At 42.8% G+C, this 72,089-nt stretch overlaps 1 protein-coding gene across 1 annotated transcript; it reads right to left on the minus strand.

Moving 5' to 3' along the window:
* Positions 1–15,817: 15,817 nt before the first annotated feature.
* Positions 15,818–53,948, minus strand: LOC115321067 (venom metalloproteinase antarease-like TtrivMP_A). Its single transcript, XM_029981310.4, has 14 exons — positions 53,867–53,948; positions 51,213–51,370; positions 49,871–49,963; positions 49,365–49,482; positions 48,326–48,367; positions 47,793–47,920; positions 47,585–47,656; positions 38,096–38,229; positions 32,887–32,942; positions 31,621–31,732; positions 30,707–30,874; positions 23,787–23,919; positions 17,695–17,814; positions 15,818–15,865 (listed from the first exon to the last, which is right to left on the minus strand). The coding sequence occupies exons 1-14, from the start codon at positions 53,913–53,915 to the stop codon at positions 15,818–15,820; spliced, it is 1,431 nt and encodes a 476-aa protein (XP_029837170.3). The 5' UTR covers positions 53,916–53,948.
* Between the last annotated feature and the right edge of the window lie 18,141 nt (positions 53,949–72,089).

Genomic DNA, 72,089 nt, shown 5'->3' on the forward strand with positions numbered 1-72,089 from the left:
CCAAAACCTGAGGCGGGTCGTTGTCATTCAATCCAGGAGTCAGCGGTGCCTCACGGGGGTGTTGCTCGTGCTTTTTACCGAATGGTGCTACCGAGAGACAAGTGGTCATGCTTGAAAAATGCAAGTATAGCCGCCGTAAGTACACATACTCTTTTTTTGCCTTTGCTCGAATTCATTTCTTTTAAGAGATGCACAGTTTGCATGTGCGCATCCCTCGATTCTTCTATAGTCGGCATCAACCATAATGTGCAACGTTCTCAAGGTTAGAGTAGCTTCCGCAGTGCTCCAACTCTGTCAATGCTAGTTTCTCTAGACCATGCAAAAAAGGTACAACACTAAACCACATGCTCTCACAGCAGTGCTGGGCTGAAGCACTGTGGAAGCTACTCTAGCATTGACAATGCAGCACAAAATAGTTGACGCCTAGTATGGCTAGTGTTGAGACTCATGTTGAATAACCGGAGACTGTGGCACAAGTGAAAAAATAAGTCGAAGGAACAGAAAATTACAGGACGATGTCTCAAACGTTGTCCTGTCCTTTTCTGTTCCTTCGACAAACCCTGTGAACTGAATTGGAGACGTCGTCTCGTCCTTTTCTATTCCTTCGACTTATTTGTCCACTTCTGCCCCAGTCTCAGGTTATTGAACATGGTTAACATTCACCAGCTCGCATGCACCCTTACTATATTATCTCTGATCATTTTAGAAGCAGGCTTAGTTACCTTCTTTGAGCTGAGTTTGAGACGTCGTCCTGTCCTTTTCTGATCCTTCGACTTATTTGTTCACTTCTGCCCCAGTTTCAGGTTATGCAGCAGGGTTAACACTCACCAGCTCGCCTGCACCCTTACTATATTATCTTGATACTCCGTTTTACCAAAAGCTATGTTAAAAAAAGATATGCCGTCTTATAGGTAATGCGGAAGAGCCTCGCGTGTCTAACCTGGAGAAGGGGCGTTTTCTTTATAGGCCAATTTTTCCTTACACCAGTACGTTGAGCCTCCTTGAAGTGTGGAAAAACTGTTAACCCCATTAAGGGGTTAACAGTTTTTCCACACGGAACAACTGTTAACCCCTTAATGTTCACCAGTCCTTAGTTTTCGCGAATAGATAAGTTCGCGGAATAAAAGGGTGTGTGGAAATTTCGGTCCTTAAAGGGTAACAACAAAAAAAGAAAAAAATATTTTTAAACAGCCTAATTGGGATAAGCATGTCACAAAGCGATTTTTCCGCCAAAAACGAAATTGTTTACAGCAGTATTTATTGCGCGAGACTAATTTTAGTTTGCGGCTATTTCGTCTGTTTTAAATCGCGCGCCACAAAGTTGGTATTATACGTCACGGAGTGACGTTTAACAGCCACTCCGCGCGCGTCGAAAGAGTGGGAGGTTCAAATGTGGAGAAGTTGTGACTCCGACTGAATTACGTCCTGTGGCGTATATATTGGTAGAAAAAATTTATTTTTTCGCGGAAGATTTGTTTTGTGGCATGCTTGTCCCAATTAAACTGTTAGAAAAAAACACTTTTTTTGCAGTTACCTCTAAGAGTTTCAATGCGGCCTTTAAATTCGCGAAGTTGAGTGGCCGCCATTATGTCCTCTGTGACCGATTCGAGAAAAATAGGGGTGGCGAAGATAAGGAGTTTTACTGTACATCAAAAAAGAAAAAGAAGAGTCAATTTTGTTCGTATGGAGGAGCAAACCCAACAACAACAATCATGGTGTCGTCACTTTTTGAGCCCATCAGGAGTCCATTGAATAATGTGAATTTTATTTTAGTTCAATAAACATTTTCGCCTGTACATCGTGGAATGTCCTCTTCAACACTGACAGTGTTTTTTTTTCTCATAAAGCAGGCAGTATGGAGGCGTGCTGCAGCACAACAGAGTTCATTTGCAGGTTGGACCGCAGTTTTAAGAAGGATTCGCACAATCTGGGGTACTCATGATTGAGTAATCTACCTCGAGCGTGGATGAGCTTTGCTCATTCTAAAAAAAATTTGGCTAGAAATCGGGGTTTGGGACGAATGTACTAGCACGGGCAAAATAGCCAGACAAGCCCTGTGAGCGCTTTTATTTCTGGCCTTTCAGCCCTGAACCCACTCGCGCACCACGTGTGTAGGTGTTCCGATAGGTGGGAGCACTTATTTGGAAAATACTGGATGTCAATACACATACACTGTTGTTATCTTTAACAGAATTCGGTGTAATGGTCAAAAAGGGACTGCATATTTGCAATACTTTTTCTCTCATTTAAAAATATGTCGTACTAAAAATACGTAGTATAGCCAATGGTGAAAAGAGAATGGCCGGGCGTCCTCCGGAACGCGCTTGTACTTTTCACCATGCTTTGGACAGATGGGCTCGCTAGAGGCTCATGAGACGCCGAAACGTCATGGAAGGTAGCAGGCGGGCTGGTGGCGGAACAACAGAGATTTCTCCATGCCTTTCTCATTCTGTCAGTGAGCGTGTAACTTCTATTTTCTAACTTGGCTTAACATGGACAGAGCTGAGGAGAATAGGCCTGGCGAGTGCCCTTATACTGCATACGCCTTTGTACAGCTGAGGCTCTTTCTAAATCAAGTGCAGTGTGCATCTTGGTTTCAAAAACACATCCTTTGGGTGGTGCGAAAGGAATTCTAAGACACGTTTTTGTTTGTATTGTCCTATCACGCATCGACTCCTTCGACTAAATGCGGACTCGACCCAGCGTGGTGAAAAATATAATGCCTGCCAGATAAATTATTTGCATTTAATTAAAATAAAAGTATTCAGTTACGTATCCCAAGTCATTAGTCATTGATACGCAGTCTCTCTGTAAATCAAAGTCATTTTAAACATTCATAAATTTGCTTCTTAAACAACGACACTGTCCAGGTCCTGTACTCAGCTCGAACAACTGCTGGACACAAGCTGGTCGTCTGGTTAAAGGCAGCAAACATCCCGTTTGAAACGTCTGAGTACCTACCTCGCAATGTAGCTGAAGACTAGCCCAGGTCCCACTTGCAAGCGTCTACACTTTGTATCTCTTTAAGCTGGACCACTTTTGGCACTACATGCCATAGCAGCAAAAACAACGTGACACGCTCGACGTACCGTGGCGTCCAACTGCAAGGTCACGTGGCTTGCTTTCTGCACTGAATTCGCAATATTGGTTTGAAGCATCCGCCATGGTTAACTTTAAGGGGGGAGGGGGTGAAACGATTTTAAGATTGAAAGAGAGTTCATCTCGTTATTTTTACGTTGTTTATTGTGCCCCGGATGATAGAGAAAACATCTCTCTCAATAAATGTCGCTATTCCGCTGCATAATCTCAAAGCAAAAGTCGAACTTTTTCCCCACCTGCAGCCGCGAGCGGCATCCGAAGGAACTACGACGAAAACAGACTTGGGAAGTAATCCGTTACAAGTAACGGATTACTTGTAATCTGTTACTTTTTAAAGGAATTTTGTATTAGCCCTGTTACTTTTTTTCGGAAGTAATTTGTAATGTAATTTCGTTACAAAATATTGGTAACGGACTACTTTAGTCACTGGTTACTTTATAACAATATGAATATAACAGAGTAACTGAGCCGTACGAGCAGAACATTCACCAGCTTAAAGAGCGCAAGTTCTACAGAATACAAAACATGAGGAAGGGGAGAATAGCCGAAAAGAAAACACGATTTTTGTATGACCGGTCACTAGAACCACTACAAAAACGGGCAAGGCGCATACAAATATACGAAAGACAAAGATCAAATAAAACAACGTCAGGTAGGCTCTCCGTCACCTTTCATCGTGTTTTTCTTCTCCTCCCGGCCAAGACAAGGCTCTTCGTGTTTTTTTTTTTTGTCTTTTACATCGTTTTACCCTTTCCAACTTCGACGTCTGCACAGACATCAAACGCAGCTCCGTACCCCTTCGTTTCGCAGGTTTACAACTGGCGTAACAGGCGATGTAGCCTCGAGCGAGGGGTGGAATTCTTTTTGTTTTTAATGTGCGCTACTGGATCCTGGCACGTTCTTGAGGCACGGCTGAAAACCGCCCGGCGCGAGGCGAAGAGAATCGTCTTCGAGGGTACGGACGACACCCCTTTTGATTTACTCGTCTGGGCATGGTGGTCGAGTGCACTCCTCACTTTACAGTCAACTGTCAACATAAAAGGGGGGGGGGGGGCAGGTTAGGCCTTCGAAGGAGTCCTGACAGAGAGAGAGAGAACGTGTAAAAGTGATGTGATCCTTTATTGTTTTCTGAGACCGATGGCAACCGCTTCTCTTGCTCTCTAAGCTATCCCTTATACTGGCCTCCACGAATATTGGTATGAAAGTGAGAACCGATGAACGCTCCATAACCCGTAATCGCCACTTTTTTTCTGACCGGTCGAGTTTTCGGTCATGGAGTGTCCGTCGCCTCCATCGCTATCTCTTAATGAGATGTTCAAAATTCAGGGCATTACGGAGAACGATAACCTAGAGTTTCAGTGCATACTTTGTTCGCCAATACAACACACATTGTCATCAGCAAGAACAACAAAGTAATCTACGGAAACACATCAAGGTAAACTGGCACATATGCACTCTGAATTGGCTCTACATTGTATCGTTACAACCAAGTTTTTCTTTACTTGTGACTGACAGGCGAAACACACGAGTCAAAATGGAGATTTCGTAGATCGCTTCTTTAGCTCCGAATCTCGTAGCGGAGGTTCACGCTGGTACTGAACATGCACACCAATCGCTTTGCCTGCAAAATTCCAGGGTTCATTTCTGTAGGCCATAAGCTAGCGGGATGGTGGTTGCAATTTTCGGTGCCTTGTCAGCTTACAGGTGAACGGAGTGCACCTACACTCATTCTCTTAAATATAATGTTTTATTTTTGAAAAGACTACCAGAATACTGGCGTATAAGAAATGAAAAGAAGTGTTGCGGAACATTTTGAAAATTTCAAAACTTTTTTATTGTTTTCTGGATAAATGTAAGGAGAAAGTAAAGTGAAAGTAATTTGTAACGTATCGAGTAAAATAGTCTGTTACTTTTCAGAGAAAGTAATGGGTAACAGTAATCCATTACACATTGAAGCTCGGTAATTTGTAATTGTAATTCATTACATTTTTCAAGTAACGAGTACAAGTCTGAGCGAGAAGCTTACGTGACCTCGCTCGGCTCTAAGCTGCAGCATAACCCCCGCTAATGCCAAAAGAGAGAGGGAGAGGAAGCGTCCTCCGAGAGAGCACACGGGAACCTACACGGCACCCCGAATTACGTCACTAGGAGTGCGACCAGTTGTGACCCTGAAGATGGTGAGTGAGTTAAGGGGTGCCAGAAATGTCAATAGTTATCCTTTTTGTTTTACATAACAACTAGGAGACGCAGGCGAAATCGGTTTTCTGTTCTGTACTTCAGAAGTGTCAGAGGGCAACTTTCACAAGTCTTTGATTGAAGACCAGAAATCGTTGCACCCCCCGCCCCATTTAAGCTGAGATGGTATTGGAATAATGCTTCTGGTTTTTGTGTTGCCCGCCACAGTTAACAATTTGTTGATCTAGTGATGCAGTTAAATGTCAGCGCATTCATGATGATATCGCCTAATGAATGCATATTAGGTATTAAACTCTCCGTTTTGCAGAGAAATTAAAGGCACCTTACTTCCAAGTGAAGCTCCTTCTGGAGCTTTATGGTATAAAGCACCTTATGGTTGCAGCCTCTGAGCGGATCTTGTTCTGTGATCTGCGCAGGTCCATTGCAGGAAGTCACTTCGAGAACATCACCAGAGTTCCCTGCCCGTCGTCGTCAGTTCTAAATTTTTCTGTTGTAGGTATGCATCCTTTGTCTTTCCCTGGTACTCGGGATTTTTCCTTTCATATTCGCTAATTTCCCTCAAAATTTGTTAAGCACTCAAATATACGCTGTAAAACCGTATCCCGCATATTTTTGTCAAAATCATTCATCTTTGCCAAAGTTACAGTTTTTTTTTAATGAAGGTTGGTCTTCCTTGTTTTTATTTACAAATTTATTTGAAATTCTACATGGGCAACACTAAAACGTTATGCCAGCGGCGGGGGACAAGTTCACTGCTCGAACTTTTTCTCAACTGATTGCAAAACATTTGTTTGTGAAAAATGGTTGCGTTAAAGCTCCTTCCGGCGCTTGCTCTGCAGCGCGATAATATATCTACATAAGACCAGGGCTTAAAGTTTGGGGGGTCTCAGTGGGTCTCAGACCCCCCACTGATTTTAACGGGCAGTCCGAGATCCTCCTCCGAAGCCCCAGCATTAATGAAATCAAAATCATATATTGCAATAAAATAACTTGTTTTTTAGGAATGTGACATTGATTAGCAGTTTGAGGGTTGCGAATAAAGCGTGGGCAGAGTCAAGAGTGGGTTTTATTTTATCTGCATCTACTACATCTCGTCAAAACGCCCCCGCCCCCTTACCACCACCTTCTTGTAGGGACCCCCCTCAATCTACGGAATACTTTACGCACTGCAGAAGACATACCCTATTTTTAAACTGGTTGCTCATTATGTAGTTCTGCTGCATGCCATAGATTTTGTGTTACTGGAGAGAGCAGGTAAATTCTAATGTGGATTTTGCATTGCTTTTTTTAGCAGTTGTCCCAACAGTTATTGAATACTTAGAGATTTTCCTGAAAAGCAAGCCGAAAAGAATATTTATTTTGATTAGGTAGCTAAAAAAATGATTGAGTACCCTTCAGTCAGTAAAATAGATACTGTGTGCCACTGTTAGTGCCAAGTCGAGATCGGCGCTTTTTGGCATTTTTCTGAGAATGGTACCCATTTTTTTGGTTAGCCTAGCTATGAATGCGCCGTCTAAATTCTTTCCATGCATACACCTGCCCACTGCGGGTGCACTCGACCCCCATGCCCAGTGAGTGTATGAACTTGAGTTTTATTCGCAGTCGACACTGGTTGAGCATCAGGTTAAAAAAAATTTTCCATTGCAGTAGTAGTTTTTTTATATTCTTCACAGTTGAATGCAAATATGCGACAGAAATCTCTCAGGTTGGGGCGAAGTAGGGTTCAATAAACATGTTTAATCAGTTACTTTAATTAGGCACCCGTCATTTCAAGGCCTACTAGCCTTGTCCTCGGGAGTGATTATGGCTGTGTCAGTAAAGGAGCAGTTCGTTTTATAAGTACAAGTACAAAATATAAAAATAAAAGGATAGATGTGCTGATCCCAAACGAATATGCTAGCCATTGTAATGTATCTCTGCCAAGTACTTAAGTGTTACTTGTGTTTATTTTCAGCTACATGGGTGCCTCAACATCTGGAGATCCTTGTGGCCACAAGCTCAGACTCTAACTTCTTGTGTGGTGTGGCCACAACCATAAGGGACATAATCCTAGCAACAAGAACGTCGCACAATCTGCCTGTGACTTTTGGTTAGCGTCGTGACAGGCGAGTCCTCCTGCCACCAGGTGTTAGGTATGCCACTCGAAATAAGCATTCTTCTTAGCTATTCCTTAAGTGAAACAACAAAATCACTACTAAGCGTAAAATCCAAAAGGCATATTCAAATCTTGGGTTGAATGAAGTTGCAATTACAAAAAAAAAAAAGTCTGCTGACATGGTTACCATGTAAACTTAAAGCCCGCGGATACAGGTTCGTCGGTGTCACAGAAATAACTTCTCATAAATGGCTCCACTCGTGCTATACCCAAAATTTTAAAATAATAATTGTGTTACGTTGGTGTCATCGATCTGATGTACCTATCGCGCCCATTAGTCGGGAGATGTGAAATATAAAAAAAGAAAACAGAAAAATGCATATTGTCAGCTCTGCACACATATATATGGTGAACAGAGCATAGCATTTTCAACCCAAAAGAAAACAGTTCAATGCAGGTCTAGTTTCAAGGTTCACATATGTGTAATTGCTCTTCATAATGAAGTGAAAACTGCTTAAGTTGTGGCGCACTACAGGCTTTTTGTTAGTGTTAAAACATCTTATGGTGTTTTAAACAGCACGCACTAAGTATTTTCTTCAAATACATAGGTTCACGGAAATTATTGCGTGGACGTATGCAGACACTCATGGTGAGACCATTCTATAATCTCAAGTGTTCCACTTATTCAGAATTGATTGAGCGTGTAAATATTATAGGTAGCAAATTATTATTCTTTTTTTTTTTGCTATGCAATGGGCACAATGGTGCGTAATGACAAGCTGTACCTAGGGGAACTTTATACGTTTACTACGGCAAGATAGTTCCGCAAATCTAAGTATTTATTTTATTGAACTCCTGCGCTAACCTTGCCTCTAGCAAACGTTCTATATTCTTTGCAATGCTGAGATAAGATTCTGCAAATAGTTTTTCTGGATGTACGCAACATACTTCTAGTTCGTCAACTATCTCGGAAAGCGTTCGAGAGAACAAAACCCTGTAATGTACGGAGGGAACTCACCAAATGACGCGGCTGACAGTCTGTTTAAATCCATAAGAAACAGTCAGCTCTGTAACAGTAATAATGGCATGTCACTTGCTCATTGTCGCATATCAAACTGCTTTTTCCGTCTATGCTCTTTTTATGTAGACTCATTCACCGAACTCCCTCTCGAGACTGCAGCGCTTGGTTCTCCGAAGTAATTTGCATGAACGTAGATGATACCGGTTTCTTAGAGTGTGCGTTTAACACACATTCTTCATTGAATGTGCTAACTTTCTTCATAACCATATCCATAATTGTATCCACATTCTACCTAAAAGTTAAATTTTTATTTTGACATTTGAATTTTCAACAGTACTTTGCTACACATCTCTGCTTGTCGAGCCGTACTCATGCCCTTACATCTTGTCTTTCAGTATTACATCAATATATAAAAGTGTTGATGCCGAGTGAGAGTTCAAGGAACCGAATCTGTCATACGAGTTAAGCAAGACCAATAAAAAGCTCTACAAAGGAAAATTTGTTCAAGGAGGCTGTATGGGCATAAGAATAGCACCCCCCCACCATGCCAAGCTAAAAAAAATGCAAACTCTTGTTAGCTATACAAATATCACAATGGTGCGCGATTTCCGATGTATCACAAAAACTCAGTGGTATACAGTGTTCCTTATGAATCTTTAAACTGCCAGACTCACAGCCTAGAAGTTTTAATGAAGAACACATTCACTCGGCGTCGGTTCTTGAACGGTATAAAGCCTGCGAAGGCACAGAGGCGCAGCAGTTCGGCATGCCGAGGAAGCTTTGAACATGCCACCAGACCTTGCTTTCGACACTTGCTTTCGACAGGTTGTGCCTTTTTCCTGCGGCACTGCGCTTTCGTAAAAATTTCCACGTTTTCTCAACGGCAAGTTCCACGCCTCACCCAGGATCTTAAAGAACGTCTTCGGCGAATGACGACGAACGAGTAGAAAACGTGTCTATGGCACGCTGGAAAACCGCAGCAAAGCGCTAGCAAAACCAAAAAAATTACCATGCAAGATGGCCGTCTATGGCCACACTCGCGCTGCAGCGAACATGCGGGGATGCGCAATGCAGCAGTTGTCATTGAGATCAGTGGTAAAAACCGTGTAAGGCGCAGTTGTGCAAGTGGATGATTTTGACGATTTGTAAAAAGGATCACAGTTAAAAAAATAACACACGCGCAAAATAAAAAAAAAAATAAAAAATTCAGTTTCTGGCGCGATCTGAACTTCGAAGTTTCACGCTGCGACGACAAGTCCCGGCCTTCCCACCTTATGCGGAGGGCAAGTTCGTCTGCTTCTCTCGCAGGGGTTGCGGTGACGTCTGAACGCCGAGCTCTGATTGGCTGGAGTGGAAAGATAGTTGGTCGCCGAGACCCACTATCTGAGAGTCGTTTGCTAATTTGCAACGTCTTTGCTATTCGACAGGTGTCTTACTTTACGAGCGAGCTCGACTTCGCCTTTCAGAGAGGACAGAGGGAATAACTCGAGCGGTACGATCTGTTTTAGAGCGCAGCTTCTAGGCGCCCGTTTCCGGCTTGAGCGGCGTCACCGTCGGCGTAACCGCGCGGTGCATTATGGGTAAATTTCCCCGCTAAACCTAGCGGAACAATTTCCTCGCTAAATTTAGCGGAAAAATTTCCCCGCTAAATCTAGTGGACAAATTCCCCGCTAAATCTAGCGAAAAAATTTCCCCGCTAAATTTAGCGGAAAAATTTTCCCACTAAATTTAAATTCCCCTGATAGATCTAGCGGAAAAATTTCCCCGCTAAATCTAGCGGAAAAATATCCCCGCTAATCCAGCGGAAAAAATTTTCCCGCGAAATGTAGAAAAATTTCCCGCTAAATATAGCGGGGAAATTTTAGTCACGTGACCGGGGGGTCACGTGACCTGGAGAGTCACGTGACCACACCCCCTAGGTCACGTAATCCCCTCCTGAGATCACGTGACTCCCCCCACGTGACCACACCAAGGTCACGCGCTCTCGGGGGGGGGGGGGTCACGTGACCCTTTCTTCTATGTCACGTGACCCCCCCCCCCCCCGAGAACACGTGGCCCTCAGTACCCTTCCCTCCTCCTCCTCAACAGCTGTCCTCCAATTCGGTGTTACAGGGAGTTGTAAACGGCTTTCACTTTTCTGTCTAACAACTAGCAGACATGTATCAAGCTCCTTGATACGTGTAAGCCGAAGGACTCACGAGCGAGGTAGCCGACGCGCCGAGGTTTGTTTGCTAACAACCGCGAACGAGGATGGTTAGCATCCGCATGTTCCCTCCTTTCGTGTGCGGCGTCGAGCGTATTGCGGAAGTTATGTCGTAGAGTTGATGACTCCAAGAAGTAATTATTGTTTTTATTTTTGGCGAAATTTCATGGAAACTTATTTTTCTAGGCCGTGTTGTTTAAACAGACGAACACTTGCTCGGGGGTAATGCGATGGACTTCAATTAGACCTCTGTATTTGTTCAAGTCACTTTTTTCTAAGCTTACTGTCTTAACAGACAAGGAGAAAAACACGCTGCTTCCTTCAGTGTAGCGCGCGAGCGGCCCCGGACATATAAGGGTATCACAAACCAGTTCTTGCTCTTTTTTCGTGCCGCTAGGAGCTGCTTATCCCTCTAAGGGTGCAAGGTGCAGAGAACCACGCACCTATTTAATAGACTAGAGTCTCGTTTGTTATCGGAATTAACCAGAGAAATCGCTCCACCAACTAAGAATGGACATGCACCACCATCCACCGAATCAAGAAAGAGCTCTATATCTGTCAATCCTCCGAGAAATTTAAAATGCGACACACCGTCGTGAATGCGGCCGCCACATCCAAAGACGCAGCACGTTTGCATTTCCCCTGGTAACACTGCCCCTTGGAAAGCGCCTGATCGTAGCTGACCTCTAAATCAAACAGGAATGAAGCGGAACGTTATTTTCTCTTTTTTTTTCTTTTTAACCAGCAACTTGGCGAAGGGCTCACGGCTATAGCCACAGCTGCTACAGCACGTCCACCATTGCCGACGCCGAAATGTTTACATCCGCAACCCCCCCTCCTCCCGAGGAGGCGGAGCTTAGTACCACCTCCTCCCCCACCTTCACACCTCCTTTTCCATACACAGAAGACCGAAATGCGCCCAAGTGTGACGCGCATACAGCGGAAGGCAAAGGCGTTTGACACTGGCGCAGGTAAATAAATATACTGCCACCGTTTTTACCTTGCGTGACTTTTTCTTTGTTTTGGCTCATATTTACCTTCCCTGGCCGTAACGTTACCTGGCGCTCCTAAAGCATAAAGGGGCGGTTCACGGGACTTAAGTTGAAAGCCTCTGCGGTCAGTTTCTACTGGCGAAATTAAACTTTTGTACTCGAAGCGACACGTATTTCTCAGCCATTAGGCAGGGACGCTAGGTACATCTTGTCCCCGTGGAGCTGGTCACGTGACAAAGAAATCTCTCTAGGCCACAACCGCGGTCGCAGTCGCGACCGCGACCGCGGTTGCGGCCTAGAGAGATTTGCTCATCTCGCGGCCGCTCATCTCGCAGTTCCCCAGGGGCGGTATGCTCATCTCGCGGACGCGAGATGAGCAAACCGCCCCTGGGGAACAGGACCGTTGGCGCAGAGATGCGCTCCGATGGGAAACCGAAACCTGGAAACGCGTCCAAATGAAGCGTTTTTTACAGAACGCGTAAAATGCCACGGCTGCGTTATATCCTTCTATAAAGAGTTGATTTAATGGTTTTCGATGAGTTTCAGCAAGTTTCTAATTAAAACCATATGTTCATTTCCACTAATTAAAAAGTTAATTAGCAAGGTGTATGTAATTATCCGACTGATCGTTACGAATAGGCCCCTGTACTACGTCCCCCTGGCCGTATAACTCACCTGCGCAAACCACATAAGTGTAGCTTTCACGACTGTTTTAAACAATTATGTAAAGCTTTAAAAAATCGCCTTGTATGCCAGTGAAAAGGGTTGAGGTACACCTAAGCACTTCTTATGAGTTGTGAATGCGAGAGCACGCACGCTGCTCTTCGCTCCCTTTTTTAATCGGCGGCGTACAACGCGCTGACCTTGGGCGTGGAACGGTGAAGCCGCTGCCTCGCGGAAACGCAGCAACATCGGGTGAGCGATCGTTCAAACTGTCATGTGCCTTGGGGCGCGAGTATGGAAGAGACAGTAACGTAGTTCCAGGTAGAACGAACCCCTTGGTTTATCTCATGCGCCGTATATATCGCCACGCGCCGTACAACCGATAAGAAGTGAGCGAATACGGTGTTCAGTAATAACACAACAGTTCGATGGCACAATCAGGATTACATCACACAAACTGAGGCGCAGCGGCCAATGCGAGCCTCGTCAACCCGCGCCAGCCAATGGGACCAAAGTGTAAAAGGTGCCGTTGGCTAGCTTCGCGCGAGGTTTCATTAAGGTGCCGTTTTGCATTGTTTCAAAGCTCATGACGGTTGGGTCACTCCATAAGACAGTTAATGCATTCGCATTAAAAAACGCGATACCAGCATGGTGGAGCCATGAGGGAGAATTCTCCCACATAGCTCCATCATGCTGGCATCGCCTTTTCGCTGGTATAGAATGCCCCCCCATATAACGTTGTTGTTTTTATTATTATTATTAAAGTGATGAGTGAAAGGCAGAGAGGTAAGCCTGGACTTTTGTCCTAGCCGGCTACTATGCACCGGGGAAAGGATTAAGGGATAAAAAGGCCGGATGAGGTGCCTAATGAATATGAGAAGAGAGAATTGAGAGGGTGATGGCTTGAATAGTTGAAAATGTTAGTCTCTGCATACAGGGATTGCATCGACCGGGTGTCCTCGAGAAATTGTTATTTGATTACGTTAAGCTTGTATGGCTCCGTACCCCTGCATGGTTCCGTGCGCCTCCATGATTCCGTGCGCCTCCATGGTTCCGCAATAATCCACTAGGCTGGCATACGATGTCCCAAAACACGACAGACTTGTATGGTTCCGTCCGCGTGTATCGTTCCGCCCAAAATCCACTATGCTGGAGCCGGCTTTTTTGTTGGTAGAGGACGTCCCATAATAACGACAGTATGAGGCTTTTTCCAACATCTTTCCATCATCAAGATTTTCCAACAGGGTAATGATTGATATAGGTGTCAGGTGTCTTGCACGTAATTTTAACGAAGTTTTAGCCCAATGACGCTTTTGCGCGTCGCACAAATTAATTTAACACAACCAGAAACAATCACACCGGGACCCATAAGATTTGCGCCCTAGACTGCGAAGAAATCCAGCTGATGGGATGACCATGACATCAATTGAGGTCGTACGGTGATTGGCCGAAATGAGCGTAGTCCGCTCCTCCTCTTTTTTGATTATAATTTCTTTAAAAAAAAATTGTTTCATTTTTTATTTAGTAGCAACGAAAATTTTATGTTTTTTGAAAGAACGATTTACTACTATAAAAATAAAATAATATTTCAGTCTACGGGCGCGCAGAGGCAAAAGACTGAAGAGCCGAGAGGCGTGTAACTTGAAAAGCGTTTAGTGTGGTATCTACATAAGAACGTGTTGTTGCTGTTTTTTGTTTTCTGTTGAGAAAAACAAGACTGGGGAATCATTGTGTTTTGTCCGGTTTGTCGCGAAATTCTTGGTTCCAGGCGTGAAGGGAGCTGCAGAAACTGTTCTAGGCTGACGCCTGCCGTTTCAGGTACTCCTGCGCGTTCATGTCAAAAGGCTTCTGTCAGACCTCGTCTAGCACGCCGCAATCTTTCCTGCACATCCATCCAGCTTTTCATCCGAGACCCTTTTGCGCCTGGGGTGTACTGAAACATCGGTACACGTTCCTGCGCGAGCCCAAGGCTGCGTTGCTTTCACGCCGAGCCTCCTCGAGCACGACCACACTTGTGTCATGTCTTGGGTTTGTAAAGCTGATTGAACTCTGCGTTCAGTCTCTCACAGTATTCTGTCTCACTTGGTGTGCTACAGTGAGACGCAACCATTATTGATCTTCGTAATGTGAAAGCGCCGCTCACAACGCGATTGGCAATAAACGGTGTCAACAAAAAATAAGGTTCCGACACACAGCGGCGGTTGAATGCGTTTGAATTTGCTTTATTCACGAAGTTCTAAATTTCTGAGATACGTAGTTTTATTGTGCGAAAAGTAACACCGGGTTTACTTTCTAGAACTAACATTGTATTTTAAATTTACCCATGACTCCTTCAAATGCGATAGCATTTTCTTTGATTTACTACTTGCTCACTTTACTTTTTTTGTCACATGATGCAGACGTCGACGTTGGGTTGCCATGGTGACGAAATATGCTGACACGTGCGAGAAGATCCGCGATAGCCAGAAAGCTATCTTGTGCAACCGAAACAAAGGCTTTATATGTGTATGCTGTTGTGTATTGTGCGGCAATTGATAAATAAAATGGGTTTGCCTCGGTTGATCTGATACAAGCTGCTACAGTGCTCTCGCTCTTCGTTGGTTTGTAGCACGGCAGATAACAGAACCTGGACTAATGACTGCTGCGAAGCATTTTTTAAATTCTAGTAAAATTAAAGCAAAACAACCCGTTAGGTCAAGTCTCTGTATTTCGTTTTTTGTGTTATTTTTGCAGCTAAAGCTAAATGAAGTTCGCAAAATGTTTTAATAAGCATTTTATTGTAAAAGGATATTGTAAATACATCCCTACCGAAAAATCCGGTATAACTTTCCCTATCCGGAATATGGAACCGGAAATTTGTTACTGGAAACCCGAAATCCAGATTGAGAACAAAGGAATAATTTCTGAAAACCTCAATTCCAGATAGAGTCCAGATAGAATCCAGATAGATTTCCGGTTCCATAATCCGGATAGCGAAAAGTTATACCGGATTTTTCGGTAGGGATATATTTATTGTGATTATCTTCTCATATTGCCGCGCGCGCAGCTGGCCAAGTAGGCATCGCGCGCGTGGCCTAATGGTTATTGCGGCTACCTCCCACGCGAAGAGCCAGGGCTCGATTCCTGGGAGCGCCGCATCTTTTGTTATTCCTGCAATTTAGTTTTCTGGTAGATTCGAGAATAATCTTGGGCGTATTCGAGGTCCGAATGTTCTACGCGTCGAACATTCTACGCCGATTACTCCAGAAGCTCACGCATGTACATAAGGGGCGCCGCGTGGCGAACCGGACTCAGTTTCGCCTCAGCGTTCGATCCTGCTGCTTCGCCGCCTTCGACGCCCGCGACGCTCGGTTATTACCTTTTGCACCCGTTTATTTTTGGCACAAGTTCGCCCCATTAAACGTTTCAGTTTCCCCAGTTACTCTTTCTTTCGTTTGTTCATTCGTGACGATATAACACTCAATGCGAAAGGCAAAAAGGAACGCTTTTATTTATACTTCTTCAGAGGCATCGATACTTGAGAACGCAATTTTCCACCTTGTAACTGTTTAAGAGACCTCACTATCAATATTTGTGCAGTTTCCGAACCAGCACCGCTGAAAAAAAGGGAACAATTTTCATCTCAGATTTCTCAAATTTGACGTGGCGAGACACCGAGGGATGTTAGCCAGCCGTCAATTTATGCTTGGTACGCGATCCTAAGCAACACACAGAAGTTTTAACGTAGGATCTGTTTATTACGCGTACTGGTCTGGTCTCGGTTTGTGGAGCATAATATACGTTAAAAATAAGCATTCAACGAAAATCGGACAAGGTTAGCGAGAAAACATGTCTGAATACATATAGTTGTAGTACAGGTGTGTATACATGTGCAAACAACTTAAGACAAAACAAACATACACGTATACAAACTATATACAGACATAAAAAAGTGCCTTCTGCGTCAATATCACTTTTACGCAGGTTTGAGCTGTTTGCAATTTGCGACGAACTGTCCTCATTTGTTTCCCGTCCGGTTATAATGTGTGTGCGAGAAACATGTGGCATGCCGAATGGGTTTGGTTGCTTTGAACGAGTCATCAGATAGCACAGTTCGAATTAATTTGAGCTTCACTTCAAGGAGTGGTTTGTAATTAACATCAGAGTAAGAATGCTTGAAATAGGTAAGCGGCGCTTGGTCAATCTGCTGTCATTTTTATTTTCTACGCAGTTCGAAAGACGGCTCTTGCTGGCAATCCTCTCTGTTCAATGTGAAATCGGAGATAGACAGAACTGGGCAGTGTCGCGGTACACATGTATCCCGATAATATCTTAGAGAAACTTTTGAGTATCTGTATCTTTCTTTCAAGCTACATGTGAAATATGAATTTGTATCTCAGTTCTAAACAAAACAAAAAAAAATCGATGTACCACTTGTATTGCAACACTGTGAGAGGCTTAGTTCTCTTGTTACATCCGATGCCGAATTTTAACTGTGCGATTTTTTACCATAAATTGAAAAATTATCTTTTTGGTGAACCAACCCCATAACCCTTTACAAAAAAAGGCCTAAATTATATTTTAAAAACGGTTCGGAGAGAAGTAGATTTTAAAAATTGCACAATAAGCTCCTCTCACGAACTCCTTCACTCTTTCCACGATGCCAGAGGGAACTCCAGAGAAGAGGAGAGTCGGGAAAAGGAAACCTCTTATCATTGAGAGTAGAGGAGCTTATCTTCCTTTAATGGTGCAACAAAGAGAAGCTCAGCTTTTTTTGTTCCAATCTATCCACCCTGGGTGACTCAGGTGTACCTGATAGGACAATTTGAAAGACACCATCCCAGCAAAACCGGGTTTATTTAAGAAAAATGTATTTTGTCAAGCATGGTAGTTGGCATCTAGTCCCAATAGGGGCCGCTGGGGGCGACATTATATTTTCGCACCATTAAAGGTGGCAGAGTGTATTAGACTAGCAATCACGACCTTTTTGAAAACAAATCTAGATATCCTAAAAGAACAGACTGTGTATCACTGAAGATTCATTGGAGCCGGATATTACTTGCACCTCTAAAGAGTCGAGCTAACTAAAATATATATAACATTAATTGTATACCTAGTGTTCGCTAGGTGATGGTATACTGGTTAGCCGTTCTTGTTGCACACATAGAGTCGCTGTCAGTTTAAAGATCGCAGGGTGTGGGCCAATATGGTTTTGATTCTGAGAGCGTGATCGGCTCTTCGACGTTCTTATCCACAGATGCCGAGATTTTATTGGCTACCGATGCAATGGTAAGATGTTCAGTACCCGGCACTTAATGCATTTCTTAAACTGTTGGTGCTCCAGCTCCCCTATCTGACAAATTCCCTTCTCTGCACTCATCAGAAACACCCATGCCCCCCAAGCTACTTGGTAACTTTAAAAAATAAGTATTTTTTGATGTCCTACCTCTCCATTATTCCCGCATGGGTAGCCGAATGGAGCGAAGTGGGTTTTTTCCTTTATTTGGAAGTAACCGTTATTGGTGGTCACATTATTACGGCACGTTATGACGCAGTTCTCCATACTCTGAAAATATTTTTAGCAAGAAGGGTAGTTAACTTCACATATTTGCTGTGGGACAAATGTTTGATCACGTTTTCAATATTATTTTAGATCTCAAATTGTGCAGAACATATGTGCATATAACCACATACACTACAGCCAATGTCTAATGGTCTCCAAAAGCGATGGATCTTTCATTTGAGATAGATGATCAGCGAATAAGGAGGTGTGGACATATTTTATGCCTATGGGCCTGTAAGATCCCTACCTGGGTGAAAATGGAAGATAATGTATATTGCAGTAGGTTCTATTTCTGGTACATGTTTAGCGATTTCTCGTCCGTTTATGTCTAGGTTTCTTATCCAACGGTCCAGTCCTCATATATGCAATGGCTAAGAGGCGTTCGAGGTAATGTGAATAAACAAATTTAAAACAAGTCTTTGTTATTTCTTACAAAGACAAAAAATCTAGATTGTACTTTTCCAACCATAAAGAACGTAGCTCTGTATGCGAGCCTGCCCTGTGACGTATGTTCATGACACAGCACAGACATAATGGGCATTACGTGAAAGGTATCTTTTCTTGTTGGAAACGCGTTTATTAAAGGGTCACTGCAAAGAAAAAAAAGTTTTTTTTTTTAAACAGCCTAATGGGGAAAAGCATGTCAAGAAATAATTTTTCCGCGAGAAAACACATTTTTTACAGCAATATTTATTGCGTGAGACTGATTTTAGTTTGCGGCTATTTCGCCCATTTTAAATTGCGCGCCACGAAGTTGGGATTCCGTGACGTTGAATCCTAATTGGCAGCTATACTTCTCATTGGCCAAGAGTTTGATTGACAGCTTAGATCTTTGTTGTTAAACCTTTGTTATATGTTGCAATTTTCTTTTTAGTGGTATATTTTTACGTTTAAGAAAACAACCCATGTGATGAGAGTTATTATTCTTTACAAAAGGTTTAAAGGACGGGCACTTCCGTTTGGATTCATACCATAACAAGCAAAAACTCCGCTATTCTCTCATGGCCGCCAAGTTTTCGCTACCGCCTGTCTCGCCTACCACGACTAATCGTTTCGCCGAAGTGATCAGTGTTTCGTGCTGACCCAGGTGCTCGAGTGAGACTTCTTGAAGTGAAGTAGTGTGTGTTTAGCAGCTGTCGCAGGTGTTAGTGGTAGGAAGTGATGCGGGGTTTTGGCTTTCATAGCGTGGTTCTTTCGTTTTCCTCTTTGCTTGCTTAGCGTGTTTTGTTTTTGTTGTTGTTGTTGTTTTTTGCGCTTGCGCGTGCAAATGCTGAATTTTCGGAGATGTCAGAGAGTGATCCCGACATCGAGCCTTCCAGCAGCCATGTCGCCCCGAAAGGAATGCTATTTGGCTGGAGGCAATCGAGCGTTCGAGTAGCGACAAACGTGTCCAGTTACGTTCTTGACATATCGATCCGGAGGCCGTCGAGATTCGCACCGGGTGCCCCGGGGGCATCGAACGTCCGCGACCAGACACAGCTGGTACGTAAAAAACCTGGCACAGCCAGGTGATTACGTAATAGCTGTGTGCAGAAGCCCTCGGACGTTCGAATGCTGCGTTAGCCGACAAATTTTTTTCTCGGCTTTCCAATCATCTTACATAAATTGTTTGAATGAATATGTACTGTTATCGTAAATCTTGGCTTCTGATCGCGGCTTTGTAGATTATCGTATTCGTTTTGCTGGAGCGACGCAAACGACCGGCATAACAAAATCGGTTGCATATTCCGCATACCTTCCAAAAGCACTTCCCCAGTCACCTTGCGAAAAGCGCGAAACACGGAGTCCGCACCGTCCCTACTTCCCAGTCTTTTACCTGCTTTAGAGCAGTTTGTACCTGCTAGTAGGTATGTCTACTGAAACTTGAAACTACACTCTAAGAAAAAATGGAGGAAAAAAGTAGCAACACCGCGTCTTCCTCCCTTCTACTGACGCGCCCCCAAGCGGACACGAGAAAAGGGGAGGAACGGAACGTTTTTCTCCTCCAAGCAGACGGGAGAAAGCTTTCGCCCTCCCGACTCATCTTCTTTCGGTTTCGTTTTTCGAGCAGGTCGCGCACGTTGTTTAATAAATAGTTGTTGAGTTGATTGAGCTTCAGCGGCAGCGAAGGCCCCCTGTAATTACGTCTTCTAGTCTAAACTTGCAGAACATTTCGCTTGCATTGACGTGTTTATCACTAATTTTATCAAACGGGAAAACGAAGCCGCTAGAAACAGCGAAGTTCCGCAGCAGTGCCAGCAGCGCCACGTACACTGGGTAGGATGGCCGTCTCCGGATTGCGGGACTCACGTGGCGCGGAACTACAGTAGCGAAACCACGCGGAACTGTGTCGACGTTTTTGACGTTATGGAAACCGCAGGAACTGCGTCCAAGACAGGCAGGTTTTGCTGCCGGCCCCTGGGTGCCTTCCGTGCTGAGTTCGGTTCTGTTTTCCGATGCCGAGTGCAACCGGCGTTCAACGTGGTTCTGTGTTTGCGCGTGTCAGCAACATAGCTGCAACATCGTGATGGCAGTGTTGTGGGTTGTGAACAGAAAACTGGAATTATCGCCGATGTGACCGTGTGTTCGCGTATCAGTGGTGTATCAAGAAGATGAGATCGTAAACTGTCGGGCATTGATGCCGCTGGTCGGGCCGTGATCGGAGGGGGCGGGGTGTCGCAGGTTGACATTCCGCTTTACATTAAAAAGTTTAATACCACTTGAGGGATTACGTGCAATCGATCAACGTGCGGATAGTCATGTTGGAACGCTGGTCTGAACAGTAGAAGCTCCTATCGTACTGTGGCCATTGTGACTGTCAGAATTGTCTCGTCCCCGAGAGTGATTGCACTCTGGGGCAAGGACTGAACAGTACGAAATGATGACGGAAAGTACGTATATTTACAGAATGGAATTTCGGCATTAAAAAACAATAGTAGGTAAAATCGAAAAAAAAAGAGCTACCCTTTATTTTGCTGTTTAAATATACCACGATTCCTGGAGAAACTGCCCTCCAAGTGGCGCGCTGGGATAAGCGCTAGAAGTTTTCGGGCTCGCCACGGCGTAGCTCTTTACATTTAACACCTGCCGCAAGTCGCGGCTTTGACTGCATTCAAGTTGATCGAAAAGCGGTTTCTCAGCCCGTGAAGCATCACTTCCAGCTGAGTGAATATCCGCTCTACAGAGATTAATTCAAAACGGCAATTGCAGGTTTGCGCGAACAGCACGAATGAAAAACAAATAGAAATACAGGCTATGACGTGCCGTGTGGGGAAACAAACTCATGGCTTCGAACCACATTGGAGCGGCTTGATTTATTGGCTTTCAAATAGTCGGGGCATGATCGAGCGTTTACTTTTTAATAAGAGATTTATCTCTGAGCCATTTAAAATACTCTCAGAGGTATGACATTGGTGGGAAGAAATCAACACGCTGGGAATATTTTTTATTGCTTAGGGAGTCACTGAAAAGTTCCGTACGTTCAAAACGACCAGTATAAAAGACGGAAACGCAGAGCGTGGTGTAGTGTTCGGGTTAGTGTGGTGTTCCGTTGTGTTGATATTTGTGTGTGCCGTGTATGTGCTCAATGTGTGTTCACCTGAGGCTTGTAATAAGCGTAATGTATGAAGAGCAGAGGATCCCCAAGCGCAGTAGTGGCCTGAGAAAAGCAAATTATTTTTTGTAGGACATGAATTCGGCGGTACCTAGCGCCACCTAGCCTAGCTACTTGCAATTACTGTGCTTGACCCCACCATCTGGTGGCTAGCGCTTTAACCTTCTTTCACGCTACGCGATAAACAGCGGCTTCGAGTTTGTTCTTTCGAGAGCGGCTTTCGGTTTCGCGGATAGAGTTTGCCCTTCTTCGTGATGTGTGGTTGACGAAGGAATTGTGACTCGAGGAACACCAAAGGTAAGACGCAAAGTGCGCGAACAAAACTGGGTATCGGTTGTCTCCGTTTAACATCGCAGTGCTGTTGACGAGAAGACTGAGTAACTGCTTTAGAAACGCAAGTTTCTGTACTTGTGGGAAGAATCCGGCTTCGGAAATAAACACAGTTTGCGGAAAGCTCGTGTTACGCTTTTATTTGCTGCTGCTCTCATCCCGTAAAAGAGACGTAGCGTCCTCGTCAATCCTTATTGGGCTCGATTTTCTCAATTCGGGGCCGCCATAATGAGATGCAGGCGACGGAGGAACTAGTTGCTTCCCTGCTTCAGGGACGACAGTGTCTCCCTTTCTAAAGGAACATAGGTTACAAGACCATTCCTTCCCCAAGGGAGGACTATCCATACCCTTTTTTCTAAGAGTGTAGGTGCAGTGCCAGAGAGGCAAAAAGACGAAGTTCGGAAAGCTTGCTCGCCCTCCCCAATTTCTGAACTTTCAAGTGATTGTACCGTAATAAATGCACAACGCCTCTTCCCAAAATAACAAAAAAAAAAGAAGACCATTATGTTCGCTACGTAAAAAATGGTCTCAGTTCATGCATCATTGGGCAGGTAGGAAATCTTGCCCAAATTTATTCACACCGAACGATGAGCGCAACACGTCGCTGTGCAAACGCAGTCCAACACGAAGCATAAAAACGGCAGATTTAGGACAACAATTCGAAGTTCATTGTTCAATTAAAGCGACTTATTTTTGTTAAAAACGCCCGCAGCATTTTACTCACGGTATGCGTCGGGAATCTCACACATTTTGAAACGAAACGAAGGGAGATTTACTTTTAAAAACGCACGCCGCGTCCCCCTGGACCCGCTTGACTGGATCAGCTGACGACGACGGGACTGAACCCGTTTAATCTCAACCCCGCCACAGCCAATTTGCGCTCCGTGTTGGGTGTCTACTTGCAAGCACTGCACCACACACACCACGAACGTTTCAGTTCTTTGTCGCATCGCCATGTTGCACCAAACAGAACGAGATCGCCGAAGTCAACGCAGCGCTGTCGTGAACGTTGGCTTGTGGTTGCACACTCGTGGACCCTGTGACTCCCTTCGCTTTCAAAGCACACACGACGATTACAAATGATACTTTGCGTCTTCCGGGAACATCACAGGGGCACTTCTCCGGTCACGTCTTCGCTATGTGCTCGCAAACCCCGCAGCTTGTCGCGTACCGTCATACCAAAACGATACCGGCGCGATGTTTAGCGTGCGTTGTTGCCAGATCTTACCGGAAGTCGAGACGCTGCGTCGTTCAACTCAGCAGCCAAGTCAACAAAAAATAGCAAATCCAAGAGTGAGGGGCGGGGCGTAGTTCTCCTCCGCGGCGCTCGAAAGAGCGGGAGTTTCAAATGTGGAGATGTTCTGACTCTCACTAAATTACGTCCTGTGACGTAAATATTGCTAAAAAAAATTATTTTCTTCGCGGAACATTTCTTTTCTGACATGCTTGTTACAATTAGGCTGTTTAAAAAAAACCTTCTTTTTCTTTGCAGTTACCCTTTAAGGCACGACTCAAAGGTAGCAAAAACAGAAAAAAAAAACTGAACGGAAGAAAAGAAAGCAATTGTGCAGGCCTCTAAAAAGCGTGAAGGTTGCTGCGCGCGAATACGTTTTCAGTGGGGGCATCAACCATATAAGCAGCGTGCCTTTCCTCCTCGCCTCCACGCTATCGTCACCCCCTCTTCATTGTTGTCGGAAGATTGGCGACTGACAACAACAGTGGGGTTTTGACGACAGCCAGCAGAGCGTGTGACTCCGGATCCACGTGATCAGCACCCTTCCAGCCTCTGTCTAAGTACCCAAGTCGTAAATAGCAATTCCCCGCCCCCCCCCCCCCCCCCCCCCCCCGCCAACAACAAAAAAAAAAAAAAACGACCGGAAGCAGACCGGAACAGAAGAAAATCATTAATTTTCAGCAACAGCAAATGCTGTGGCTGCACAAAACGTGTCCTGTTTGGACAGAACTTCAGCATGCTGCGCGCATTGCCGAGAGGTAGGGGAGCGGATTTCAGGGGGAGGAAAGGTATACAAAGGGGAAGGGGAGTGATGCTCACGGCTGAAGAGTATTGCTCCGGATTAATGCGTTCACAGAACATCTCCGGTGTGAGTCCGCTGCCCGCAACCTCCTTGGTGACGTTAAAAAAGTCATAGTTGGATTGTGTTTTCCAGCATTTCTCGCCACGTAGCCTGCGAATAAACAAGAATCGATCATTATATATTTTAAAATGACAATATATCGAAATTTGGGTGTGGGCAATGGCACAGGTACGGATGTTTTATGATAATGCAATTAATCCAAAGGTGCAAGCGTGCTAGACTAGAATGAGCAAAATATTCCCTGGAGAAGAGGAACAACGGAAACAAAGGACTGACACCTATCTCCAAACAAAGCTAGGTGACTGGTACGTGACAGAAAATATCCTCCTGGTCCTGGTATCGAACCAGCCACCTCTCCATTTCCAGTGGAGCGCTCTACCAGCTCAGCTAACCAGGTACGCGCCAGTAGAGCCAACGGGTTTTCTCAGCTGCCACCAGTGGAACACCAACAAGGGTAAACTGCCTTCATATTAAGGTTATTATGATAATGCAAATAATGCAAAGGTGGAAGCGAGCTGGAGAAGAATTATGAAATTGTTTTCTGCGGAAGAAGAACAAGGGGGACAAAGGACAAACAAAAATTTCCAAACAGAACTAGGTGACTGGTGCACGACCGAAAAAATCCGCCTGGTCTTGGTATCGAACCAGGGACCTCTCCATTTCCAGTGGAGCTCTCTACCAACTAAGCTAATCACGAGCTTGGCGTCAGTAGAGCGAACGGCTTTTATCAGCAGCCGCCGGTGGAACACCAACAAACGTAGTGAAATAGCCATTTGTACGAGAAATTTCTTGTGTCCAATTAACGCATATGAATCATACAAGATGTAAAAGAACTAATAAGACCCATATAAGAACCGTTAATAAGAACTATATAAGATATATAACACCTTATGCAGTTCTCATATCGTTCTTATATGGTTCTTATATGTTCTTATATATATTGTGATTCATATGCGTTCATGGACACAGAAATGTCTCATACAAATTAGATTTTTCAATAGGGAAGGGTAAATGGCCTGCATATTAAGGTTATTATGATAATCAAATTAATGCTGGGTGCAAGCGAGCTGGAAAAGAATGATGAAAATAATCTCCGGAGAAGTAGAACAATGGGACAAACGACAAAAACAAATCTCCAAACACAGCTAGGTGAAATTAGCTGTGTTTGGAGATTTGCGTTTGTCCTTTGCCCCCCCCCCCCCCCCCCCCCTTGTTCGTTTTCTCCACGGGATATTTTCATAACGGATGTTTTCCTGATTCATGAAATTAGGTTAATAATACAATATTTAAATTTTCAATGAACGCACACGAAGAAAGAAAGAAAAGTATCATTCCACCAGCATGAAGCAGCCGATATACTAATGCCTCTTTAATTGGAGTTATTATCCAAAATGTGTGCTTACGAAAATTCTAAAGGCACTCTCTCACTGAGGCAACACGACGGCAACAGCAACACAACATGTCCAAATTTCGTGCAACTTGTTGCTCCCCCCCCCCCCCCCCCCCCCCCCCCCCCCCCGTGTTGTCGGACAACCCTGTCACATCGCGGCAACCGTATCACTCTAAAAAAAGGTTTCATTCTTACACCCTTTGTCCCATATCATAGAGCCCAAAACTTAAGTTCGACGTACAGCGCACTGACGTCGATCTGACGGTACTAGCTTTCACGACAGGCTTGATAGCCGTGTGGTACAACTTATTAAAATAGTTAATGCCTGTGTTACGTACTACAAAAGAAGTAATTGGGGTTTTCTTTGACCTACCGCAAAACATCAGTGTTTTCTTTTTGTGGTCTTTGATACGTACTTTAGCTATGTAATAAGTTATATCGCACAGTTACCAAGCCCCTCGTAAAATTTGGAGCCGTCTGTTTGACTATAGTGCGCTGTACGTCGAACTAAATTTTGGGGGTGCATTAGGGGACAAGAGGGTGTAAGGTGACACCCTTTTCTTTTTAGAGTGTAGCACAACATGGACAACAACGAAAATGTTACCTCGCTGTGTCACCTTTCGGCAACAAAAACAGAAGCAACTTGTGTTGGACAACGTGTGCTGCTCTGATGACTGGCTGAGCGAATTTCGGGCCGACAACAAGGCAACACAGATATATCTAATGGCAGAGCTAGTTTCCTATCAACGCCGTTTTCTTATGAGCTTACCCAAATAAAGGCGTAGAAAACGTTATTTAACAATAATTAAGGCTGGCGTGCAGCTAAGATAATTTTATGAATATTTTTACTGCGTAATTACGGCAAGTGCTTGTCGAAATGGTAACAGCTGAGGGTGAGAACGTTCAGATCGGTGTTGAAATTAGAACTACCGAGAGGCCAGCTCGCATTAATGCTAGTGAAATAAAATGGGATGTCTATACTCGCATACTGGTAAAGCATTATTACAATAACGCAAGAAAGAAAAGATTCAAAAATAAAAGCATTAAAACGACCGCTCGACAATTAATTTTGTTTTCTTTTCATTTCATTTTTTATACCCTTAAAGCGCCCATAGGGCTTTACATAAAAGGGGGGGGGGGGGCAGCAAGTACAAAACTATTCAAAGCACAAACAAAAAAGAAATAAAACAAGAGTGCAGGTGCTACAGTTGCTACGCGTTTAAGTAAGTCGTAAGAGAAGCTCTGAAACCAGAGCATTCTTGGATGATTACAAGACTATCAGAAAGAGAGTTCCATTTGTATGTAGCTAACTGTAACGGTGAGAATTTAAAAAGGTTAGTTTGTGGAGCGACCAAATGAAGTTTTTGCGAATTGTCAGTACGCGCGAAAATATGTGCTGCCAGCCCGGCAAAACAGTTCTCTCCTCGATGGGCAGTGGTAATACTGTGGGGGGCCGCTAGGCCCTGCCACGTTATTTAAAGTGAGGACATAGAACGAGACCAGCGAACGACGTGTCTGCCTGTGATGGCGGCTTCAGAGCATTCTCTTGCACGCGCTCTCCGAGGCGCGTGCGCTTGCTGCGCCTCGAGCCATCTTTTTTATTTTGATGAGAAGAATGGGTTTGTGGGTGGCGTTGCAGCCTACAGATATGCCCCCCCTTAGCGAGGAGCGCCAACGAGCGATTAAATAAGACAAAAAGAAAAACGACAACACACAATTAGGGCGCTAGCTGTGGTGATGAGTTTGTCCAGTGGACTTGAGCAGACTTCCTGCGAGACTTCGGACTTTCTTCGCGCGTCTCACATCGAAACAACGGGCGCACCGGTCCATTCCCGACCCCGTCGTCTGGCTCCAGAAAAACTCCGTATCGCTCGCGAAGAATTCGAGCATATGCTCGAGCTTGGAATCATCCGACCCTCGTCAAGCAGCTCGTGCAGCGCGTGCATTCTCTTGCACGCGATCTCCGAGGCGCGTGCGCGTGCTGCGCCTCGAGCCATTTCTTTTATTTTAATGAGAAGAATGGGTTTGTGGGTGGCGTTGCAGCCTACAATACAAAGTATGCAATGATGCTAGTCTTGAGATTTTCCTTATGTCTGCAAGAGTTGGTAGTTCGAGTTTTTCCTTTAGTAAGGTGATGCTTGAGCGCGTGCACTTTTTAAGAATGAAGCATGTGGCTTTATTTTGCTCTGATTCTAGTTTTCGTGTCCAATAAAACTGACGTGGTTTCCATATTAAGGAAGCGTTATCAAGTTGAAATCGAATGAGAGCGGTACATGCTACAATCTTTCCGTCCCAGATGGCGGTGTGAAGATTTCGTCATAGAAAACCGAGGCTTTGATTTGCTTTGACACTTATGTGATTGATGTGGGCTTCCCAAAACATGTTTGATGTGAAATGAACCCTAAGATATTTATATGTATGCACACGTTCAAGAACCCCATTGAAGAGAGTTTACTTAAAATCTGCTGGACTTCGGTTAGTACTAAAATTTAGAAATTTTCTTTTTGAAATATTTATCTTTATTTTCCTTTTTAGACACCATGTACGTTTCAACTGTAATAGACCCTTTCCGGAATTCAGCGCCATCTGTTGTCTCAAATGGCAGTTTAAATTTTACCGTACTAATGGCGGCCATGAACCTGTGGTTTGCAGTATTTTATGATGCACCGTCACTTTCGCAAGTCAACTGTAAACGAGAACGCGTGCTTCAGTGTACGTTTGTTTTTCAATCTCTTTCACTGTCGATGGCGAAAAAGATGCAACCAGTCAGAATGAAGCACCACCCAGATAAATACCTTGATAAAATTCTATACATCAATTGGTATTGAAGCCGAGTTTGTGCTACAGATGAACTGGGCCCGAGTTAGAAATGAACGCTTACGCAGCTCTTGCATCGAATTCCTGCTTCACGCCGCGCTAACGTCTAAAATGTGTAGGCATCGAATCATCTGCTTTGGCGCATCTTCAACTTCTTCATCACTAAACAGAAGGCCGCCATTAGTATGGCACAAATGCCGTTTTTCAGATGATGATAGTGATCAAAGTTGCGAGACTGAATTCCCGAAAGGGTCTATTAAATATTTCTGAAGTTCAATGCAATCGTGAATGCTAGATTGTTTTTTTTTTATAAATCACACAATCATTGGCATTCAAACGGGTAGTGGACTGGATAGTAGCGGACAAGTTGTTTACGTACGAAAGGAAAAGTAGTGGGCCCAGCACGAATCCCTGTGGTACTCCTGATTTCACTTTCCGATGGCATGATGATTCGCGTTCATAGCAGACACTTTGCAAGCGGTCGACGAGGAAGTTTAATATCCACTGAGTGACAGATGGTTCTATTTGCAAACCGCCTAATTTAAGAAGGAATTGTTGATGTGGAACCTTGTCAAATGCTTTTTTAAAGTCCATAAAATTGCATGGGTTTCTCTGTTTTAGAGTGAAGGTTCTGATGAAGGTCTGGGACAAATTCAAAGAGCTGGGTTTCGCAAGAATGATACCGCCGGAAACCGTGCTGGTTTACAAAGAGCAACTTGTTGTCCGACAAATTAACCATAATATTCCAGAAAATTACATGCTCCATCAGCTTACTAGGTACACTTGTCAGAGAGATTGGTCTATAATTCGTCAACTCAATCCTTTGACCGCTCTTAAAATTGGGGTGACTTTTGCTTCTTTCCAATTGGCAGGAATTTTACCAGTACGTAAGGGTTGTTGGAAAAGTAAGCACAGAAGAGTGGAAGCTTCTTATTCGCAGAGCCTAAGCAGTTTCGTTGAATTATTATCAGGGCCTGGAGCTGAACTTGTTGGAAGATTTTCTACTATATTTTCTGAATACCAATCGCACATATAGTTATTGGAGCCATTTTAGTTAGTATACTATCTTCAGGTAAAATAACTGGACAGGGAAAGGTCTCATCGGAAAACATTTAACTAAATAAATTGCAAAATCGTTCACATTCGTCAACACCATCCAACTCGTTTCCCGAAGAATCAATAAAGTGAAAGGGATTGGAAGTTTGCTTGGGGCTAACTGTATTCCAATTTTTTTTTGCGTGACTTTTTATAAGGCCGCGTAGGTCTTCAATACAGAACTCATTTTCGCTTCCTTTATTCCAATTACACACCATTTGGGGGATTTCGTCATACTTTGCAAATGCAATCAAAGAACGCGATAATTTAGGCTGCTTGCTTGGAAACTTGAAAACGCCCACTACCCGACACCTGAATTGATTATAAAAACTCCAGGCCGTTTTGGGGAATGAAGTGATCACATAGCAGACGGCAGGCAAGTAGACAGCGTGGAGAAATATTTATTCCACCTATTGTTATGAAGGCCGATCGTGTCGGTGTCGCAGTTTTTAAACACTGTCAGTTCAGCTCGACACCACGCTACGGAAGACGCTTTAGGGTACAGCAGGTGATAACTCAATTTTACAGTAGAAATAGGAATTGCATGAAAGAAAAAACCGAACAGAGACACCTCATACAGTGTCGTAAATTCCGAACATATATGGCAATTTCATTTTTCCTGAATAGGGCTATCATCTTTATCAGCGAATGAAGAACATATTCATTAAATAAAGGGTGAAAAATACTCCCCGTGTCAAGTTTTCTAATGACAGTCAATAGTTGATGTCGTCCCGTGGAAATTTCCGGCTCTTTGCACGCTCTAGCACATTGAAGTGTCGCATTCCCAGCGACACCTAGCCACACACGAACGAAGTTAAACAATCAAGATGGCGGAGTGTTCCAGGCGTTGGTCCCACCGTCAGCGTGGTGTGATAGGGTGGTCGGACAACAAATCGGCCAACACGGATTCCGGGCGACAGCAACATGTTCCCCTGCTGTTCTCGTTGCCGCGATGTGAGACGGCTACCGGAAACGTGTCTTTCTCGTGTTGCCGAATAGAGTTGTCCGACTTTTGCCTCAGTGGGACCGGGCCTTAAGGGCATCGATTCAATCAACCTTGTAATATTTCTTTCGGTTCAGTTCGTTTAAACTAAACAACCGACGGACGTTATAGGACTCTAAACAGAGAAAAAATTGTCACGTTTATTGGATTCAGCTGCCTTTTGGTAAACGCTTTATTGTTTCTTAAAGTCGATATAATGACAATATTTTTGTTTATATCGAGAATAAAAGCACAACCACAATACTAAGAATTTTCGTACTGAACTTGCAGCCTCGTTGCCTCTCCAATGACAGGTGAGCTGCAAGTTCCTTTCAAATATCGCACACAGCTTAAGGAACATGGTGCGTGTATTATGGTTTACGCTTTTAGCGTCGTCATTCGTTTGGTGGATTCAGCTAGCTTCTAAGTGAACTGCGGGTTGAGTAACTACAATTGGAAGCAACATCCCCGTCAACTAGCAAACGATACATTCAAAATTTGGGTGAAAAAATAGCATAGAAAAAGTCACGGGTGAAAAGGAGAATTAAGGTTCGATGATGCCAGCGTCTAAGAAAGTTCAAGCTAATACTTACTTCAAAACAAATTGCATCTGCACCTCACTACAACTCGAAAACGCGAAAGGCGGTCCATGAGGCACTTTAGGTTTCATAATGTATTTGTTTGGTAACTTGCAGTCCACAGCACCAGGATGATTCGGGATATATTTCAAGGGACCACTTCCATCGTACTCGCTCCCGAGCCTGCGAAAATATCGTTCATGCTAAGAAAACCATCAAATGCTCAACACTACAATCAGGGAGAGATTAAGAAACGCAAAGCAAGGCTCATTAAGATTACGGTTCTTATCGGCCCATATCGCATTGTCCGTAGCGATGATAAAAGGCGTGGGATTTACTAAAGGTGACTAAAAAAGGTTTTCCCGGGTGATACGCTGAGATTTTTGTAAAAAATAGCGCAAAAGAGACGGGACAAAAAGACGAAGAAGCACACAGGACAAACGCTAACTGGCAACTAAACTTTATTGAAAGCTTCCAACTTTGCTATCGCCATGCACGTGCTTAGTCTCGTTCAACAGAGACAGGGCGTACCGCCAAATCCGCACAATCATACCGCCCACCGCCCGTTCCAAAAAGTCAGCAAAACAGCTACATCACCCCGCCGCACAATCCGGATTGTGCGGCGGGGTGATGTAGCTGTTTTGCTGACTTTTTGGAACGGGCGGTGGGCGGTATGATTGTGCGGATTTGGCGGTACGCCCTGTCTCTGTTGAACGAGACTAAGCACGTGCATGGCGATAGCAAAGTTGGAAGCTTTCAATAAAGTTTAGTTGCCAGTTAGCGTTTGTCCTGTGTGCTTCTTCGTCTTTTTGTCCCGTCTTTTTTGCGCTATTTTTAATATGAATGTCCACTACCAACTTGCCCAGCAGACCAAGCTTTTACGATACGCTGAGCACATGGGTTTATAAATGAAGCGACAACATACTTACAAATGCCCAATTTCGTGGGCAATTGTGGTGAAACTATAGTATACAGGAGGTTCATGCTCGGAAATTCCCACATTCCAGCCTTTCACGCAGACCATTCCGGCAATGGCGATACCTGGAAATAATATTCCATCTGTTTTTTACCAAATACATTCAGTAACGTTTTTTTCAAGTTGTGAGAATACGCAGTGATTTGAAAGTCCCCTCTTTGGAAAAGCAGCTATTTAGAATTATGAGACGTTCAGCCACTTAAAACTAAAAATCAGCCGAGCCGTGAGCGCTTGTGCAAAATTCTCGAATGCCAAGGAGAGAGGCCGTATCTAGAAGTTGGGCGCTGTGTTTACAGGGAAAATTTGTTTTCAGAAAGATACAGGCAAAACAAACACGCAAACAAATGTCTACAGTTACTTCCTTCAGCACAAGGCTAAATTACGAATAACTATCCGCTCAGTCTTTGGCCAAATGTAGTGCTCGGTGCTCGAACCTGATGCCCAAGTTTCAGAACTTGCTGACTTAAAGGTTATGAACAGTTTTAGGAAATTCACAATAAGGCGAGGGCAGTCGAGGAAGTCCAGCAACGCATGCAAATGAGCGACGTCGGCTACCGAAAACGGGACTCATTTTGCCAGTGTGAAACTAAAAAAAAAAAATGCTTCAAACTTTTGTATCAGCAAACAGTCAGTTTTAAAACTTTGGCATCAGGTTGCACCGTCAGAGCTCCGTTTGGAGGACACTAAGCGTTGGGCAACGCGTAGGCTGTGTTGTCATGAAAAACACTATTTTTTGCGGATGCACGTACACTTCCGGCCTTACAGTTTGATGTAGAATAAAAATGTACAGTCAAAATTTGTTGTTGATTTTCGCGTTTGAAGTTGTAAAATACTTGCCACGAATAAAAGTGAAATTTTCAAGAGATATTCGTTGAATATGATTTTTATGACCATCATCTGACGACCAATCCTTCTCGTCACATTTCATTTTATTTGTGAACTAAGTGGCCAAAACGTGCTTTAAAAACATTTTAACTTGACTTTCTCCAACTGCTTCAAAGCCAGCAATGTTAATTTTAATCAGTAAAGGCCATCTTCTGTGAGAACGGCTACCAACTTACAAGTCCCATTCAGTAATTCGTGTTACCAACTAGCAGAAACGGCGCATATCAATCGTTATTCTTTAGGCAACTCTCGGAAATAACTGGTAAAACTCTGGCTTTCTCAGGATTCAACATAAATGTGTGGTCCGGATCATCTCCTGACCCCGTTTTCTTACCGTTAACATCAGAAGATAATTTGTTAGTGTTCTTGTTACGTCTCCCTAAGCTGCGCCTGAAATGCAATTATAAAAATACTAATTATGCGCATCCCTGCTGCTATGAACATTAATCACGTGAAACGGTGTATGTACAAATAGTTTGCGCTTTTTAGGCTTTACATGTCCTTTTTTTAGAAAAGCTGTGAAAGCTACACTTATGCAGTCTCGGCAGGCGAGTTACTCGGCGATCCGGAGGTAACAGGGGAGCTGTCATGATAAATAAGATTATGAACTAAAACTTGTGAAGGAACGTTCTAGTATATAAGAAAAAAAAAACATATCATTCTAATTAGAACGTAAGTGAGCGTCATCAAAAAGCACTAAATTAGTAGATTTTAGAAAATTTTGGAACATTTGGGAAGGGTTATGGCGCGCTGACGTTACCACCCATGAAATCGGTGGAAGGTTGTCGATGCAAAAACTCAGATGAGAACATAATCGCCTGCGTTTACCTATCACCAGCCCTGCCAATCTAAAAAAACTCGTTTTTGAATGTAATAGTTACCGGCGGCCCTTACCACGCCTTTCATTAGACCATACCTCTGCAAGAGAAATATTGTTTCCAGGAAATTGTTTCTTGATGTCTGCTGACAGGAAATTTTAAAACCTAAAGCTGCGACGCTTGCGACAGATTAACACTGACAGTTTGAGACAACTAGGATTGGTGTACAAAAATGACTTTGATGTCGTCGGCCATATTACAAAATAGCTCGTAGCATGCAGAGTGTATCAGCCGAAATTATGCACCTCTACTCTTCGTTTTGAGGGGCAACAAAACTTTTTTACACATTTCTTGTCGCCTTGCCGTAACGTCAATTTAACGGGCACATAAAAAAGATGCCATGTAACAATTTTGGATTGAAATGCTCTTTGCACAAGCTTGCTGGCACGAGTCGCACCGAAGTACGAAGGTAGGAAAAGTGGCGATGCAGGCGAGTTTGTTCATCACTAGGTAATGTAATTACAGCGCAAGAAAGACGAAGACAAAGAGGAGACAGATATCAGCGCATATGTGTCCTCTCTTGAACACATATCGGTTAGACACATATAAGCACATATGTGTGTAACTAGATACCGCCTCCTAATAACCGAACAATGCCGAAATAAAAATAAAGATGTCTTTTTTTTAAGATAACAAAAAAAAGTATTATTCCTTTGAACCCGTAATGTAGATGTTGTTTGCGTAATGTGAGTGGAACACTTATCTGCCACTAGTACGAATGATACTGATGACCTAAGAAAAACATATCAAAGCTTTGCAGGTCACGGTTTGAAGGTTAAAACAACTCCTCCCCGGGTGTTTTTCACCTAGCAAAAAACTGTCTGCTATCAAAAATTTACTACGCCCAATTTTAGAATATGGGAATGCTGTTTATGATCGAGTCGGCTTTTTGTTTTGTCGGTTTTTTGTTAAGGTTCGTTGTTCTAGCGCTCGTCATTGGTTATTTTAGCCATTCGTCTGTGCGCTGTCTTTACCTTCTCTTGTGCAAGGATAGGGTGAAAACTTTTCCGAATCTAACTATTTCAAATGAATTGAATGCAAATATCAAATCGATTTATTCAATAGTCTAGTTTTGACAAGCGTTTAAGTGAGACAACCTTCTGCATTTTTAAACAAAATAAAATCAAAGGCCCAGTGGTTACAATATATATATATATGCATATATATATATATATAAACCAACATATGCAGATGAGTGGACCGTACTTAATCCAATGAATCAAAGAATCAAAGTTTTCAGGAACCCGCCGAAAGTTAAAAAAACGGTGGAGCTTCGATTTTTCTGGCTTTCGTTTTTTGGCTTTCGGCGGGTTCTTGAAAACTTTGACTCTTTGATTAATCTGATTAAGTACGGTTCATTCATCTGCAAATGTTCATTTATATCCTCCTCGGAGACCAGGTACGATGGTGTGAAGTGCCCGTGTTGTATATAAATATAAGAAAAAAAAACAAGAATAAATTCAGCTTTGGTGCCCTTGAGCAGTGAAACGGTCAGCACACCAGACACTGTAGACGAAACGTTTTGCATGTCGCCGAATAAAAGTGCGTAAAATAGAGGAAGCCGTTGGCATCTCTGGTCGCACAGTAGATAACATTTTGCGCAATGAATTAAATTCAAAACAGAAAGCTTTCCACAAGAGGGGTGTCGCATTTTTTTAATGCGTAGCAAATGATCTGCATCGCTATTGGCTCCGACTAGAAAAAAAAACAAAAACATAACAGAATGGAGTTTTAATTCCCCTCACACTTTATATTTTTCCAAAAAATCAATATGTCTTGGCTAGAAAGAGATTTCGGTCCAATGAAAAGGTAACAAAGGAATTCAGTTGCTTATTTGAGCGCCTCGAACAAATTCTGTTCCAAGAGTGAATAGAAAGGCTGGAAAGACCTTGAGTCAAGTGCGTTCATCTTCGAGGGGATTCTGTTTTAGATACCATTACTGAAATGGTTTTGTTTTCATTTCATGCTCATTTGGGAAACGTTTCCATATATCCTACTGTACTCCCAGAAAACACTACTAGCACAGGAGCTTCCCTGTAATGGTAAAATGTTATTCTGATTCGTAAAAATTAACGACGTTGTTACGGGGATCACACCATATGGGGTAAAGTGTCGAAGGCAGCTCGAGTATTCGACACGAGCACAGCGTAATCACTCGAGTTGGGCTCGTGAGAATGAACAGCTAGACTAACATTTGAGAAGTAGTGTTCGACTAATCACTGCGGTGAAGTAAATAGCCCAACTCTACACGGTGATTGAAGGAGAGGCCAGGCTCTTTAAATCGACCGGAAAATTTGGTTTCTTAACCTATCGCGCTACGACTTTGTGCTGCGTTGCCAACAGATAGAGCTTTTGTTTTTTTAAATCTGCAAAGAGCGAATTTACCTGAGGAAAAAGTGAAGGAAGAAAAAGGCTTAGCTCCTATGGTAACGCAGCGACGCCACCGGTTCTCAAACAACACGGCGCCGTTTCACGCGGGAGACAAGAGATGGCGCAACGAACGCCGCCAAGTCGAAATGATCTTTTCGACTTAAAAACGGCGCGCGTTCCGCAGGCGGCGACAGTCGCAGAAACAAAAGAACAGGCGCGGTAACAACAAGGAACTACAGTTCCTTGTTTGCTAAAGACGTCGTATGGTCATTCGTTGGCGGCAGTTGGCGTCGTGACCGCTTGCGCCATCTATTGTCTCCCGAGCGAAACGGCGGCGTCTTGTTTCAAGACCTGTGGCTTCGCTGCGTTTCCATAGGAGCTAAGCCTTTTAGAGCGCAGCTCTTAGGCGCCCGTTTCCGGCTTGAGCGGCGTCGCCGTCGCCGTCGGCGTAACCGCGCGGTGCATTATGGGTAAATTTTCCCGCAAAATATAACGGGAAAATTTCCCGGCTAAATCTAGCGGAAAAATTTCCCCGCTAAATCTAGCGGTAAAGTTTCCCCGCTAAATTTAGCGGAAAAATTTCCCCGCTAAATCTAGCGGGAAAATTTGCCCGCTAAATATAGCGGAAATATTTTCCCACTAAATCCAGCGGAAAAATTTTCCCGTTAAATTTAGCGGAAAAATTCCCGTCTAAATCTAGCGGAAAAATTTGCCCGCCAAATCTACCGGAAAAATTTCCCCGCTCTATCTAACGGAAACATCTGCCCGCCAAATCTACCGGAAAAATTTCCCTACTAAATTTAGCGGAAAAATTTCCCCGCTAAAATTTCGCGGAAGAATTTGCCCGCTAAATCTAGTGGAAAATTTTCCCCGCTAAATTTAGCGGAAAAATTTTCCCGCTAGAGCGGAAAACTTTGCCCGCTAAATCTAGCGGAAAAATTTCCCCGCGAAACTTAGCGGAAAAATTTCCACACTAAATCTAGCGAAACAATTTCCCCGCTGAGTCTAACGGAAAAATTTCCCCGCTAAACCTAGTGGAAAATTTTCTCTGGGGTTCACGTGACCTCAGGGGGGGTCGCGTGACCTTGGAGGCCTTCCCTCCTCCTCAGAAGCTGCGCTCTAATTCGGCGTTACAGGGAGTTGTAAACGACATTTTATTTCTTTACTTTTCGCTCAGGTAAGTTCGCTTTTTGCAAATTTTTAAAAAAGAAATGCACCATCTGTGGGCAACGCTGCACAAAATCGTAGCTCGATAGGTTAAGAGACCGAATTTTGCGGTCCATTTAAAGAGCCTGCCCTCTCCTTGAATCACCCCGTAGTAATACCCCTCCGGCCTTGGCCAAGGTTTTGCCACTAGCCTGCCTAGAATCCGTAATAGAAGATCATGTGGCCACTTGGTCCGGCAACGAGTTGAAGGAGCTAACTGTGCTCGTTTCTGTAAAAAAGAAAAAAAATTCTACGACTGCCTTTGAGTTGAAATAAAAGCCAATCCGTGTTTTGAGGGTAATGGAAGTCAAAAATTTGATCTAAGCAGTGCGTAATTTATTTTAAGCCCGAAAATTGTCGCACGACCGCCTTAATCTATTACTTATCCTGCGGGAGCATTGAATCGCCCTAAAGAGGCACTGACACCCCATCGCGAAAAAAAAAAAATTCCCGGGCGCGGGCGCGCCTTTTTATTTTTGGCGTTTAATTCTCCCGCCTCTCGCCTCCTCGCTTCTTTTGATTCGTGACGTCAAGAATCAGAAAATTTAGGAGCTTTGTAGGCGACATCTTTATAACATTTAATAACGGCAATTCTAAAACATATTTTTTAACGCAATTGCGACCGCACTACGGCCCTTCTTTTTGAAATACCAAAAATCGGGAGTTCGTTGTGGTGCCGTCTCCTGGATTTGTATCCTCCAACGGAAAACAGGCGACACCGCTCAAAACCCGTCCGCCGCAACGCCGGCGCTCGCTCCTTTCCTCCTCGCTTTAGGTCGCCATGGCAACAGCAGGGAGTGGTGAAAGAAAGTGGACTCTCAGGACTCCGCAATATCTGACGTCAAGGCACCGGCGCCGATCGCGCGGGAACTTCGAATTCGGCATTTGGAAATTGTTTTTTTACTTCACAAATACTGAATTCCCAAATTTCAAATTTTGAGGGTAATATCCCGGCATCGTTTTCAACCGTTTCGGATAATAAAAAAATTATGATTTTAATGTGTCAGTGGCCCTCTAAGGAACTAGGATATGTTATTACTGCCTCACGGCACAACTCAACCTCAAGCTGAATTACGTGACCTTTCTTACCCAACGAGCATAAGGTAGAAATCGGCAGTCCTTGGGAACGTGGTGTTTTTGGTGAATCGTCCAAAGGCTTTCAGTGACTCACCCGATAAGACTATATTGTCTTCCTCCACAATGAAATACTCATCTTCTTTCGTCTGTAAACATTAATAATTAAACGAAAATATTTATATTTTATTACTTTTTCAATCACAAACTAGACCGCCGTTGAAAGGGGTGCTTGGCTATCATCGAAAAGTAGTACTTTCTAGATGCAATGATGTTTCTAGGTCTAATTGTTTATAAAATTGTGCAATGCTTGGCATTGAGTCTACTAAGTAAAGTAAGCTAAATGAAACACACGGACCTTTGCGAAAACGAATTAGAAAGGAGCTAGTTTTGTTTTCACAGCGCCATCTATCATGACAAAAATAAAAATTGTACAAAACTGAAATAGAAAACGAATGGTTACTTCGAAATAAAACCGACGGCTTTGACTGCGCGAACAGAAGCGATTTCGTGACTTTGATTTAGACAGATAAATCCCCAATTGCCCTTGAGTGGCACTATCACTTTGAGACATATGTATTCGTTTTCTTATTCATTTACACGGTGTTATGTAATCGCGACATTAAAATACTGCTAGGTCGTGCGGAAATAAGTGGTTTCTTTGTTAGCCTCACCGAACCATAGGACAAACTGATGACGCTGAGAGAGAAAAGATTCAATCCAGGAGAGAACATTATTATCGAGGTTTAATGACGATAGTTTTAGAAGCAGCCTGTTATGCGGAACTTTGTCAGAAGCTTTAGCGAAGTCGAGAAATACAGCATCAGTGGGGTAGCAAGAACCAATGTTTGCGAACACGTCGTTCGTTAAGCAGATAAGTTGGGTTTCGCAGGAGTAGTTTCGACGGAAGCCGTGCTGCGCTTTGTTAAAGAGCGCGATAGAATCAAGGTGAATAGATAGTTGCTTGTGGATTACGTGCTCCAGTATTTTAGAAGGTACAGAAGTTAGAGATATTGGCCTATAGTTTAAAGGAAAGGAGGGTTCTTCGTAACAAAAACCGACGCACCTTTCTTAACTTGTTCGGGTCCCCAACATACTATCAGATATATGTGTACAGGCACGCACTAGCACCCCCGCCCCTCCCCTCCCTCCTTTCAGGCTTGTTCGAAACCATTTTCTGCATTCGATTAGAGGGATACCATCTGTTTGCGACAAACGTATCTTGGCTTTATTTCTCACACATTACACACTGGTACAACGAATCGACTCAACTTTTTCACACACTTATTTCTACGGCTAAAGCTCTCAGCAATGCCTATACTTCAAAAGAAGCCTGAGCATAGAAGCCTGAGCTTAACAATAAGAAAAAAACCACGTTTTCGAGTAGCCAAAAAACAAGACACTGCTTTATCCTGGTCTAAATATCATGAATGCGCCACTGAATATAAAATTATGTTAGAGCAGCAGAAGCGCATATTCTACCAGGAGACCCTTCCATTTATGCTACTAAACAACCTTCGCCAATTTTGGAATGTTGTAAATCATGCACCATACTCCCCACTAGCGCTTATTGATGATTCTGAGAAAATTGTCGAGATTAATCAGTGTGCCACAGTTCTTAATCATATATTTTCTTCTCATTTCGCCGCCCACTGTCCCTTAACACTGTCCTTACCTATTACTAGCAATGTTTTACCTATGGACCAATTTGTATTGATTACGAAGGTATTGTTAGTATTATTAAGTCACTGAAAATGCCCTCTTCCTGTGGTGTCGACGGCTTAAATTCTAAGGTTTTACAAAGCATTAAATATTCCTCAAGTCTATTTCTAACAAAAAAATTTCAATAATCATTAGATACGGCGGCGGTTCCTGATGACTGGAGAATCGGCAAGGTCATCCCGGTCCACAAAAGCGGCGATAAATATTCTCCTTTAAACTATAGGCCAATATCTCTAACTTCTGTACCTTCTAAAATACTGGAGCACGTAATCCACAAGCAACTGTCTATTCACCTTGATTCTATCGCGTTCTTTAACAAAGCGCAGCACGGCTTCCGTCGAAACTACTCCTGCGAAACCCAACTTCTCTGCTTAACAAACGACGTGTTCGCAAACATTGGTTCTTGCTACCCCACTGATGCTGTATTTCTCGACTTCGCTAAAGCTTCTGACAAAGTTCCGCATAACAGACTGCTTCTAAAACTATCGTCATTAAACCTCGATAATAATGTTCTCTCCTGGATTGAATCTTTTCTCTCTCAGCGTCATCAGTTTGTTCATGTTAATAATTGTTCTTCTACCTTAGCCCCCGTAACATCTGGCGTGCCTCAGGGAACGGTGCTTGGTCCGTTACTTTTCCTCATCTACATCAACGATCTTCCTCTTCAGGTATCTTCAACCATGTACCTATTTGCCGACTGTGTCCTTTGCCAAAAAATAACATCCCCTCATCACTCTTTAACCCTACAAAATGACCTCGACCTAGTTCAGAGCTGGTGTACTAACTGGCAGATGAGGCTTAACGTCAGCAAATGTAAATTCATGCGCTTTTCTCGTTCCTCTTTTCAAACCTCCCCTGTTCATTTTCTCAATGGCATCCCTCTTCGACCCACGGATATGTATAAATACCTCGGCGTTCTTCTAACTTGAAACCTCTCCTGGAAAAACCGTATTAATTCAGTTGTGAGTTCCGCTAACAAAAGCTTGGGTTTCCTTCGTCGCAATTTCAGATCCGCCCCTACTAAACTAAAACGGCTCCTCTATCTTGCCCTAGTCCGGTCTAAATTAGAATACGCAACTCCAATCTGGCACCCTCATCAAGCTACATTAACAGACTACATTGACTCTGTCCAAAACCGTGCTACGCGTTTTATTTAGTCTGATTACTTCAGTTTTTCTAGTGTTTCCCTCATTAAATCAAGACTCCCTCTCCCATTGCTTTTCACCCGTCGAAAAATATCCCGTCTCTGCCTTCTGCATAAAGTTTTTTATTCACCACTTTTAAATCAGTCTTTTCTTTCTCCACCAGCTTATCTTGCCTCCAGACTCGATCATTGCAATAAAATAGCCCGGCCAAAGTGTTTTTCAACAGCACATCAGCACGCCCCTCTTCCTGATGCAATTGTGGACTGGAATGACCTTCCCGAAGACATCGTCACCATTCGGGATCCCATCAGATTCCGAGAAGCACTATCAACCAATCTACTTAACACCCACTCCCCTCTCTAACGCCTTATGACCCTGAGGGTATTGTAAATAAATAAATAAATAGTTCAAAAATTAAAAAAGCGAAATTACGCCACTGTGAAAACGTACTTCAATCTCCGTCAGTTTTCTGACTTTATCAGCCCACTTGCGGCCTCGCGCACGTACGGCTCCCCGGTTTCCAACCTGAAGCAAGATTACTCTTGCTTGAGCCCCGTCTCTCTCGATTGAATCAATGAACGCGAAAGGGTTCGGGTTTGATCTTCCCGACGTGGCTTTAATTTTTCGATGCCATGCCTCCATATGGGTTTGGTTCTGGATCCCCTGTTTCCTTGATGGTTCCACCGCTCCACTTGAAAAATGCCCTCATCCAAGTCGCGTCAAAGTAATTAAGTAATCATATACGCTCCGGAATACCAAGCAATATACGACCCGACGCAGAAACGCCCAGGGGCGAGGGATGTCAGAAGGCGAAACAAAGGAAAGTGCCACGAGCTTACGAATGAACGCACTTAACTGGCTGTTTCTTGAATATACGCTTTGGAGCCAATGCCGCTTTGGAGCCAAGCCCACACTTTTTGCGCGAAAATGAAAGTGCCACCCGCGATGAGCAGCTTGGGGACACACGACGCGCAAACCACCAAAAAGCGCCTGCTCAAAATCCGTCATGAAACTTTCAGGGGTCGAGGAAGGAATCCAAGCAGATGTGAATGTAATTATGGCCCTTCAAACGCAAGGCCATAAATTTGTAGCTTGCCGACCCGACAACAAAAAGCAAACGGCTGCGCTAGGCACTCCGTCAGTTACAACATGCAGAGTTACAAGTTGAACGCACAGGTAAGGTACAACAACAAAAAAAAAAATCCCGTCCGCAAAAAAATAATTTTAACTGACGACAGCCGTTCCATGCCACCTCGTGTTACGAAGGCAACTCTTCAACACGAAGGTCTCAGCCGTCGTCGATGATGAAGAAGGGCTCCGCTTTTTTATTCTTTTTGTGGGCGTCGTTGTCTTGCGGAGCGTCGGCTGATGAAGGAACCGGTGGCTGCGCTGAGCGCCTTTCTCGATACATCGAATCCCTCAGGCTGGCAAACGTGGGTACATCTGCTGCGTCTTCATCTGGCACCTAGAATAAATTTAGTGATTTAGTTTAGCAAACTTTGCATGATACTTCGTGGGCGTGATAGATATAACATTTTGGAAAGAAACTGCAGAGCAGGTTTGGAGAAGTTCCTCGTTAAAGAACCTTGGCATGGGCGTATTCGGGTTGGGTGCTGCTAACGTTTTCAGCGCCAAGCGCAGCTGGTTCCTCACAAGCCTCGGCTCGTCTGCTGCATGGTTATGGTCGCCTATAAGTAAAAGGAGTAAAAGGAGCGTAAATGTGCAATAGCATGTTAACGTCCCTTAAGCATGTGCCTGGTGGCGCTAGTAAGAGTAAGTAAAAAACGAAACAAATAGCAGTGGTGTATATCATGCATAAACAGACCGTCAAAGACAAATCGAATATAGCAACTTACGGGATCTGCTTTTCACGGTGTCCTCTTCAGTCAAAATCGAAGCCGCGCATTCTGATGAATTGTAACGGCAACGAGACGAAACCATTCCGTTTGCTTTCTGCCGCCGTTTGTGACGTATGTAACCTTCAAAGTAAGGGCACCTTTCTTCTCTGCGTTTCCTCTATACAAACCCGGACATTGCCCCTGACTGATGTCTCACTGTTGATTGGGTCGTGTTGTATTTCGGAGTGCAGAGTTATTGTTTTGGGTGTCAGGGGGACATACAGTTCCGTGTTTTGATACATAGACGGTTCAGCGTTTTATGACTCAGCGCCAGTGTTGGGGTAACGCGTTACAAATAACGACGTTACCGTTAACGCGTTACTTATTTTAGGTAACGCGTAACATACTCGTTACTTTTTTCAAAACAGTAACGGGTGATGTACTTACGTTACGCAGTTCAAATAACGGGTGACGGATTTACGTTACTGGTTACTTTTACCTCCTTAAACTTAAAACCAAATAACACAATTTTTTATTCGTGCTTCTAGGCGCCAAGCTAGGTGATATTTTTTGCGTTTTTCTTTGCGTTTCTTTGTGAGTAATCGGGTGAATCCATAAAAAAAATAAAGTAATTATGTTCAGTGTCTGCATAGAAATAATATTTATAGAAATATGGCGATTAAGCATACCTGTAACGTGAAAGCATCAAAATATGCCAATTCATAACTAAAAAAGTAACGCCAAGATAACCTGCGTTACTTTATATCGGTAACTGTCACATGTTCCTTTTATTTGTGAGTAATTGAATTTAATTGGTTTTATGTAGACACTAGACCTAACGTAACAGGACAAAAGGCAGATTAGCTCTGCCTGACCTGGGCCTATCACCCGTTTACAATGCTCAGCACTCGAAAACCAAAACAATAATCATTAAAGATTAGAAGAACGTACAATAGCACGTCAGCAACAATCAACACACCATGTTTTGTACAGAGCTTATAGAATCGTTAGTGCACTTAATACTTTGGAAATAAACGAGACTGGTAAAACGACTCATACACAATGAAAATATATTCGAAAAGTATTTACTCAACTTAACATGACAGAGAAGGTACCGCTGTGTACTAATTTTAAAGCTTTGGTTTGTTCCACAATCTGAGATTATTTACCTAAAGGCTGGATGTTCTCGTCCGGGATCCTATCAGGATTCCGGACGAGAAGAACAAATATACTGAAAGCCCTCATTGACTTTTTAGAAGCGGCAAACCTATCATCCAGACTGTAAACTAGCATACAACATGCCTTCATCCTATGGTCGCCGATGGGTCGAAGCGGCGGGTGCTTCGTTCCGTCGCCCTAATCGTGCCGGGGCGCTCGTGCCCCGGCGCTTCGGCTTCTTGAAGTCAACGCCCAGCAGGGAGCGCGTGCTCCGGCATCGTTTGGGGCGGCGGTGAGATGCGACCTGTCCTTCCATCGCATCAGCGGCTATGCCCTTCATTTCTGTAAATACGCCCATCCCCATTGTCCCCTCCTACCCTATCCTCTTTTTCTCCCGAACCCCGCAAGACGACGAACCAGACCCCTCCATGGGTGACTAACAATGCGTCTTGCATCCCTCTTTCTATTTTATTCATTCTTTAAATTTATAATAAAAGCAATATTTACACACAAGTCTATAATTTGTCCTAGACCAAGGTACTCTATTGGAGCTGTGTCGAAGATTGTATTGTGCATTACTAGGAAGAAGTGCGTCAAAGAAACGGGTGGGGTCACTAATTATTTGGAGTGGTAAGAAAACTTCGTTTAAGAAATGAAAGCCGCTTACAATCCTCTGTAAAACCGAATTAGAACGCAGCTCTCGAGGAGGAGGAGGGAAGGGTACTGAAGACAGCGTATAATCCTCCCTCCACTTCACCTCCTCATGCTGCCCGCCCCTCCTCACAGTTACGCCCAAGGCGACGGCGTCGCCGACGCCATCGGCGTAGTCATGAGGTCGCGTGACCATCGTGACCTCACGGGGGTCATGTTACTTAGTGAGGATTACGTGACCTCACGGGGTCACCTGACCCCACGGGGGTCCCGTGACCTCACGAATGTCACGAATGTCACGGGGCCTCACGGGGGTCACGTGACCTTACGGTTACGCCGACGGTGACGGTGAGGGCGACGCTGGTCAAGGCAGAAACGGGCGCCTAAGATCTGCGCTCCAAAAGAACGGTGCTGTGTGGTCAGTATGCTGAAGGTTTTCTGTACAACGTATTCCTTTTTTTTAATAAACAACCTATTAATATTTTTGTTGTTGTTGAACCCCAAACTAATAAAGAGTAATGAATATGAAAGTACACTAAAGTATTGTACAACTGACGTTTTAATCAGCATGGAATCAGCAATTTAATTGTGTATAAAATACTAATAGATCTCAAGATGCTTGCATGCATTTTATTTTTATGAAGTGTCCAGCTTAAATTTCTCCTAACAATTTATAAACGTTTACACAATCGATCACAGAGTCTTGGTGATTTTTAAAAAAATTCACAATCGTCAGGTTTACCTCACTGCTTAAAAATTGCATCTTTTGTTTTCGTAACATTTAACTAAAGTTGATTAGAGTCAAGTCAGTCCGATAACTCGTTGAGCCACGTGGTAGCAGTAACTTCTAGATGAAGTAAAAATGGTCCAGAAAAAAATAAGCTTGTATCGTCGGCATACAAAACTATTTCAGGAGTTTATAAGGTAGTTACAATATCATTATTATAAATAATCAAAAAAGAGGACCTAAAATAGACCCCTTCGGAACCCCATGCGAAATTTGTTCTAGCTTGGAGCGGTATCCATTAAAGCACGTATATTGTGACCGGCAAGATAAGTAACTACGTAACAAATCTAAAGCAACGCCTTCGAATTTCATAAAGCGGTAGTTTATAAAACAATATATCAAGTTTAATGATATCAAACTCTTTTCTAAAGTCTAAAAATATTCCAGTGATAAATAGTTTATTTTCAAAATGTTGATTAATTCTTCTTTGATATTAAGTAGCACCATTTCTGTTGACTTTTGTCTTGTTGAAAACCGTATTGCAGCATTACAAAGACATCTCTATCATTCAAAAACTTGTAGAAGCGTTTCATTATCAGATATTCTAATACTTTTGAAAACAAAGGAAGTACAGATATGGGCCTATAGTTATTAATGTTTTCAAAAGAACCTGGGCTTTGTGCAAAACCGCAACTCTTATAATTTTCATGCCATAGAGAAAAGTGTTAGTTGCTAATGCAATGTTACCTATACGCTGTAGAGAATAACACAAAAGATGGGCGACAGCTATGATTAGTATGGCCTTGATATTATCTGCTGTAATGAGTTACGTATTTTTGTTACCTTTTTCGGTAAAGCCTACAATACTGCTGCAGCGCCCGCGACCCATCTCAGAAAACAGAACAACTGAATTCCGAGTCCCGACTTTTGCACGACCTATGCTATCTCCCCGCTGAATTTAGCATGGAAGTTACGTCGCATGACTTTATGTCACGTGACCCATAGAAAAATATTGTTTCTCCACTAAATATAGCGGTAAAATTGATGTCATGTGACTTGGTCACGTGACCTAAACTAAATTTTAGTTTGCCCACTAGATTTAGCAGGAAAATTGACGCCACGTGGCCTCAACACCAATTCAGTTTCTCCGCTAAATCTAGAAGAAGAAATGACGTCCGGTGACTTTATGACTGGTGACCTACACATGAATTTAGGAAAAAAGTCGTCTGTGTTGGAAGGGTAAATAACTTGCGGATATTTTACCTAATTTACTGCCATGTCCGTTGTCATTTTATACAAATTTCTAAACGTGTGGTAGTTTCTATAATGACTAATAATATTTTCATTATTTACCTATTATATATATCACTACACTGAACATATCTTTGCATCCGGTACAATTGTGTAAACCTGCTCTGCAGCACTATCATATCAAAAACACAACATTGTATCAAGCTGACCAATAAAAAATTCTTCCAACCCAGAAAACCTGAGCGTTAACAGTATTGTGGGGAATAAACGTTAGGACGATTTAAATTGTGATGTCTATCATGATTTCAATAGTGCTTTAAATCATGCCTCTTTGACTACAATAATTTGAATAAAACACTTCCACAAAAAAAATCCCAAAATAGTTTCATAATTCACCATTTTTCTATCATGCGATGCATTGTATATTCATTGTTTCCTTTTTAAATCAAGGAATCGCTAAACGAAACAAAAAAAAAAATCTCATAACACACTGAAATCAAGCATAAAGCAGTCGTCTGAGCAAATCTCAAACACAATATTAAGCTGTTTTTGTTCTACAAAGTCAAAGTTTACAACAAAAAAATCACATAAACCGTCCTTTAAATTTACAGTAATTATTTCTTCCGCATTATTTTCATTGGATTTACAGGACAGATTTATTAGTCAATCTGTCATGTTAAAAATACATACTGTGATCAAATTCACTATTTTATAGTTATACTAATGTAAACCAAATTAATCTGGTATAACGCAAATGAATCTGATTTAAATCATAGGCATCTAATAATTTATAGTTAAACAAATAGTTATTGTTTTACGCTCACTTGAGTGCCCTTGCCAAAGTGCAATCTGATCCAAACGGTTTCAAATGAAAAAGTCCACTTTATATTAGAAAAACTTTGTTTTCTTCTAAAAAGTTTGAGTTTACAATTGTGTTGCATTCTTGACGACAATAACAAGACTTTCAAATTTAAAGATACCAATGTGTGGGGGTTGGGCAACAAATACGCACCTCGAACCCGAATATTCCAACAAGCTGGAGGTTTATTTGGGGCTTGCGAACCGTCTTAAAGATTGCATTCACCTTCGTGGAAAAAATAAGACATTCGAACTGCTGTCAATAATTGGCGCACGAAAGCCTCAATAAGCACTTTTTGTTTAGTCAGTGAAAACTTGCATTACTATATTATATTTAAAAAATAAATGTAAAGCATACGCACGATGTTCATTAGCCTTATGATGTATTGAGTCTGTAGATATTTGCTTTCGTTGAGGGACTTGTGTATTACACTGTCAAACATGACGTACATTTCAGGTCGCCACACGGTGGGTGGCTCTGCACTATCATCTAGAAGGTTTCAAATCATGGCATGTACTCAGTGCTTCGCAAGATTAGAATTAACTGTGTAATCATTTTTTTTTTCTAAATATGCACGGTCCCAAATAAGTTGATCTTGTTTTTTGTGCAAGATAGTGAAACAGTCAGTCCATTTGAAAGTTTTCAAATTCATGTCTCAAATTGTAGTTACACGTGCAGCACGTGCTGAGTTCTACCAAATTATTTCAAAGCAAAAGCCTAATGCAGAAGAATTAGGACTTCTACTGTGTACAGAAAATTGCATCATAGTTATAAAATGGGCAGTATGTATGGTGCGCATGTAACTGGAATTGCAGCCTGCTCCTTGGTGTTTGTAGAATAGGATGAGGGGACTGCTGAGAAACGTTAAAAGTTTTAAAAATAAAATAAGCTTACTTTTTGGCAGTAGGCTTTCAAAGGAACGTTCTTCAACGGGAACTGCAAACATCATAGTGATACTGAATGTAAAAAGTAATCAAAGTCAAAGGTTATAACTTTTCAAAGGCATGCTTCTTCAGCAAAATTATAGAGGAACAGTTCGTACTTTGCTGTCAATTAGTTTTTTTTTGCTGGCCCGTTTTGCGGTTTTAGTTGTTAAGATATCTTCAAGATAATTTTCTGAAATTATTACAATATCCGATATCAGTGGATATGTGTTTATCTAAATACCATCACCTCAAAATAGAACCATGCCCAAATAAAGTAGATAACTCTCTTTTTTTGAAAGAAAAGTCGACGAAGAGATAGTTTTTGCATGTTTTACCTAAAAAGCAAGTAAAATTAAGTAAAAATATAAGGGACTTTCTAATTGTCGCTATATTCCGCGTCCTAAATATCATTTGTAGAAACATATTTACTCGGAACTCTTTAGTGCTACCAATTAAATTATTTAGAAAAAATAGAACGGCAACTTTGAACGCACTTAAGGTGTATTACCTTGAGGATCAGGATATAAGAACTTTTTCCGATTGCCAAACCACTGGCCTCTTCCGTTAACACAGAAGGTGCTAATTGTTGGTACGATTTGAAATCATACACACTATGATACTCTGAATACCCTGAACATCGGATTACATACTCAGATCACTAATACAGGAGCCGTTGAAATGAAGCAAGTAAAAAAAAAAAGAAACACTGAGGGGCCGTCGCCTTTGCAAGCACTTTTTTTTCATTTTCCAATGATAATCAATTAATGCACTCATTTCGCCACGCTTTGAACAGAATGTGTTGTTAGAGAAAAAACGTGAGTTTAATTAATTCATCGAGAGAATAAATGGCAAATAACTGATAGCACACCAGTATTGACACTGCACGCGAAGGGAACGCTGATGGTCGTACGTTCAAAATATCTAAGCATTTTTGCTTCGGGAAGTCTAGCCTTTAAAGGTCGAATGTTCAACAAATATCTTGTGTAGTGAATGATTTTGCCACTTACTTTCCAAGTGGATTGCCTCCTCAGGCGTCGGAAGCGGAAATATTCTGTGAGGGATGCGGCCGGATTTGTCATGTATGCGCAATGGCTCAATTCCATGTGTAAAGTTTAGGTATCCTTCCTGTTAAAAAAGTGAAAGATTTATGAATATTGCAAGCATTTCCAGTTGCAGACCGTTTGTGAATCGATAAACAAACATTTTATCCTTATAAAAATCCAATTCGTTAGGAAGTACTTTATGAAGAACGTATTCTATATATTTATTTTAAACTTCTCATAAAGAATGTCCTTTAGACGCTGTGGCGATGTGAACTTCGAATATGCTTAATACACTTTCATTTTTACGAAACTTAAAAAAAGCTCTGCAGGTTTATATAATGTTCGCGAAAATCTATGTAGTTAACAAATACAAGATTCATAAATAACTATTGCATAACCTCCAGTACATTTGTATAATGGTGTTTATTGTTCCTATACGAATATATACTTTAAAACATATTTGTACATACCATTTCAATTCCCGCATCAGTTTCAGTAATTGTAAAGGAAGCTTTGTGTTCCGAATTTTCATAAACACTATTACGTATGTCTGTAGTATCCATCTGAAAAGAACATATTATAAGTAAAATAACTGCGAAGTGATATTCATAAAAGTAGCAGCTGAAATGCTAAATGGTTATTTTTATAGCCAAGCTATTTATGGCTAAGGTTTCGGGGATTTCGCTTCGTTTTACGCAAAAGCTTATGTCCCATCACTTGGATTTGCATTTTCAGTAGATTAGGTATCAATAGGCTCCATTTTCAAGATCAGTAGACTCTCAGGTAGGTAATAAAGATTTCTCAAAGATTTCGCACTGTGCGACCCGCGTCGGCTATGTCTGCTCTCGCACCGCCCTCTCCTTGTAGTCGCCCCAAGCGCTTGCGAGCCTACACTCTAAAAAAAGCCCGTGCGTCCACTTTTCCGCAAAACACTCGGAGAGCCAATCCCCATAACTTACGGAGGCAGCTCATCGAATGACAATGCCGAAACATATGTTTAGACCAAAAAACGCAGTCTGAGTTCTGACATTAAGCAAAGCAAAACGTCACCCTTGCATTGCCTAATGTCACAACTCAAAGTGGATTTTTTTGGTCTAAGGATATGTTTCGGCATCATCATTCGCTGAGCTGCCTCTGTAAGTTGAGGTGATTGGTTCTCCGAGTGTTGTGCGGGAAAGTGGACGCACGGGCTTTTTTTAGAGTGTAGTTTCCGTTCCTTTCGCTCTTCCGGATTGGCGGTCCCGTCGCGCGTGTCTACTTTCCGCCGGGTGGCGGTGCCGTCGCGGGTGCCTTTTTCCCTCCGGCTCGTCACGATGACCACCGATCAAGACAATAAATCTGGTCGTACCTTTGTTCAAAATTATTTGACACGTCTGTGTCGTGCGCTGAACAGCTTCGCTGGTCATCCACCTTCTCGGAGTGGAATTGCTCATGCTTTTTTTTCTTCAAACTATGGCATTTTATAAAAACTCAGGAAATAATCATTATCAACAAGAGGCACGACAAATATCAAGGTGAATGGTTGCATAAATCATCGAGGAAGTAAAAGTTTCTCAAAGAATGCAAACAAAAAAATCGTGGGAGTCGGCACGTCATTTAAACAAATGTTCGTTATTTGCGTTACAAATAGCGAAGACAATTCTGCTTGAACGGCATCTTCAAATGTTCGAAAACCTCCAAAGGCACTAGAGGACACATCAAATAACTTCTGAGCAAATAAACAGGTGTAATGTTTATTTTCTAAGTAAATTATGTGAATTTCAAACAATGAAGCGGAAGCATGCTTTTTTGTGAAAGGTAATCTTTTCTTACCAATTCGTGATTCACCTCTCCATACCTAGCCTCGGAAAAATACAGGCTGTCCCCTAAAACACTGGAGTCTTCCAAGTCTATGACGTAGTCTTTAGAAAGTTGAACAGCGCCTCTTGAGTTGCCGCTTCTGCTTTCAATCAGAACCGGATACACGACACCTGGAACGTAACCGCTCCTGTTATCCGACCGTTCCATACTCGCAACAAACTTCTCGCTACAGAGGGAGAAACAAAACGGTGGTCACAAGTCACGGTGTTTTTCCTAAAAAAAAAAAAAAATCGTACGTAGATCTCCCAGCAAAGTTCCCTTCCACAAACACAGGAAAATTGACCCAACAAAAATGAGAAAGCCCTCCTGCAATGACAAGACGTTGAAAACGTAATGCAATAAAAGCAAACCACGGTAAGCAAACCTATACTCATGTGAATAGCTCGAACGGAACAAATTTGAAAAATCGGGGGAGGGGAGGGGGCATCTTCCAATCGTGTTACGTTAACACTATTTATTCTTTCATATGCATTTCTTAATATGCAGCTCATGACAAGATATGCTACTTCGCTAGACTTCAAAATGCTATTAGAGTGCCATACCACATAAAACAAAGGAAATGAAGAATCTAGATTACCTTGTTGCTAAGTTTTTATTAATAATGGTTATAATCTTAATCTTTTGTACCACGCCTACGTTCCTGTTCTTGCGAAAACCTTTTGGATATCTGTCAAACTTTTCGCTCTTCAGCACTCTAATCGTACGCACCATGATGAATGGAACATCGTTTTGGATGGTCACATACATTTGGTAACCCCGATTGTACACGTAATCTGAAAAAACAGAGGCTAACAAAAGCGTGAAGAGTAATTTTCTCGAATGCCCAACAACGCGAAGGGATTTCTGGCAGATTAGAACTCGGCAAAACGCAAACATTACGGGATTGTGCATTCCGTTCATGTACAATGCAATTGGCGTTCCGCATTAATAAGCCACATTTGAATCCTCTCTTAATTTGTAGGTGTAATAGGAGGAACCAAGTACATGGTTTTTACGTAGACCTGACGTACGTCAGACGTTGAATACGCGAACAACTGCTTCCGGTATGTTGACCTCGGTGTCGCTTTGTACATATTTATGACGTCCTTTGGCTGGCTGAACTGTGGAGTACGATGCCTTTAGAACTTGTTTGTGACTGGTGCGTTCAGGATCCTATCGTACCCATACTTTAAACGTAATCTCGAAGTGTCCACAAACGAACTCACATGAGCTAAATTATCATGCTCTGAGATGTCGCAACCCTTGAGCTTGGTGCTAGAATTCCCGGCCAAAATTAAGATGGAAAGTTCGTACTTTTCGCTCGTACCACCACCGCTGCGACAATGCCAGGATCCTGGCCGACGGCATGGAACTTATATGACGTCAAAGTGCGGAAATAGACGGTCAACTTTTTAAGAACGCGGAAAGAGACTTACGAACTGCTGGCTCCAAACCATTCTTTGGAGCCAGCAGTACTTAGGAACGCTGTTTAAGCTAAGTTGCTTTGACAAATCTATGTATATAAAAAAAATAACATATTTGGTTAAGGGCACAAGAATTCCGTTCGCAACATCTATGTCACAGATACAAAAACATATATTCACTAGGTTTGCGTTATCCTAGTCGCAATTTTATTTTCCTTGTGTTTTTGAAGACATTTGGATATAGTACCGGGTGTACCAAGTAGCGGCCAGACTCTTTCAATCGACCGCAAAATTTGGTTTCTTAACCTATCACGCTACGATGTTCTGCAGCTTTGCCCACAGGTGGTGCATTTGTTCTATAAAATTTGCAAAGAGCGAACGTACCTGAGGAAAATGTAAAAAAAAAAAAAAAGGTTTAACTCCTATGGAAACGTAACGAAGTCACCAGTATTCAAACAATAGGGCGCCCTATTGATTGAAGACCGGTCGCTTCGCTGGGTTTTCACGGGCATTAAGAATATTGCTTTCTTTACTTTTTCCTCATGTAAGTTCACTTTTTGCAAATTTTATAGAAAAATATGCGCAGTATGTGGGCAAGAATGCACAAAATCGTGGCGCAATGAGCTAAGAAACCGAATTTTGCTGTCGTTTTAAATAGCTTGGCCGCTATTTGAGACAGCCGATAGAATACCAACGTATTAAAGTATCCGAATCAACCCGTCCTGTTATCGGGAGATATAGCGGCATATATTTATATGAGGCCGCTCCTACAATCATTGACAACCTAAGTGAAATGCGTGCTGACTGACGACCATCTCATTATTTCTTCTCATCCAGTAAAATTGCGGTATTAGAGGATAAGAACACGGAAGAAGCAATCCCGAAGCAAGATTCAAGATTATAATATAAAGCCACACCATGCGCTATCTCATTTGTCAGCGACTATGAAAGAAGCTTTGAATACAAACAATGCAGTATGTCTACCCAAGCCTACTTAAACCCTACGCCTTTCAGGGGGAATGGTGCATGCCGTAATACACATTACTTCTCGTCTGCAATATTCTGTGCGGAATTTCCAAGATAACTGTTTATCGTGCCCAAAAGCTCGAAGGTTGAAGCCCAGGAGAAATGTGAACTTCGATTACACGTCACTTAGAAAAACGCCATGACGAAGCGTCTACATAAATAGAATCAATACATCACCGGCGTGAGCAGTTGCAACGCTGAAAATGATGAGTGTAGCCGAATACATTTTCCGTCATAAAGACGTCCGTAAGGGAGAAATTTATAATTGGAAATGTAAGAATGCCTTTGTCAGGAACCTTTTTAAAGGGTGAAAAGGTTAAGCGTTCTTTAAAAGATCACACAAAATGCGAGATAATGGAAACAATACGTCAAATGACGCACACAGGAAGTTGCATTTATTATGTTGTGAAAGACAGCTTTTGCACGAGACGAGCATTAATACCGGCAATTGACCCTTTTCAAACATCAGACCACCTCGTGGCAGTCTCAATACGTAGTTCCCAATTCTCCGCACTAATGACGGTGATAGAAAATCAAGATCGTCTACCTTCAAACACTCCCGATTTTGTGAATCAAAAGCGACTTACAAAGACCAACTTGTTAGAATGGATTCTCCGCTTCTCTTTTGGCATGCTTTCAAAGGCGCTCGCTTCTCCAAGGGAGCAGAAGCTGCGTAGCGCCGCTATTAGAGCGTCGAGTTTGGCTCTGCACGTGGTAGGTAGACTAACTTTTGACAAGGGTCTATTGAAGCGGGTCAATAGACACCAGCGGTTTGCTTATCGAGGTGCAGACTAAAAATGGCTTGCACTGACGTCACATCAGCGACCATTCTGGTGGCCATTGCTTGCGGAGCACGTGGCTTCTGCATGCCTGCACAAAAATAAGTATGTAATATTACGTTACATGCCGGCCACACATAAACGCCGCGATTAACGAGACATGCGAATGTCACGAAACCGGCCGATCGGAGACGCGGAAGAATACACCAGCGGTTTTCGACAAATGGCTCCTCAAATCTCTCGTCGGCTCGATAGAAAAAAAGTGCGATTCCATACACTGAATAACAGTGATGACACGTAAAACTGAGATTACACAATCGTGTACTTTATGAGCGGCATCTGACTCGCTGCTAGGGAAGGTCAGAACAGAACTCGAGGGCTACGTTTCCTCAAGTGATTTCTATTGACATATTCACGACCGAGTTGGCATCGCGCGCGTCTCCCACGGGAAGGCACGCGGCTAGGGCCCCACCAGCCAAATTTCTCATTTTATCTTTCTCGTCTCTTCTATAACCTTCTCATCTTGTAACGTATCGCTCGTTCATGTTAAAAATGTTCTAGACTACAGAGTATGTACAAAAGAAGCTGAATCCGGCCAAATTGGGTCATTGGTCCTTTGTCACCGTCACGGGATGCACGCTGTTCTTTTTGCTTTAGTTAGGGGTGCGAGTTGACCTTATTGTACATTTATTTTCAGTTCAGAACCTACTTTTTATCCGTGATAATACAGTAATGCATAAGGACGACACCCAAAACTGTAGGGAGACCGGGAGGTATCCAGGGAAGCCCTGTAGATGCCGCCACTGTGTTCACGCGTTATAAGCGGTCGCAGGCGTGTCAAAACGACCATTCTTTTGGTCGTTCAGGATCACTAGCCTAAATCCACTACGGAGCATCCGATTCGTGCGGAGCCATCGCGCCTCCGACTCCACCAGCGGAAGACGACAGGCCTCCGGGAGTGACCAACTGTCGTCCCGGCATTCCCCATCGCGCTGAGCTATCGTCATTTCCGGAAAGCGCCATCACGCGTCGGTCGACCGCCGTTCCCGTCATGCTCGGCGAGGCAGGAAGTTACGTCTCCCAGAGATCGGCTTCCACTCGGCTCCGGGAAGATCAGCCGATCGAGATCTGGGAGTTCCGAACCCTTAATCAGAGTCGGCGCTGCTCCAAAAGGACGTGCGAAAGACATCCGGGTTGATCTCAAACGACCAGTGGCGAATGCGCCCTCCAAAAAAGTCGATCACGGAATGCGCCAAAACGACGAGTGGAATTCGTCAATAATCAAACGCGAATCTGTTCAAAAAAAGAAAAACTTAAAGGGACCATGAAGTCCACTTTGAAGTTCAATTTAACAATTGATATGAACGCCAGTGTCTTGCAGGTAATTTTTACGAAGTTTTCGACCAATGTTGCGGTTGCGCGCTGAACAAATTAATTGAAGAGAACCAGCAACAATCACACCGGGACCGATAATAGCGACGCCCGAGACTGCGAAAAAATCCAGCTTATGAATGACGTGGACCGTGACATCAATTGAACGGAGTCCGCTTGTCCTCGTTTTTGATCGTAAGTTGTTAAACAATATTTTGTATTTTTTCTTATTTAGTAACAACAAAATTTTTATGCCTTTGACAGATCAAATTACTACAATGCACTAATATTATTTCAGTCCGCGGGCGCGCGGAGTGAAAAGACTAAATAGCTGAGAGCCTTTGAATGGAAGCTGAAACAATTCTTAAAAAAAAATAAAACCAGTTAGAAGAGATTCTTAGACTATTTTTATCCAGTGAATTTTAATATCACGTGCATTTTCCACGAAGATTTATACTAAAAGTGAGAAAACCCGAAAAACCTTCGGCCAGTCGTGACGTCGCACTAGGATCTTTGGGCCGCTAAGCGCGTGTCACTTGTGTGGGCAGCGCGTACAATCGGAAGCTTGCCAGGTGCATTTTCCCGCACTGACGTCAGTCGTGACGTCTATTTCTGACCTTTTCGAAGAGAGCAAGAGTGCACGCGCATAGCTTTGACAGGTGCTGAAGATGCGTCAGAGCAGGGATTCCGAAAACTCCTAGTAAGACGACATGCCCCGTGCCCTTTGATATTAACTTTAAAAAATAATTTCTGCAGCCTCCGTGCGCCCAATTGAAAAATAATCTCGATATTCGTAATCTTGGAGATCAAATGAAGACGATTTTGGTGTTTTTCCTTAAATACAAAAGCGCTGTTGTTTTTGAGTTCGTTTTTTGATGATGCCAAGTGAATCTAGACGCCCTAAGTATCCCTAAAAACCAAAAAAAATTTGTAGTAATGCGGGAATATTTCTTTAGTAAAAAGGTAATTGAAGGCCGCCAAGCCTCGGATCCTTCCAAAAACGAAACCGCTCTCATTAGTCACCGCTCGCATATCAAAACGATCTCGGGCCAATGGCGTTGGACGACGTTCCGTCGCGCAGTGATCCCGAGGTAGCCGCACCGGCGGAATCTCCTTGTCATTCGAGCTGCGATCATGGCGAAGTTCTCTACGCTCGTGGACCTGACGCCGTTAGAGGTTGAAATTCTTCGTCGGACAGCCGACCTGGGGATGATCTTCTATGGCGCCACTAAGACGTGCGATGTGGACGATAGCAGCGCTTCGGAGTCATGTTCGGGTTCCGAGGACGACGAAACGCAGACCTTTTCGGGCGTTCTTCGATTTGCGGTTGGGGCAAGTCGTAACCAAACAAACGTTTGGCATCGCAGCGTAACCTCTGGTACGTGATGTCAAACGGTGTCGCCACGTTGACGTTCGCCTCGGGAGGACGGCAGGCTGGTTCAGACATGTGCAACGAGCGCGTTACCTACCACTGCGTCCGTTGCAACCGGAACGACGAGAAGGACCGCTCTGCGCCGCGCGTACACACACCTGCAACCACTGCAACAAGCGCAGCGGGTCGGCAGCACGGCGACCGCTTCTATGCCGCCGTCAGCTGTTTCAGCGGTGCCCCTAAAAAAGGGGACGCACTGCCACTCAATGCCATAACTGAATAGACAGACTGTTTTCTATAGCCAAAAGCTTTTTTTTCATGATAGGCTTGATGGGTACAATGGATGAAAAAAAAATGAAAAAAAGAAAGATTCAGTACACCGTCTTGGACGATCATGACTCTAATACACGACTTTACTAATAGTACAAATATCGGCACACGCCTTTTCTACGATTACAAAAGACATGTAATCTTAGCAGCGATATAGCAACGTAGAAATATAATTTCGGCATCAGATAGATGTTGCGAGCGTTTAGGATTGCTAACACTAATCACTTTTCTCCGGTGATAACAACACGTGAAAATTCGCATCCTTTATACGGCATGCTCCAGTAATACCTTCAACTTGAGCACACGCATGTAATAGCCAAATAAGAAACCCGGGCGATGCTCGAGGACACAAATATTTAGAAAGGACCACTGTAGTCGAAGTAAAGAAACACGACGGCGCGGGCGTTTCTGCTGTCTTGAGAGTGCCGCCACGACATCGCCGCACGAGTAGGTGGATCGTCCCTTCTAGTACGTGCTGGGTTACCATAGTGACACACGACAAAAATTCACAGTCAAGAATAGCGCTTTTACACAGAACGATGAGCTTTCACGACGCCGTCCACGTCGACGATCACCACCGACGCCTTGTTTGAGGCGCGAGTTCATGATACGTGCGCATCCCGAGGGACTGGGAAATTCACCCACCGCGGAGGAACGGAAAGAGAAAACGTACTCCCTTGTTTGTGAAACAATAATTGCAGTATCGCGTATTGCAAACTAGAACTATTTTACGTCTTGTGAAATTATCATGCACAACATAACTAAATGAACTGAAAAATGTTTCTTTAGCTAAACTTTACAAAGGCCGCCAAAATGTTCAAACATACGATAATTTCATTGGTCGGCGCAGGAACAGAAAAGAGTCCGCACGTATTTTATTGCTGCGTGATTAATAGGTGGTTCTGCCTTCTAAAACTGAAGATACTCATTCACTGACACTTCCTTAACGCAATTGCACCAAAAAGTAGCTTCCCCAAAAACAACTTGAGTGCCCCTTTAACTTGAAAAGCGTTCAGTGTGGTACATGTCAAAATATTGTTTTTTTTTTTTTTATTTCTTGAGAAAAACAAAATTGGCGAATCATTGCGTTCTGTTCGGTTTGTGGCGCGGCTCTTAGTTCCACGCGCCATGGAGCTGCAGAAACTATTCCAGGCTGACGCATTACAGTTTCCAATACTCGTCAGGGTTCATTTAAAAAAAAAGCTTCTGTTATACCTCGTTCACTGTCAGAAAAAAAGGGTGTAGTCGGATGCATCGGGCGCACATGCACCCTTTCCTTGAAAGATGAACCCTGCGTTAACCAGCCAGTGCACTTGTACACCGACAATGAGCATACTCCTCCCCCCTAAAAACCTCTTGGTGTATCAGTGCACCCCCAGCTAGTCACGCGCCCCGATCAGCTTGTGCTTGGATTCCCCCTTGGAGGTCACTTTTTGGGTTGGGCAGTTTCTTAGGAAGTATGGAGCTATCCTGTTCACATGGTGTTGACAGCAGACCCTATTGAAGAATATTTTTTTACCGGACAGTCACTTCCAGTAAAAGTCTATTTTACTTGATTATGGAACTGTTTTCACTTCCAGTAAAGCCGTAGTTTACCGAAATGTCACCGGCTGATTTACAAGAATGTTACCGGAATATCACAAAACTTTTTATTAGAATATTACAATATTTTTAACGGAAGTTAATTTCCAGTAAAAATATATTTTACTGATTATGGGACTCATTTGACTTCCAATATAGCCCGCATTTACCAGAAGATCACCAGAATGGCCGGAGTTTACCGGTTTTTTTTCTTTCTCTTTTCGGACGTCAACGGAAGGCACTTAGGAGGAAGCCTGTGAACCGTGGTTGGTGTATGTTAACCAGATACTGGACGATTCGGTAACAATTAAAGTGGTTAGTCCATATGGACCTGAAGGTTCTATGTATTTATTTAACAAAGTCGATACCAATGAAACAATTTGTACAGCTGTACACAAAAGCGATCAGACCAAATACGAATAACCGAGTTCTTTGTCTCAAAAGATATCTTTCAAGGTACTCACAAGGCCGTTGGGTAAATTCCTAGACGTACGGTAGTTCAACTAATAAAACCGCGGAGGTGCACCACACGCACACACACACGCATACTGTCAGTAGCACGTTTAGCGAAAACCACGATCCCGCGGAACGAACATCCGCCGCCGTCAAGAAATCACGGGGACAGATCAGGATGTCGTTCCTGATGCCGTCGCCGCGGGTGCACAAGGCGGACACATACACACTATCAGTAGCACGCTTAGCAAAAACCACGAACGCGCGAAACAAACATCCGCCAACGTTGAAAAAAGCTTGGGCAGTGTTTTTCCCTTGCTGGATGCATCTGAAGCCGGACGGACGAAGAGGCGTAAGAAACAGGTCACTGAAAAATAATTTATTTTCATCTGCACACCCAGCTGCTTTAGAAGATACCGCACACATGGAACGAGAAGCCGAGACTGAGGGTTCGTTCCTGGCCGGCCGTTGCCCGTTGACGGACAAAGAAACCAGCTTTCTTCTTCTTCTTCAAAAAAAAAAAAAGTCAGCAAAACAACCTTTTCGCGTTTTCCCCACGAACCTAATCCGAGGGAGAGAGGGTGCGTGGGGAGTCGTCCTTGGTGCGGGGCACCATAATTACACACCCAGTCCCCGGCTCGTCTCGGCTTCCCCCTCCGCTCGCGTCGGCTTCGAGTGAAGCTCGGTAAACAGGGAAGCGAGTCACCCGTTTCGGGTAAGATTTCTAGCAAAGCCGGGTAGTCTGGTAAACGAAAGTGGCTGCCGGTGACATTTTAGCGAAATCTGGAAATCCGATGCCGGTGAATTTCCAGCGAAATCTGTTTGCCGGCAAATAATCTAGCAAAGACTGGTAAACTGGTTTCGGATAAAAACGGGTGAAAGTGCCCACCTTTTTGGATCGTCAAAACAGTTCGCTGCACGCACTTCTTGCAGGATCGCGAGGTCGTCTCGAGCTAAAACACGCACTCACAAAAACGTGACTCCATTGGTGACCACCATTACAAACTCAGTCAGTCCCCCTGCTCGTCTTGGCTTCCTTGCCTTTAGCCGTTTCCCGTGCGTCGGCTTCCAGTGATGCTCGGTTTCCGTCAACGGAGAGTGGCTTCCGGTAGGATTCCAGCGACGGGTAATCGAAAGTGGTTCTGGTAAATCTTCCAACAAAAGTGGCTGCCGGTAACATTTTTACCAAAGACTGGTAAACTACGCTGGTTTCTGGTGAAAATGAGTGGAAATTAACCCGTTTCCACCGAATGTCATTGGAAGCTTTCGCTGGATTTTAACCGAAAGTGGCTCCGGTAAAACGTTAACCGAAATCTGGAAACTGAAAGTGGCGGCCGGTAATATTTCCACCAAAAAAACTGGTAAACTACGCTGGTTTCTTGAAAAATGATTGAAAATTAACCCGTTTCCAGCGAATGTCACTGGAAGCTTTTGCCGGATTTTTTAATAGGGCTTTAAAAGACACCACACTGCCAGTCCGTCTCAGAGAAAAAATCGCTTTGCAAGCGCATCGTCCAGTATTTGTAATCAATACTCTACATATCACGTTTCGCAAGGCTTGCACTCTATACAATCTATCTTCCAGGTTCTAAGGTAGAGTACAAAACAGCCCATGGTGCAGACAACTGCAGTGTTCCCTATGTACAGAGGGTATAAAGTTCCCCCGAATATAAGCAGCAAGGAAAGGATTAAGGGATCTGTAACTTGACCTAGAGTACAAACTTTAAAATGTTCCCCATAGAAAGGTTGGGCGTACGCATTTACGTTATCCAAGTGAAGAGACCACTCTAGCTGTAGCCCTTTAGCACCAAAACCAGAGGATACAACCAGCCATGACTCCTTCAGTCACGTGCATTCTGCTCCTGGGAACAGCATTGTTTTTCCTACCAGCCACACGGGGTAAGTCTCTCAGAACTAGATGCGCCTTACAATTGATTGTTACGCGCTGATACCTCAATTAATTTCAAGAAAAGCGTCCCGCAAATAATTGAACAACGTAATATGTGGAAACTCGGAAATGTCGCCGGTCTCTGCAAACATGACAACTGCTCCCTTTTGTTTGTTTTTTAAGTAAAGTACCGCATCTTTATAAACTGTAGCTAACATTTCGCACTATTTAACGGTACAAGCGTTTCGATTAGTCTGGTTGGACTACACCTTATACTAAGTTCTGCATGAGTCTCAACTTTAAGGCAAGGATTTCGGTAATGCATTCCCTGAATAGTTTCGAAGTGGCCAAAAATAATTTGCCCAGCCATTTTCTAACGCTCATTCTCAGGAAGGGCCAACGTCATACTTGAGTGACAGTCTTTTACGTACAAAGCCTATTCATTTATCAATAAAGGTGGCACGGGAACGGCACTGTCTAAGCTACGTCGGCTGCATAGACAGTACACGTCACCATAAAACGTGTAAATGTTTCTCTAACCTTACGTGAAAACCAACCCCGAACTCCTTATACATTGTGTATTTAATCATAGCAGCCGCAGGGTTTTAATGCATGATGTTGGTGTATCTATGGAGGTTATGCGTTGCTTCTAGCCTGAACGGGGCAACGTTCTGCGATTAATATAACTATGTTTCCATGCCCTACTCTGCGTATGTCATTATATGTTTCTTTGAACGCAGCTCAGTGTATCAACGTCACCTTGCCAAACGTGCTTGGCCTGGGAGAAGTAAGTTCTTTCTGACATTGTATTCAAATGACACACAGCAAGGATTAAATGCATTTAGCAGAGGCGGCACTCTCAAGAATAATGATATAGAGCTTAGAACTTAAAAAAAACGAGTCGTTCTATGGTTGTTTGAAGAAGTATAATTTATGCACTATCGAAGAGTTAATAATTTTTAACTTCGCCTAGGTAATCTTCAATTCTGTCAAAAACAATACGGAGTCCTTTGTTACTTAATTTTCCTTAAGAGACGCCCAATACAGCTTTAGACGTGTTGATTATGATAGAGGCTAAGTGCGTACTAATTATGGTGAACAAACATTGTAGCAGCAATTAACACAACGTTTAAACAACCATCCACGAATTCCCGATATAGCAACAAAATCAAGATCTGCAGGTATATGAAAAAAAATGAATAAGGGATTATATTTTCGAGCAAATATGAAATATTGTGTAGAAGTGCTGAGTCATTTCATTGTGTTAGAAATGTACATATTTCTTGTTCCTTTTGTTTCGTTCTTATGTTTCATTTGTATATATACTGTGCGTCCCTTGTCAGAGCTGAGCTGCTCTCAAACGTGCATTAGGTACAGGACCTGAGTCAGGTGTCTTAATACACCCTTGGTCTCTGCCACCTCAAGGTAATATATATATATTCACTACCTCTCATGCCAACATAATTTTCTTCGAGGGTGCTGCTTCACCAAAGTTATGATAGCAATAAGGCATAGGGTTGGGCTCGTTGGTTGGTCGTGTCGAAGTGTTTTTTTCCACTTCGACAAGTTATGATAGTTCTAGCTTGGATGCTGCTGAAGCCCACTAAAAGAAAGTAATGTGTTCTAGAAGTTAGATTGGCCAAATAATGTCCCTGACGTTCACAGTCCGTTACATTCACTGAAAGCTATAGGAGAATTCTGGTCCCTTCCTCGATCAGCCATGTTGCAGTGAAATTCCCTGCCTCTGTGGGGCAAGGAGAGAAAAGCGAGAACGTTTAGCATCAAGACATTGAAGGAAGGACATTCTTGAAAGGAACGTTACCTAAATTGTGTTCCTACGGGTTGGAACATAATTTCGGATTGCTAATTTCGAAAACTGTTATCGACCCAGCACCGACAGGGCCCACCCACCTAAGTACCACAAAAATTATTTCTAGAAATATTAGTCAGGCTTCATGTTTTCGTGATTATTTTCAGATTCTTTATGGCGCACCACGCGGCACAGTTACCACGAATCATAGTAAAATCATAAAGAATGTTTAAATCATGTAAGTGAAATATTCAACAGATGAAAGCATTCTAATAAACTGAAATGAAGATGTTAACCCAAATTTTTTATTTAGGTGAAGCAAGCAGAAGACTTCCTGTTTTCGCTACTTGTTTTTAAAGATTATTATTCAAGGATCAATATTATTTTTAACAAGTAAGTATAGGTACAGAAAGCACGTAACTTTAAAAAAAAAACGTTCCAGTTTGTTTTGTTTCAATTTTATAAATGCTTTCCTTTCTGAAGTTAAAAGTGTAGGCAGAACAAGACTGGCTTCCGCAAGCCACACTCCAACAAAAATCTAGGTCAAACTTGTGGTGCTTTATTTTTTAAACTTTAATATTCTCTTTAAATGTGCTTACAACCTTCGCTGGAACGAGATTACAACAGTTCAAAAGAGAGAGTGAAATGAGTTTGAGATTTAAATTATTCTACATGTAGAATAAAGTAACTAGTGCGGCTCTAAATGGAACATTTATTATTTAAAAATGTTTCATAGCTCCTGTTTTTGCATAGGCACTGACCCATTGGATAGGCAATGTCGTAACATTAGACATCCTTTCACTCAGAGTATTTCAGCTTCAACTTGATAATTTTTCGATGTTTTGTACATGAGCTTTTTGTGTTTTTGCAGTGTCTGGGAACTACTTTAAGAGCCTGTCCACACACATCTGTAAGTGGTTTTAGTGCAATATAATGTCATATCTGGTTCCTCATTCCGAGTAGTTCATAATTACTGTTTTGCTCGAACAGATAGTAAGCGACTTTTTCCGAGGGCAAGCTATATTTAAATTCACTGCTAAAATTTTGTTAGGTGCTTAAAGACTAATATTACTTCGTTCGGGCATCGATTTCCAAACTGGTTAGCTTGCACCCTTAGGAGAGTCTAAAACATAATATAATGAAGAGGTGATCGAATAGCTCCAACAAAGAATGTTTAACAATTTTTTAACATTTTGTGAACGTATTAACAACGCAGTTCTCTTCAGATTTTAATGAATCTCAGATGCGATCGTATAATTCTATAAGTTCATCAACGAAAAAAATGTTTAAGTTAAATATTTATTCGTGCCTTTTTTCTCATTCTAGTAGTATCAGAAAAAGAAAAACCCTCAGTTCCTTTATGTTCCATGAGGGTTGTCATTCTTTACCGAAGTAACTTTTATATACATTTTCGCAAATTCAGATATATTTTACATGGTAGGTCCCACAAAATATCTTTCGGTAAACCCTACTTTGCTAGGATTTACGGTGCATGCTTTACTAACAATGTGTTTCTAGTTCAAACCTGCCTGTAATTTTCATGACCACGTAACTTAGTGAAAGTGAGGTAGAAAAGATATTCAGAAAAGCTGAACGTTTTATTTGTCCTCGTTCAATGTACTTTTTCCGCTTACTTATTCAAACATTTTCGAGCTTTATAGATATTAAACTATTGCAATGTGTGGCTATATTTATATGTAAACAGGCATCGATTCATTAAATAAGGTAAAGCAAATGACGTCAACTTAATTTGTAGTTACGTGGTCAGTTGGGCGAGTTGGTGCCGATTGAGCATGGTTAAAGATGCGCCCAAAAAGACAAAAAAAAATAGTGAAAATGTAGACCAAAGCCAACAGGGAAAAATTCTCTAGAGAAAGGGAACAAGGGGGACAAAGTAAAAACACAAATCCCCAAACACAGCTAGGTGACTGGTGGACGACCGAAAACCTCCACCTGACCCAGGTAACGAATCAGGGACCGCTCCATTCGAGTGGAGCGCTCTACGAACTAACCTAGCCAGGAGTTCGACATCAGTAGAGCAAACGGGTTTTATTAGGTTCCACCAGTCTAACACTAAGAAGGGCGAAGAGCCTGCATTTTAGAGACGTTGTCTGTCCCTTTTTTCTTCCTACTTCACGAGTTTCCGTTTTTCAAACCAAAGTCTCAGGTTTTCACTAATCATGTATGCATTTTAAGGCTATGATGATTGCAAAGGTGCAAGCGAGCTGGACAAGAATAAAAAAAAAATAATCCCTGGAGAAGGCGAACAAGGGGGTCAAATGACAAACTAAACTCCAAACACAGCTAGGCGACTGGTATGCGACGGAAAAAATGTGCCTGGTCATGTTATCGAACCAGGGACCTCTCCATTTCCAGTGCAGCGCTCTACCAATTGAGCTAACCAGGAGCTATGTATCAGTAGAGAAACGGGTTTTATCAACTGCCACCAGTCTAGCATCAACAAGTGTGAACGGCCTGCATTTTAAAGGGGTACGGAAACAAAAATCGAAATATTCAGATTTCGTTCGAAACTGAGTCAAGCTTGACGGATAATAACCGTAAATGAAAATCGCACGTTTGTATTTTGAACAACTGGCTATATTTTTTGTTCCAAACGGTGCACTCAAGCAAGCGCTCGAAGAGAAGCGAATGGAGAGCGCGATGCGTCATGGGATATCAGGCGCAAACAAAAACAGAAAGAAAAGGTTCCCCCATTCCTGACGTAGCAAGGCTGGCGTGGTTATGAGCTTTGCCCTTGGTGGCGTTGTCAGCGTTGTGGTGACGTCAATAGCGTCGGCGCGTTACAACTGAGCCATCGAAGTACCCGTGGGGTGACGAGCGTGTGGCTGGCCCAAGGAGCTCGTAGCTTCCACAACACTGTCAGCTTAGGGCTGAGCGGGGTGGGAAAAGCTACTTCTCTTCGAGATTTGAGTGACGGGCTAATCTTCTAGGGGGAGAGTGGCTGTGTCCGGTTGCACGAACGAGGGTCCGAGAAAGAGGGGAGTCCTTCCTTTCCGTCTTCTTGGACTGTTTAAAACAATGCGCGATTTGTGAGCTGAGAAGGAAAGCTAAGAAGGAAAATGTTGAAATGCCAAAGAGCGGCGCTGCTTCGAAGGAATCTGCTACATTACGATTACGTAGCAAGTTCCCCAACGTTGTTAGATTACCTCCCAAATAGGCTCCGCATGCATCCGCCAGGTGGACATTGAAAGATCGTTTATTTAGCTTTAAAATTAGTTTTCTTGTGCCTTTGAATGGAAGACGGGTGTTTTTGAGGTTACGGTGCAACATGGAACACATTCAAGCTAGAAAATAAGCCCTGGAATTTCGTTTCCCTACCCCTTTAAGGTTACTATGAGAAACCAATTAATGCAAAGGTGGAAACAAGCTGGACAAGAATGACGCGAATAATCCCCGGAGAAGGGGGACACAAAGGACAAAAAGTAATTGTATTTCGTCTACGCGTTTCTTTCCTTTGATTCTCTTTCTTCGTGTGCAACATTAACCATTTTCTATAATCGGTATTCTTTTGCGTTTTTATTAACTATATTTTACCTCATTCCTTCAAAGGCGCAAACATTTTTCTAGATATGGCATTCATTCGTGTCTTGTGTTCCACAGAAAAGGGTGTACTTTCCCGTGAAATGAAGCACAACACGCGCCCTCTAGTACCAGTCATGGCTGCTATGAAATGGAACATCAATAATTGCTTGGCAATGCATATACTGTTTAGTCGGCCTTGCAGGAGGTCGAATAAAAATATTAACAGAAGGACCATAGTTGTGTAAAGTAGCCAAATAAAAAAACTTGCTGTTGTTGTTTAGAACCCTGTCATCTCATGCCTTGCACGAAGAGCCCGCCGTTGTTCTCTAGAGATATTTGCATGCCTATGGGTGATTTCATCCCAAATCGAGCAGGCTAAAAGGGTCTAATTTTTAATTTTCACGAAAAAAATATATGTTTTGGGGGTATTTTTTAAATGAAGGAGGGCGCAAACCGCATGTTCTCCCGATTTTTTGTTCTCGAGTTACGATCCGTAGAAGCCGCAGTGGCAGAAACTAGTGTTTTTGCCTGGCTGACGTTATTGTATTCTCTACACCCTTTTAACTTATCCCCCTCATTTAATAGATATTATAAAGATACCTTGATGTATTCTAATATTTTTAGGAATTTTATTGTTTTCTAAAACACATGTCAAACTCGTCACTCCGGTCGCTTTTCGGTCAAATTTGACAGGTCATTACTTTGTCTGTACTTAAGGTAAATTTTCTTTCTTTGGCTCTAAAGAAAGCCCAAAGCGAGCCCATAATAGATATAATAATATCATTATGATATGTCCAAAAGCCGCTCCGCCACCTTCACGTAAACGTTGTAAGAAACAACAAATGTTGAAAGTTTGAGGTCGATTTTCTCAAAAACCCCATTTTTTTTAATTTTTATTTTTTAAATTCTTTTAGACATATTAGTCGACTACAAGAAAAAACAGTCTAGAAACGTAATATTTTGGTTGTATGTCCTCTGTTTGAGCCGCAATCGCGTGAAATGTGTGAACATTTGTTATTTTTCACAACGTTTACGTAAAGGTAGCGGAACGGCTACTCGGCAGATAATAATGATATTATTATATCTATAATGGGCTTCCTTTGGGCTTTCTGTAGAGTCAAAGAAAGAAAATTTACCTTAAGTACAGACAAAGTAATGACCTGTCAAATTTGACCGAAAAGCGACCGGAGTGACGAGTTTGACATGTTATTTAGAAAACAATCAAATTCCTAAAACTATTTGAATACATCAAGGTATCTCTATAATACCTATTAAATTAGGGAGAAAAGTTAAAAGGGTGTAGATAAAACAATAGCACCAGCAGAGGGCGTCAAACACGCGACCTGCGACGGCAGGCAAAAACACTAGTTTCTGCCACTGCGGCTTCTACGCTTCGTAACTCGAGAACAAAAAATCTGGGAAACTTGCGGTTTGCGCTCTCATTCAATTGAGAAATGCCCCTAAAACATATATTTTTTTCGTGAAAATTAAAAGCTGGACCCTTTCAGCCTGCCCCGATATGGGAAATTTCATCTCAAATCGTGCAGAATAAAAAAGTATGATTTTTAATTTTCACGAAAAAAATATATGTTTTGGGGGCATTTATTTATCACTTGTCTGAAATCAACTTCAGACAAGTGATTAAACTAACATTACGTTTGGATTGAATTTTCGCAGGTTGACAGCTTCAGAGCGTTCCTGTATACCGTTTTCTTTCTGAAAAAGAGGAGCCTCTTTAAAACAAGGATACTGTCGGATTTCTTCAGTCAGGCGGTAAGTTGCCCCACCTAGCCGCTGTCACTCGCACTGTTTTACATGCTGGAAGCAGCGACCAAGCAGAATGCAAGATATCGTTTGGGATCTCACCAAGGACTTACTTTGATTAAGACACACTTTTTATTTCAGAAATCTCGCAAAGAAGCAAATAAAATACCCTTTTATGTAGTAACACGTGTTTTGTGATTTTTTATTCAACATTTGTCTGGCTCTTGTTTTGTTGGTACCCGATGAAGATCAGTGCAGGTCTATCACATTTATCAATTTACCAGTAATTTATTTTACGCCCATTCAAGCTATCTAAAACTCCCCTCGATCTACGTGTAGATAGCATACACAGTCGCAGAAATTATATACCAAAAGTTGCTTTACCCTAAATAATAGAACATTTTGAACGAATTCCCATATTGCCACAAATGCAAGAGCATAAAAAAAAAATGCCACACTGAAAATATATCATTAAGCAGGCAAACTTGTGCCTTTAAGTAAAACATAATGAACTGTGTAAGTCAATTCTTTGAATGACATCAAGGGAGGGTCCACCAGCTAATAGGTGATCCCTGTCTCACTGAGCGGTGCGGCCATATAAGCGAGAATAAGCGTGTGTCAGCACAAACTACTTTCATGCGCTATCGTCACTTTTGTTGTCTCTTAGGGTCTTTTATTTAAGCCACATTGCCTCTGCTTATTATCTTTCGGTAGAGTTTTCCGCCGTAGGTGCTGTGTGCACTCTGCAGAAGTGCCTACCAGGCTACACAATAGGTAATCCAAGATATTTATTAAAATGCGCCGTTTTACACATATGCTACCTGCTTTAGTGTAACTCTAAGGTAGACTATTTAGGCCCCTGTGAGTTTATATGACATTGATTTAACTACCCAGACGGCGCTTTTTTGTCCATTCTAGGTGATTTAATCCCCATAGGATTGTACACCAAAAAATCTGTTTTTACATTCCTCTCGACATGCATACGCAAAAAAAAAAAAAAAAAAAGAACAAAAAAGAAAAAAATCCGTTAGTGTTTCTTTTTGCTCAGCTTTTATTTTTGTTTTAGTTTATTATCGTATTATCATCGAATGAGTTTGGCGAGCTTGGCCCCTAAGTTCTTCTTATGCTTGCTAAAACTCAACGCACTTGGTATATGTTTGCCCGAACAATATTTAACGGTGCATAAGGATACTTCTAATCGGTCTTAACTCGAGCAAAGATAATTAGATTTTCTCGTGTATTAACACATACATGCCTGGGTTCATTTATTATAACTTGTAAAAACTGTACGCGTAAGTGCCGAAGACTGAATCAGATCGTTTATGTGATATGTGACATCTGGACAGACACACATCAAGGAATATCAACTTAAATTTTACGAAAATATTAATAAAAAAGAAAAACGCTGCCTGGTCAGCTATTACACATCACATGCTATCAAAACCGCAACATCTTGCTATTTTCTTTATCTGTTTTTACCGCAATAGCTGTTATGGGCCCTTCCCACAACTCGAGATGACTTCCGTTGTTGATGTTATTGCAGTTGCTGATGCTGCAGTTGTCGTTGTTGGTGTTGAAGTTGGCGCAGAAGGGCGAAACGTGTCCGTCGTCGACGTTACAAAATTCTTGAAAAAGATCGCCCACCGCCCGCGGTAATCGTACCCGGTTCCACTGCGTGGGAAGCGGAGGCGTTAACACAGATATACGCTACAGCGTTAACTACCCGCTTTATGATTAGGTCTAGGGTGCTTCAATGTACTCTGTTTATTGTGATGCCACTCTCTGTCGTACCCTATGTCGACAGCACGCTCTCCCGTAAAAAATACAAGTATTCGGCAACAAAACGCCCCCGTGGCACTTTTAATGTCAAGAGCTCAAGGCGGGAGACGCGCTGTCACGCGCTAAGGAACAAAAAGATTCAGAAGTATCGGCAGCTGCATGGTCAGATGTTATCGCCCTAAGCAAAGCGCACGTGGAGACACCCCACTTGGGGCTTTTATAGTATTTGATTCCTACTTTACGCCCTCTCTAGGAAAGTACAAATAAACAGCCGATCAGGAAATGTCGTCATAGCACTGTCAATGCCAAGAGCTTGTGGCAAAAGATGCGCTTTCACGAGCTCCGGAACAAAAATAAGAAGCAAAAAGCGCACAGAACAAATAGGTCAGATGTTGCTTTTGTTCCGAACGCTTTTGTTCACGCATCTCAAAGCGCGTAAACGCGACACTACTGCCCAACCACTTGCCCGTGACGTGTCGCAGATATCGCTGTGACTTCACTGTGAAATGACACAGGACTGGTCAATGTGATTTAAAGGGGAGTTTGGCATTTGCTAACCGCACTTTCAAGGAATCGAAACTTAGCATTCATGATGTATACCTTGAAGTCCCATGCCTGCGGTATTTCCTGCACACTTGCATTGTTTCTGAACACAAACTTGAGGCATTAGTCATTGGTATCTGGTACGGTGCGGGTATTTATACACTGCTGGAAACAATAAGACCCTGCTGGAGCGGTGTTGCCAGGTGGTGAATATCGCCACCAGTTTCTGGAAATATAATTTAACACTTGAGCTTTTAGTATCCTGGTGAGTGAGACACTAAAACAAATAAAATATGATAAAGTATAGAAACGGATGCCACGTGACCACAAGCAGCTGAAGAAATGCTGCCGGATCCGCATTAGAGTATCAAGCACTTGGTGGAAGAATCCGTCGCTAGATGAAGCTGATTGAGGTAGAGACCTAAAGTCTTAAAGCCACAGATTTAAGGGGCGAGATAACGAAAAGTAGTTTGCATAAAATGTACCTAAAATGGAGTGCGCACGATGGTAGCACGCCAGCCGGAGTGCTGCAACCTTTATTTAACCACTTGCCTACCAGTAACGAGTGTCACTGGTGTCACCAATTACGGGCCATAAAGACTGACCACGAGTGTGACTCGCATTTGGGTCTAGGCTCTTATTTAGCGCTCTCTCTGACAGATGGCAAAACCGCCCCTTCTGTTGCACGTACTTTGTGCAGTTTGCTCGTTTGTTTTGCTGTTTGGCAGAGAGACAACGCTTCATTTAACCAGGGAAAACAGTTGCTTTTGAGCGTTCACGCTAAAACAGCATGACTTTGGTGCGGAGGTCCACTGAAGCCAACAAAGAGGTAGCAAACTTTTTTTTTCAATGTGAATAGTGCTCAGGCATATGTGACGACGAATCCTTTGGCCTCTCTTATTTTTAGGGATCAGACGATAGTTTGATGGGCAGTGACAGGAGTGATAAAAAGGATGTGAATACTGCAAGCATTCCATCAACTTCGGCGTCTGCACCTCAGTGGGGCTCAGACCATAAGTCCTGATTTAGAGCAAGAAATTAGACCTGGAATTTCAGCGCACATTTTTGTCTTATTTTAATGCAATTTGCCTGTTTAAAATATAACTTTTCTGTACATTCCTTGAAGGAAACAATTAGTAGGCAAGGGGTTAGGTGCCCGCTTTTAAGATTATTTAATCAGACCTACA

The sequence above is a fragment of the Ixodes scapularis genome, unplaced genomic scaffold (assembly GCF_016920785.2).
Source record: "Ixodes scapularis isolate PalLabHiFi unplaced genomic scaffold, ASM1692078v2 PGA_scaffold6__148_contigs__length_123643588, whole genome shotgun sequence".
NCBI classification, from domain to species: domain Eukaryota; kingdom Metazoa; phylum Arthropoda; class Arachnida; order Ixodida; family Ixodidae; genus Ixodes; species Ixodes scapularis.

Coding starts and splice junctions, on each gene's coding strand:
- LOC115321067 (XM_029981310.4), bottom strand. CDS start 53,915: ATGTATTCGGCTACACTCATCATTTTCAGCGTTGCAACTGCTCACGCC. Junction 51,371..53,866: donor CGTTGCAACTGCTCACGCCG/GTGATGTATTGA, acceptor GTTACGTTCCAG/GTGTCGTGTATCCGGTTCTG. Junction 30,875..31,620: donor GCCCACGAAATTGGGCATTT/GTAAGTATGTTG, acceptor ATATTTTCGCAG/GCTCGGGAGCGAGTACGATG.